We start from the raw sequence: 72,089 nt of genomic DNA, 5'->3' as shown, positions 1-72,089 counted from the left end.
CAACAGGACCTGAGCATGTGACCCTTGACCTCCGATAGGAGGTCGTTCTGTGGGCATGCTCAGTGTGGGAAAAGCAGGACTTAGTCCCTGAAACACCTGCTCGCTGCTGAACAGTGCTGGCTACAAAGGAAGAGCCTGGAAAGGCAGCAGTATCCAAGTGCACAGTATCACCTTAAGCCAGATGCTGGGATTGACGTCTCTGCTGAGTAGGTTCCACTGCTGCTGGAGGAGAATGGGAGACCGCAGTAGACATGGTTTGAGATTCTCCCTGTGCAACGGCGGGAACTCGACACCTAACACAAAGATATACTCACCTAATTCCACTGAATTACTTGTCTTTTGTAATAAAACTAAAATAAAAAAAAAACATATCCCTCACCTCTTAGTCTTTCTGTCCGACGCCGTAATCCATATCTGGGGATTAATAGTTTTCAATCTGGATGGTGCTAAGATGTGAACATCCAAGCTGAGAACCACTGGTTAATGTGCTGCTGTGAGTGCATCATCAGTGACTAGCAGTGGCATGATTGAGGTTACCTCCGGTCACTTAGGCTGCGTTCCCAGCAGGGTTGAACCGTTTTTAGTGGCCGCAGGTGTCGGCTGATGGGAGCTGTAGTCCAATCAGCTGACTCTAGTGACCGGAGGTGAACTTTATACCTCCGATCACAGTTGCAGGTTCACGCTCTCGTTTGGGAGCCGCGGCTCTCTGACCGGCAGTGATGATTTCATTGCCGATCAGAAGTGGTGTTTGCTGCGATGTCATGCACGTGACAGCATGACAAACACCCAGTGTTCAGGCAGCCAATCACAGTAATGTCACACCAAAGATCGTGCCGGCATTACTGTGATTGGCAAGCAAGCCCAGCATGTCGATTGGCTGCAAATAATGAGTCAAACATGCTGAGCATGTCACTCGAATATACTGAAGTGAATAGCAAATTACTCGCTGAGTAACGGATAGACTGAATACAGTACTATTTGTGCGAATAACGAATAGTTCCGAATATATTCGCTCATCACTAACCATAGTATCTAGGATTTACTTCTTATTTTTCTGATATCCATAAGCATAACTACATGGTGACCACTTAATCAGCCATTTTGGAGATATCTCTTTATACTAAGTATACAGTATACTCTTTTGTTTAATCTGACATCAAAAACTCTCAGGGTTCCCACAATCCAAATGGGTTTCTCGCCCCCGGGCTGTCTTTTTTGTGTGTTTGTAATTCTTGGAATTTTTTTATATGTTTTTATATTTATATCTAATAAAAAATAATACCTCTCAATCATTTCATAAACTATTGTTCTGGCATAATTTTTCTGTTTTGGTTTTTCTATGGTTGCTAGTGCCTTGTGAGACACATTACCTCTGCCTCCACTTACAAATCTTTGAGGTTTAAATACTTTAAAAAGTTTAAAAAAATGTGCCAAGATAAAAATCTGCAGTGAGATGAGATAAAAAAAATGCGACATTTGGTAAAAGTTGTATTTTGTGAATCTGCTTAAAACATCTGTTTAAGCAAAGTTGCTGAGGAAAAAAATGTAAAAAACGTATAAAGTGACACAAAGGTATAAATAATGAGACGCACTTTCTAAAACCACTAAAAAGGATCAAATTACTCTAGAAAATTGGAGAAACAACAGTGGTGAATTGGGGCCTTCATTTTTTTGTCTTTTATGAACTGAAATTGCTAGAGAACAATATGATGCTTGCCATTTATAGATAATTGATTTAACACATATTTTACTGTTTTAATAATACTATTATGTTTATTGTAATTGTGATCACATCCTCTTCAGCAATACATTGCTTTTAATATAAATATTCGGGCAACTTCCCTTTACTCAAGGATCCCTCTTGGCAAAACAACATTGTTAAACAGGTTGATGTAACAAATTGGAAGTCCTTTGTGGTTAACATGTTGTAACCAGAAGAATAATTCTGTTTTCCAGGTAGAACCTGTTTAGAAAGGATATATAAATAGCAGATTACACTTTGACAATGATGCAATGCTCTCCACCATGTAGTCCTAATTTCAATCATTGGACAGTCAATTAAAACAATCAAAACAGAGAAAAGAGAACAGAAACGCTCTTTACATAGACTGATCTAAGCTTTCGTGATTCCACTTATTGCTAACAAAATCAATAACAGATACAAAGCACAGAGAAATGCCCTTGAAATTACAATTTGGCAAGAGCAGATGTGCAGCTAATAAGAAGCATAGGACATACAATGAGACAGAGAGACTTTTCGACATAGGAATGACCTACAAATTCCAGTTTCTTCCGTCTCGACACTTTAGTGCAACAGGAGAGCAATAAAAAGCTAGGATGCTATACATTTACTGAATTTGTTATGCTCACTGTAGTGATCTATTTGTATCATACCAATCATGTACAGTCAAGTATGATTCATATGGTGTTTCTTTAGCAAAATTAAAATGTTCCTTCAGAATTTGGCTGATGTTTGGCCTCTGATTTGGACAAAACAGACCATCATGTAGCTTGGGTTTTATGTGTGACTTTGCTGTTTTACCAGAAAATAAATCTTCACCAAGCCACAGTTCTCATCCTGGATTTCACTCTATTTACATACAGTAATTTATTTTAACTTTTACTTTTACAAGCCTGCAAGGACCTGCTGCATAGAAGAATCCACACTTTATACTGCCAGAACTGCAATGTACACATTTTATAGTTGGGAGAGTATCTTTGTGGTGAAATACAGTGACAATTGGATTTTGTGTCATAGTATGGCATGGACAACACCCATCCAAAAAAAAAAAAAAAAAATAGAAAAAATAAAAAATAGGGCCATCACACCTTTAGTATTGAATTAATGTATAGGTGCACATATATCTATCTGGCCAATAAACAAGAATATACACACACGCTGTGTCAGCATTAGAGATAGGCAAACCCGAACAGTAAAGTTCTGTGTTCGTACTGAACACCTACTGTTCAGGCATGGACCCCGAACCTGGACTTCACCAGAAAGTCCATTTTACTGTTTAGGTGTTTCTCACATTGTCACGTACATAACAGTGGCAAACATTGCCTCTGGTCAGCAGGAAAAATTATTACTGCCTGTCATACAGCTGCGGTTCCCACTCTGTCAAATAACAGCATGATACCGCAGCTGTGATCGACTGTAAAAAGTTTACCTCCAGTCACTGGCATCTGCTGATAGGACTACCACTCACATCAGCCTAAGCCTGCTGCCGCTAATGACAACAAGACAAGGTGGCAGCTGATGGGAGTATTCATCAGCCAGCGTAGGTTTCCATCTGGCGGTGACAAGTGGAGTTCATATTTGTTGGGTTGATGTCACCTTTGAATTGTCTGGTGACTTCAAGCCCACGGCTTAGTAATGGAGAAGCACTTATCCACTACTAATCCGATTTATTGTAAATAAACACACAGCCAGCATAAAATCTTTTATGTGAAATTAAAACAGCACACTTTTCCTATTTTTTATTTAAAATTTAGTATAATGCACTCAATATAATGCAGCCCCATACTAGCATAATACACCCCCATAGTGGTATAAAGTACCATCATAGGGGTATAATGTATCCCCATAGGGGTATAATGCACCCCATAGTGCGGCTTTACAAAAAAGTAAAAAAGTTTCTCCTTACCTGGCCGAGATCCAGCGATGATATATCTGAGGCACGGACCTTCGTTCTGGCATATGACAGCAATGTCATAGTCTGGCGACATGCTCACTGATGTCAGTTGCTGGCATATGATTGTCTGGCAGCTGTTAACTATTGCTGTGTGGGAAAAATCTTCCTCACGGCAACAAATTTGAACTGCCCATGCATCTAAGCGTGCACGAGCAGCTACTGAGCTGGCAGAATTCTGCTGCAGGGGCCTGCTGAGCAGAGAAGATGGGGCCCACTGCGGGCTCCCTCTGCTCATCGGGCCCCATATGCCAGTAAGGGCAGTAGTGCCCTCATGGCGGCCCTGTCTGCACATGCCCTTAATGTTTTACACTCAATTTCTGGCATCAAAAATTTCAATTTTTTTTTGTCCAACCCTTGATTGCAATAAAAGGTGCAACTCATCTAACTTTTTTTGCTGGATCTTCAAATTTTGCAGAATGTTTGGCATTGAGTTAGGATTGACGGGGAAAGTGGCAGTCCGACAGATGTGCTAGAGTTTACTTCAGAAAGTGATGTAAATTATAGCAGAAATCTACACCAGTCCATAATAATAATCTTTATTTTTTATATAGCGCTAACATATTCCGCAGCACTTTACAGTTTGCACACATTATCGCTGTCCCCGATGGGGCGCACAATCTAAATTCCCTATCAGTATGTCTTTGGAATGTGGGAGGAAACCGGATTAGCCAGAGGAAACCCACACAAACATGGGGAGAACATACAAACTCCTTGCAGATGTTCTCCTTGGTGGGATTTGAACCCAGGACTCCAGCACTGCAATGCTAACCACTGAGTCACCATGCTGCCCCATAGCTTAGATTTCATATTCTAGGGCACTCATCAAGAAATTTTACCAAGCTACTCACTACAAAATAGTTAGAAATTCTTTTCAGTGGTCTATGAGATGCAATGATGGTATATGGCTTTTTTGTAGCAGAAATCTATGCTAAATGCAAGATGAATTAAAACACATGTACAACAGGGCACCTTTTAAATTAAAAAAAGAACTATTCTAAATTTGTGTGTCAGCATTTTCTTGTATAACGTGGTATGATATATAAGTTCAGTATGAGATGTCTGACATATCCTTTTTTAAGACCTTTCACTATCGTCTTTATTAATGGAGCGCTCGATTCTGTTTCATGTTCGCTTGTCAGAAGAAGTAATCCTTCTTTTAGCTGTTCATAAAAAACATTTCATCTTGTGGCAATACATATAAGACATTATATAATTCTTGATGTTGTTTTAGCAAATTGTCACTGATACCACGGAGAGTTTAATAGCACCGTGCAGGCATATGGATGGGATTAGTTTAAGCTTTAGACTATCCATTCCATGTAATGAAACTATATTTTGATAATATAAAAAGGATGGCAACTAAACCTAGCAAGAACCCAGCCAAATGGATAAAAGGGATTTAAAAACAAGTGAAAACATAATGTGAGTCCTTTTGACATCCACCAGCCCTGGCTGTTATAAGCACTTTATTAGAATAACTGGGTTTGATTACAGGGAAAAAAAAAACTTAAATGCAAAAATATGCTTTAGAAAAATCTGCCTCAAACCACTTGAGAGTGCATAATAGTCATACAATGGAAATTTACTCTATTGCATAAAAGCAACAAATGTTTCTTTCAGAAGGACCTGGAAATTGCCATACTTTGTATGTTATATCATCCATCGTGGACAAATGACGCACTTACCGTAAGTAATGAATTCTTTTATTCCTTTCAAGAAAATATGTTTATTACTTTTTTACTAAAATTACAATAATTAAATGAGCTCTTAAATGTATAAAAGTCCCCAGTATATTCTACTCCATGGGCTATTTTTGTCTGTTATAAATCCTATTCAGTCATTTCTTGGTTAAATATTTTACTCTGATACAAAAATGACAGCTAGTTTGTTTGTTATAACGGAACCCAAAAGGTCTTTAACTTTCTGAGCCCTGAACGGCAAATATACCATATGAAGCTCACAATACCAGTAGAGGTGCTACCCATGGTTTTGAAAGACTTGACGGGAAGAAAAGTTCAGCCGACGGGAACAAAAGTTCAGCCAATGGAAAAAATTACAGAGCCTTGATGGACCTTTAACACCATTGGGATCTCTCGTCCAATGGATCCCCCACACTATTGTGGCTTCCATTATGAACTTTGAATCGCATAGGTGAAAACAAAAGTGAACTCCTAAAAGGATAGCAAAATTGAAATACCCCTTGACCCTTGCGCCATTTGCTGCAAATTTATGGTGCTGATACTGGGTAGTTAATGGCACACATGATAAATGCACAGCAGGCTCAAGAGCTTAGCTTGTGCCATTTATAGTGATTGCAAGCTGTGTATTAAAATTGACGCTGCTGCATTGGTTGATATCAGGGAGAATTTGGATCTTGGCTGTTTAACCTCTCAAATGCCACACTTAACAAGATCGTAGAGTACTGATGAGTTCTTAAGTAAGCAAGAAGTCTATTAAAAACCTTCATTTTCCTCATCTTTGTAGTTTTATTAGACCTCTGTGAGACCTAAAAAATTGTAAAAAGTAGAGTAAAATATTGACAAATTAAAAAAATGAATAAAAAAAAAATCACAATATTTATCTATTTTGTGATTAAGAGAACAAGGATTAATAATTAGATTACATTCATATATTCATGTTAGCTCATGTTCGCACATTCAGTATGCAGTAGTGAACATGACTTTTGTATTACGTCCCAAGAGAAATGTAATGATTTTTTCTCAGATTGCATCCAAGTTGCATCCTAATTTTTTCCATTTTTTTTCTCATACTTAATTTTTCACTGAAGCAGGTAGACTTTATTAACCTTTCTTATCCATTGGCTCTTAACAATACAGATCTGGCAAAAATTAAGAGACCACCACATCAAAACCCTGTCATGGGCAGCCCAATCTCCAGACCTTAACCCCATTGAAAACCTCTGGAATGTAATCAAGAGGATGATGGCTAGTCACAAGCCAACAAACAATGAAGAACTGCTTACGTTTTTGCACCAGGAGCAGTGTGAAAGACTGGTGGAAAGCATGCCAAGATGCATTAAAGCTATGATTAAAAATCATGGTTATTCCACAAAATATTGATTTCTGAACTTTTCCTGAGTTAAAACATTAGTATTGTTGTTTCTAAATGATTATGAACTTGTTTACTTTGCATTATTTGAGGTCTGAAAGCACTTTAAAAAAAAAAAAAATTGACCATTTCTCCTTTTCAGAAAAAAAATACAAAATTTATTGCTTGGAAATTTGGAGACATCTTGTCAGAAGTTTATAGAATAAATGAACAATTTACATTTTACTCAAAAATATACCTATAAAGAGAAAAATCAGACAAGCTGAACATTTTGCAGTGGTCTCTTAATTTTTGCCAGAGCCGTATATCAGTTATGCATCAGTCTAACAATTTTCATTCAGAAACTCATACAATTTTAATCTGTATTGTCATACATGTATCATCTCTGTGTCCATATTTCATATCAGTGTGACATCAATGTGCCATCCATATTTATACTTCTATATTCTAAGATGTGCATTATCAGAGTAATTAATTTAGGACCCTTCATTAACATATTTCAACAAAACAGCAAATAGCCGACAGCACAACAGACAGGTAGATGAAAGTCCTAATTCCACTGGACCCCCATGGAGAATGTACCGTATATACTCGAGTATAAGCCGAGATTTTCAGCCCAAATTTTTGGGCTGAAAGTGCCCCCTCGGCTTATACTCGAGTCATGGTCGGCGGGTGAGGGGGAGAGGGCGCTGAGGCATACTTACCTGCTTCCGGGGCTCCTGGCGCTCCCCCTGCCCATCCCACGGTCTCCGGGTGCCGCAGCTCTTCCCCTGTTCAGCGGTCACATGGGACCGCTCATTAGAGAAATGAATAGGCTGCTCCACCTCCCATAGGGGCGGAGCCGCATAATTCATTTCTCTAATCAGCGGTGCCGGTGACCGCTGACAGAGGAAGAGGCTGCGGCACCAAAGACCAGCTGTCCGGGGGAAGGAGCGGGACGCCGGGAGCAGGTAAGTATTACATATTTACCTTCCCTCGTTCCACCCGCCGGGTGCCGCTCAGTCTTCGCGTCCTCTTGCTCTGACTGTTCAGGTCAGAGGGCGCGATGACGCATATAGTGTGCACGCCGCCCTCTGCCTGATCAGTCAGTGCGGAGAGACGCCGGGATGGGACGCTGAGGAGCTGCAAGCAAGAGAGGTGAGTATGTGTTTTTGTTTTTTTTATTGCAGCAGCAGCAATGGCACAGATTTATGTGGAGCATCTATGGGGCAACGGTGCAGAGCACTATATATAAGGCACAGCTTTATGTGGAGCATCTATGGGGCCATAATCAAAGGTCAAAGGTGCAGAGCATTATATATGGCACAGCTATCTATGGGGCCATAATCAAAGGTGCAGGGCATTATATATGGCACAGCTATCTATGGGGCCATAATCAAAGGTGCAGAGCATTGTATATGGCACAGCTTTCTATGGAGCATTTATGGGGCCATAATGAACGGTGCAGAGCATTATATATGGCTCAGCTTTATGTGGAGCATCTATGGGGCCATAATGAACGGTGCAGAGCATTATATGTGGCACAGCTTTATGTGGAGTATCTATGGGGCCATAATGAACGGTGCAGAGCATTATATATGGCACAGCTTTATGTGGAGCATCTATGGGACCATTATGAACGGTGCAGAGCATTGTATATGGCACAGCTTTCTATGGAGCATCTATGGGGCCATAATGAACTGTGCAGAGCATTATATATGGCACAGCTTTATGTGGAGCGTCTATGGGGCTATACTGAACGGTGCAGAGCATTATATATGGCACAGCTTTATGTGGAGCATCTATGGGGCCATAATGAACGGTATGGAGCATCTATTTTTAATTTTGAAATTCACCGGTAGCTGCTGCATTTTCCACCCTAGGCTTATACTCGAGTCAATAAGTTTTCCCAGTTTTTTGTGGCAAAATTAGGGGGGTCGGCTTATACTCGGGTCGGCTTATACTTGAGTATATACGGTATATACCGAAAAAGCAATGAAGGACAGCATCCAATCCAGGTGAAATGTTAAAAAAAAAGGATTTCTTTATTTGCCAAAATGCAACGTTTCAACCACAAGGGTCTTTTTCAAGCATTGCTTGAAAAAGACCCTTGTGGTTGAAACGTTGCATTTTGGCAAATAAAGAAATCCTTTTTTTTGAACATTTCACCTGGATTGGATGCTGTCCTTCATTGCTTTTTCGGTATCTTCATTAACATATATCCCAACAAAAAATAAGTAAAGTGTGCTAGACACTTCAATTTCATAAATTTACCAAATTAATAGCAGATAAATACTGACAACAAAAGAAGAGATTCTAGCAAATATGAAAATGCCAAATATTTTTATTAACAAAAATATATAAAATCAATACATTCATTTAAGAGACAGAGTGGGGAACACCTCCATTAGAGAAGCATTGCTTCAAAGGTGCATTTACTATTTAGCATTTGCTCTGTTCTAGTTTTTTATACTGCTTGTGATTAGTGATGAGCGAGCATGCTCACCACTACTTGGTACTCGCCCGAGCATCTCACTGCTCTAAATGCTCGGAGCTCGCTGAGTATTTCCAGGGCTGCTCGGCGGGAGCTCAGGTTCCCTCCCTGCATGTTTAGCGATCTTTAGAGAGCCAATGATCATGCAGGGATTGTCTGCCACGCACTGTAATGCTGCAGCCATGTTGGTTGTGGCATACAGTGATAGGCTGTCCACACAGCATCATCAGGTCTATATCAGACCTGGCACCACATGCTCATCACACTGTAACTGTACTCCGGAATCAGGCAGTGTAGGGAGAGGTGCTGCTGACCTAGGGAGATATTTGCTTGTTTCTTAGTTAGTGTAGTTATACCACAATATATTATACACATATCCATCTCAACTAACAGTCCTTCTGAGGACTAATCCAGCTGCAGAGATATCAGTGCTAGGCAGGCAAGCAATGTATGTGGCGGACTGCAGTGCATATAGCAAGAGGGTCCATTCCAGTTCTGTCTGCTGCTGCGGCTTTTACAGATATTTCTAGACATAGCCTCAGGTATCAGTGGCCAGGAATATTTTTTGGCATCTTAATCCTGATTATTTGCTTAGAAAGCAATCCACAGAACACCATTTTTCTGCTCCATTCTGATCCATCTATTTAAAACTGTGGTTTGTCCGTCACACGGATCACATATAAGTGCAATCAAAATTCTGCCATTTCTGGCCTCCATTTAAATTGTGTTGCAGTGTGTTAGCGAAGTCATTGACACCAGTTTGCTGTTAAAAATAGTTACCTACAAGCCAGCTATTTAAAACTGTGGCTTGTCTGTCACACGGATCACATATAAGTGCGCTCAAAATTCTGACATTTCTGGCCTCCATTTAAATTTTGTTGCTAATTAAAACTGTCATTCCATTCAGATCACATAAAGTTCACTCCAAATTTAGCCATTTGTATTGAACATGGAAAATATTGTCCTCCATTTAAAATGGGCCATCCATGTAGCAAGGGATAGAGAAGTGGGCGTGATGGTGCATGCAGAGGCTGAGGCCGTGGGCAAGCTGAAATTGTGCCACAACAACTCCCAAATCTTCGTGCCCGACCTCCCTGTCTCAATTAGTAGGGTACCGCAGCACACCACTATTGAACCCAGAGCAGTGTCAAAAGGTTGTTGGTTGGATACTGGATAATGCTTTCAGTCACTTTTCTTCCACCACCTCCACCCTGTCTTCCCTGTTAAGTCTTAGTAGCCGTCAGTCTGCACCACATATTCCTCACCCTGATCCTCCTTCCTACCACCATGCCGAGGGCCCGGAGACAACTGATTCCACAATTGGACACTTCGAAGAGCTGTTTACTTTTCCATTTATAGATTCAAGCCTCTCCCCCAGTCCACTTGAAGCGGGGCAAGAGGAGATCACATGTAGCGATGCCCAAATATTTGAGCATCCACGGTCACATGAAGGCGACGGTACGAAAGTGTCACAAGAGGTGGACGATGATGAGACACAACTGCGAGAAAGTCAGGAGGTGGACTGTGGTGTGGAAGTGGAAGATGAGGTGGTGGATGATATAGTAATTGACCCAACCTGGCAGGAGGACATGCAGAGCGAGAACAGCAGCACACGGGGAGGGAGGCATAGCACCCTATCAGGCAGGAAGAAGCAGTGTGGTTGCCACAGACAGAAGGCAGGCAACCATTCCCCATAACACTAACAAGATGGAAGTTGCCAGTCCAACTGTTCGGTCTTTCTGAGTCTCCTTGTTTTTTAAAGACTCTGCCGATAACCCCAAAAAGGCTATTTGCACCACCTGCCAGGCTAGCATCAGCAGGGGTAGCAAAACTAGCAGCCTGACCACCACCAGCATTATCAGTCACATGGCAGCAAAGCACCGACTTGGAGGGCCGAACCCAAGGGTCCAGGAAGAGTGTCTGCAGGTGACACCACTGCTTCTCTTGCTGTTGTGCATGCAAGCCAATCCCCTGTTCATGGTGCATGCAATGATACCTCCTGCCATACACCTGTCATTGCACACACTCAAAAAGCACCATCATGAAGCACATCCATGTCTTTGTTCCAGCGCAGCATTCAATTGTCCATACCCCTGTTATTGGAACGCAAGCTGTTGTGAATTCCGTTCTCGAACTCCCTCCTGTGGTCATGAATGGTACTTCGGTGAGTTCTGTCCGTGGACTCCCTCTGGTGGCTGTGAGTTGAGCTGCTGGTTCTAAGATTCCTTCTCCAGCTGCCCTCGTTTGGGGCTAGGCTGATTCTCTATTTAACTCCACTCAGATCGTTACTCCATGCCAGCTGTCAATGTTCTAGTACTGGTTCAGATCTCTCCTGGATCTTTCTGAGGACCTGTCTACTCCAGCACAAGCTAAGTTCCTGCTTGTTCATTTGTTACATATGGTTTTTCTTGCTAAGTTCTAGTCCAGCTTGCTATCATGAAACTACCTGGCTAGCTGGAAGCTCTGGGGGTGCAGAGTGGCACCACCGCATCGTGAGTCGGTGCGGGGGTATTTTTTGCACACTCTGCGTGGTTTTTGTAGCTTTTTGTGTTGACCCCAAATATCCCTTTTCTATCCTCAATCTGTTTAGTTAGACTGGCCTCTCTTTGCTAAAACCTATTTCATCCTGTGTTTGTGATTTCCTCTTATCTCACAGTCAATACTTGTGGGGGGGCTGCTTTTACCTTTGGGGAAATTTCTCTGAGGCAAGTAAGGCTTTGTTTCCTTTCTTTAGGGGTAGTTAGCTCTTAGGCTGTGAAGAGGCGTCTAGGCAGTGTCAGGCACGCTCCACGGCTGTTTCTAGTTGTGTTGATAGGAGTAGGGTTTGCGGTCAGCAGAGTTCCCATTTCCCCAGAGCTCGTCCTGATTCCGTGTTTAACTATCAGGTCATTCCTGGTGCACCTAACCACCAGGTCCATAACAGTACAGCTGGCCCACAAAGTGTTAATGCATCTCAATAGAGGGAAAAGAGAAGTTCTGAGACCATTTTTTTTTCTCTGCAGTGTGTTTTGCCTTTCTTTTCCCCTTAAACTCTGGGTGGTTCAGAACTTAGGTGTGGATATGGACATTCAAGGTTTGTCCTCTAGTGTAGATCAACTCGCTGCAAGGGTACAAAACATTCAAGATTATGTAGTTCAGAATCCTATGTTGGAGCCTAGAATTCCAATTCCTGATTTGTTTTCTGGGGATAGATCTAAATTTCAGAATTTCAAAAACAATTGTAAACTGTTTCTTGCTCTGAAACCCCGCTCTTCTGGTGACCCTATTCAGAAAGTAAGAATCATTATTTCTTTGTTGCGTGGCGACCCTCAAGACTGGGCATTCGCCCTGGCGCCAGGAGATCCTGCATTGCGTAATGTAGATGCATTTTTTCTGGCGCTGGGTTTGCTTTATGATTAACTGAATTCTGTGGATTAGGCAGAGAAAATTTTGCTGGCTTTGTGTCAGGGTCAGGATGAAGCGGAGGTATATTGCCAGAAGTTCAGAAAGTGGTCTGTGCTTACTCAGTGGAATGAGTGTGCCCTGGCAGCAATTTTCAGAAAGGGTCTTTCTGAAGCCCTTAAGGATGTTATGGTGGGGTTCCCCACGCCTGCTGGTCTGAATGAATCAATGTCCTTGGCCATACAGATCGATCGGCGCTTACGTGAGCGCAAAACTGTGCACCATTTGGCGGTATCCTCTGAGCAGAGGCCTGAGCGTATGCAATGTGATAGGACTTTGACCAGAGCTGAACGGCAAGAACATAGACGTCAGAAGGGGCTGTGTTTTTACTGTGGTGACTCCACTCATGCTATCTCTGATTGTCCTAAGCGCACTAAGCGGTTCGCTAGGTCCGTCACCATTGGTACTGTACAGCCTAAATTTCTTCTGTCCGTTACTCTGATTTGCTCTTTGTCATCCTATTCTGATATGGTATTTGTGGATTCAGGCGCTGCCCTGAATTTGATGGACTTGGAGTTTGCCAGGCGCTGTGGTTTTTTCTTGGAGCCCTTGCAGCATCCCATTCCTTTGAGGGGAATTGATGCTACGCCTTTGGCCAAGAATAAGCCTCAGTACTGGACCCAGTTGACTATGTGCATGGCTCCTGCGCATCAGGAGGATATTCGCTTTTTGGTGTTGCATAATCTACATGATGTGATCGTGTTGGGTTTGCCATGGCTGCAGGTCCATAATCCAGTATTGGATTGGAAATCAATGTCGGTGTCCAGTTGGGGGTGTCAAGGGGTGCATGGGGATGTTTCATTATTGTCAATTTCTTCCTCCACTCCTTCTGAAGTCCCTGAGTTTTTGTCGGATTGCCGGGATGTATTTAATGAGCCCAAGTCTAGTACCCTACCTCCTCATAGAGATTGTGATTGTGCTATTAATTTGATTCCTGGTAGCAAGTTCTATAAGGGACGACTTTTCAATTTGTCTGTGCCAGAACACGCCGCTATGCGGAGTTATATACAGGAGTCCTTGGAGAAAGGGCATATTCGCCCGTCGTCATCACCATTGGGAGCAGGGTTCTTTTTTGTGGCCAAGAAGGATGGTTCTCTGAGACCTTGTATAGATTACCGCCTTCTTAATAAAATCACGGTCAAATTTCAGTACCCATTGCCTCTACTGTCTGATTTATTTGCTCGGATTAAGGGGGCTAGTTGGTTCACCAAGATAGACCTTCGAGGGGCGTATAATCTCGTGCGTATTAAACAGGGCGATGAATGGAAAACAGCATTTAATACGCCCGAGGGCCATTTTGAGTACCTGGTGATGCCATTCGGCCTTTCTAATGCTCCCTCTGTGTTTCAGTCCTTTATGCATGACATCTTCCGAAAGTATCTGGATAGATTCATGATCGTATATTTGGATGATATTTTGGTCTTTTCGGATGATTGGGAGTCCCATGTGAAGCAGGTCAGAATGGTGTTCCAGGTCCTTCGTGCTAATTCCTTGTTTGTAAAGGGATCTAAGTGTCTCTTTGGAGTTCAGAAGGTTTCCTTTTTGGGCTTCAATTTTTTCCCTTCTTCTATCGAGATGAATCCTGTTAAAGTCCAAGCTATTTTTGATTGGACTCGGCCTACATCTGTGAAGAGCCTTCAGAAATTTCTGGGCTTTGCCAATTTTTACCGTCGCTTCATCGCTAATTTTTCTAGTGTTGTTAAACCATTGACTGAGTTGACCAAGAAGGATGCTGATGTGGTGAATTGGTCCTCTGCGGCCGTTGAGGCTTTTCAGGAGTTGAAACGTTGTTTCTCTTCGGCTCCTGTGTTGTGTCAGCCAGATGTTTCGCTCCCTTTTCAGGTCGAGGTTGATGCTTCTGAAATTGGAGCAGGGGCTGTTTTGTCTCAGAGAAGTTCTGATTGCTCTGTAATGAAGCCATGCGCTTTCTTTTCGAGAAAGTTTTCGCCTGCTGAGCGTAATTATGATGTTGGCAATCGGGAGTTGTTTGCTATGAAGTGGGCATTCGAGGAGTGGCGACATTGGCTTGAAGGAGCCAAGCATCGCGTGGTGGTCTTGACAGATCACAAGAATCTGACTTATCTCGAGTCTGCCAAGCGGTTGAATCCTAGACAGGCTCGTTGGTCGCTGTTTTTCTCCCGTTTCAATTTTGTGGTTTCGTACCTTCAGGGTTCTAAGAATGTGAAGGCTGATGCCCTTTCAAGGAGTTTTGTGCCTGATTCTCCTGGGGTTCCTGAGCCGGCTGGTATTCTCAGAGAGGGGGTAGTTCTGTCTGCCATCTCCCCTGATTTGCGGCGGGTGCTGCAGGAGTTCCAGGCTGATAGACCTGACCGTTGTCCAGCGGAGAAACTGTTTGTGGAACCAAAAACACATGGGCCACTTGCACATTAAACAAGTCTGTAGGAACCTGTTCACACCACCAGAATACTTGAAGACACAAAAGAGCACAGTGAGGTCAAAAATACTCTGTTGTAAAAAAATCACAGTAATCAGCAAGTGCTAGTCAAAAGATGTAAAGAAAACAGGGTATTTAGTTGATACGTTTTTTTGCAAAAAAATGTATACTAAGCTGCTCCACCAAATCGTCAAGGTATACCCTTATAGAGCAGTCCTAACTAATGTAAAGAATCCCTATCTGATGTATTTAAAACCTGATCATCTGTATAATACCTGTATAAGCAGGGTTCAGAGAAGGACTATCCATGTGGACATGCAGGATGGAGCAGTTAAATGCAAATGACCCACAGAGGAGTGGTGGACTCCCCAGTCTTGTAGAAACAAGAGAACAATTATAGAACCAGAAACACATGGGCCACTTGCACATTGAACAAGTCTGTAGGAACCTGTTCACACCACCAGAATACTTGAAGACACAAAAGAGCACAGTGAGGTCAAAAATACTCTGTTGTAAAAAAATCACAGTAATCAGCAAGTGCTAGTCAAAAGATGTAAAGAAAACAGGGTATTTAGTTGATACGTTTTTTTGCAAAAAAATGTATACTAAGCTGCTCCACCAAATCGTCAAGGTATACCCTTATAGAGCAGTCCTAAATAATGTATAGAATCCCTATCTGATGTATTTAAAACCTGATCATCTGTATAATACCTGTATAAGCAGGGTTCAGAGAAGGACTATAACTGCTCCATCCTGCATGTCCACATGGATAGTCCTTCTCTGAACCCTGCTTATACAGGTATTATACAGATGATCAGGTTTTAAATACATCAGATAGGGATTCTATACATTAGTTAGGACTGCTCTATAAGGGTATACCTTGATGATTTGGTGGAGCAGCTTAGTATACATTTTTTTGCAAAAAAACGTATCAACTAAATACCCTGTTTTCTTTACATCTTTTGACTAGCACTTGCTGATTACTGTGATTTTTTTACAACAGAGTATTTTTGACCTCACTGTGCTCTTTTGTGTCTTCGGAGAAACTGTTTGTCCCTGATAGATGGACTAATAGAGTTATCTCTGAGGTTCATTGTTCGGTGTTGGCTGGTCATCCTGGGATTTTTGGTACCAGAGATTTGGTGGCTAGGTCCTTTTGGTGGCCTTCCTTGTCGCGGGATGTGCGTTCTTTTGTGCAGTCTTGTGGGACTTGTGCTCGGGCTAAGCCCTGCTGTTCTCGTGCCAGTGGGTTACTTTTGCCCTTGCCGGTCCCGAAAAGGCCTTGGACGCATGTTTCCATGGATTTTATTTCAGATCTTCCTGTTTCTCAAAGGATGTCGGTCATCTGGGTGGTTTGCGATCGCTTCTCTAAAATGGTCCATTTGGTACCCTTGCCTAAATTGCCTTCTTCCTCTGATTTGGTTCCATTATTTTTCCAACATGTGGTTCGTTTGCATGGCATTCCGGAGAACATCGTGTCTGACAGAGGTTCCCAGTTTGTTTCAAGGTTTTGGCGGTCCTTTTGTGCTAAGATGGGCATTGATTTGTCTTTTTCTTTGGCTTTCCATCCTCAGACAAATGGCCAAACCGAACGAACCAATCAGACTTTGGAAACTTATCTGAGATGCTTTGTTTCTGCGGATAAGGATGATTGGGTGACCTTCCTGCCATTAGCTGAGTTCGCCCTTAATAATCGGGCCAGTTCGGCTACTTTGGTTTCGCCTTTTTTTTGTAATTTTGGTTTTCATCCTCGTTTTTCTTCAGGGCAGGTTGAGCCTTCGGACTGTCCTGGTGTGGATTCTGTGGTGGACAGGTTGCAACAAATTTGGACTCATGTGGTGGACAATTTGACCTTGTCCCAAGAGAAAGCTCAACGTTTCGCTAACCGCCGTCGCCGTGTTGGTCCCCGACTTCGTGTTGGGGATTTGGTTTGGTTATCATCTCGTTATGTTCCTATGAAGGTTTCTTCTCCTAAGTTTAAGCCTCGTTTCATTGGTCCTTATAAGATTTCTGAAATTCTTAATCCTGTATCATTTCGTTTGGCCCTTCCTGCTTCTTTTGCCATCCATAATGTGTTCCATAGGTCGTTGCTGCAGAGATATGTGGCGCCTATGGTTCCCTCTGTTGATCCTCCTGCTCCGGTGTTGGTCGAGGGGGAGTTGGAGTATGTGGTGGAGAAGATTTTGGATTCTCGTATTTCGAGACGAAAACTTCAGTACTTGGTCAAATGGAAGGGCTATGGTCAGGAGGATAAGTCCTGGGTTGTTGCCTCTGATGTCCATGCTGCCGATTTAGTTCGTGCCTTTCATTTGGCTCGTCCTGATCGGCCTGGGGGCTCTGGTGAGGGTTTGGTGACCCCTCCTCAAGGGGGGGGGGTACTGTTGTGAATTCCGTTCTCGAACTCCCTCCTGTGGTCATGAATGGTACTTCGGTGAGTTCTGTCCGTGGACTCCCTCTGGTGGCTGTGAGTGGAGCTGCTGGTTCTGAGATTCCTTCTCCAGCTGCCCTCGTTTGGGGCTAGGCTGATTCTCTATTTAACTCCACTCAGATCATTACTCCATGCCAGCTGTTAATGTTCTAGTACTGGTTCAGATCTCTCCTGGATCTTTCTGAGGACCTGTCTACTCCAGCACAAGCTAAGTTCCTGCTTGTTCATTTGTTACATATGGTTTTTCTTGCTAAGTTCTAGTCCAGCTTGCTATCATGAAACTACCTGGCTAGCTGGAAGCTCTGGGGGTGCAGAGTGGCACCACCGCATCGTGAGTCGGTGCGGGGGTATTTTTTGCACACTCTGCGTGGTTTTTGTAGCTTTTTGTGTTGACCGCAAAGATCCCTTTTCTATCCTCAATCTGTTTAGTTAGACTGGCCTCTCTTTGCTAAAACCTATTTCATCCTGTGTTTGTGATTTCCTCTTATCTCACAGTCAATACTTGTGGGGGGGCTGCTTTTACCTTTGGGGAAATTTCTCTGAGGCAAGTAAGGCTTTGTTTCCTTTCTTTAGGGGTAGTTAGCTCTTAGGCTGTGAAGAGGCGTCTAGGCAGTGTCAGGCACGCTCCACGGCTGTTTCTAGTTGTGTTGATAGGAGTAGGGTTTGCGGTCAGCAGAGTTCCCATTTCCCCAGAGCTCGTCCTGATTCCGTGTTTAACTATCAGGACATTCCTGGTGCACCTAACCACCAGGTCCATAACAGCAAGCGCAAATACATAGCCAAAGCCCCACAGGCCACACTACTAAATTCCCACATTTCGCTACTGCTTGCACTCGAAATGTTGCCTTTTAGGATCATGAAGACGGAAGCTTTCTACAACCTGATGGCGGCGGCAGTCTCTTGGTACTCAGTCCCCAGCCACCACTATTTTTCCCGTGTGCCGTCCCCGTATTACACAAGCAGGTGACCCACAACATTAGCCATGCCCTCAACAATGCAGTTACTGGGAAAGTCCACCTAAGCACGGACACAAGGACAAGTGCTTGTGGGCAGGGATGGTACATCTTGCTGACGGCACACTGGGTAAACATAGTGGAAGCCTGGACCCAGTTGGACCTTGGGATGGAACATGTCCTCCCGATGTCAAGGATGGCGGGCCATAGGTCAATCAGGGTTTCCCCCACAGTCTACAGCTCCTGCACCTCCTCCTCTTGAGCCTCCATCTCTGAAATGACCACATCAGTCACAAGCTGGAATCACTGAAGCACTGCCTTAGCCAAGCGGCAACAGGCTGTGCTGAAGCTAATATGCTCAGGTGACAAACCACACAATGATGAAGCATTGTGGACAGCTCTTAAAGAGCAGGCAGATCTGTGGCTAACATCGCTGAACCTACAGCCAGGCATGGTCGTGTGTGACAAAGGCCAAAACCTGGTGGAGACTCTGAGTCAAGACAAGCTCACGCACATATCATGCCTGGCCCATGTTTCTCAAAACCTACCTGTGCTGCAGGATCTGCTTGTCAAAGTACGCCACCTGAGTGCCCATTTTAGAAAGTCAGCTACAGCTTCCGCCGCCCTTGCCGTGCTTCAGCAGCATTTGTAGCTTCTGGCTCACCAACTGGTGTGTGATGTCCCCATGCATTGGAACTCTAAATTGCAGATGTTGGAAAGGATTTGTGAGCAGAAGAGGGCAGTTGTTGACTACCAGAATCAACAAAGCCATCGGTATTCAGATCAGACTCCACACATAAGACCAATCTAGTGGACATGGATATCAGACATATGTACCATCCTCCAAAACTTTGAGGACTCCACTAAGATGATGAGCGACAATGACGCCATAATTAGCATCACCATACTGCTTCTCTGTGTTCTGAAATGCTCTCTGCTCACAATTAAAGAGGATGCATTGCAGGGGGAGCTCGATGAGATGGAGCTAGAAACCATACAGGATGATTATACACAGCCCAGCCTCATCTCATCCCAACGTGGATTGGGTGACAATGAGGAAGAAGAGGAGGGGGAGGAAGAACAGGAGCTAGTTTCATGCGCTATAGATGGCACTACCTGCACAACTGTCATACCGTCTGTTCAACATGGATGGCCTGAGGACAGGGAGGAGGAGGAGAGCATAGTCAGTCGTTCTCTTGGTGAGGACACAGAAGCCTTGCCTGTTAGCAGTCTGGAGCGCATGGCTGAGTTTATGTTACACTGCCTTTCCTGTGAACCTCGCATTCTCAAAATTTTGGGTGACAGTCATTACTGGTTGGTGACACTTCTAGACCCATGCTACAAGGAGAACTTTCTATCTCTTATTCCTGAGGTGGACATGTCAACTAAAATGGGGCAGTACCAGAAGGCCTTTTTTGCGGAATTATTAAAAAAATTTGCATCTGAAAATGCTGGCGGCAGAGGTTACAGTTTGTTGGACAATCAAGGAATACAGGTGAGAGAGACAAAACTCTTATCCAGCAGAGGCAGGGGAACACTGTCAAAGTTCAGGGAGAGTTTTCTCAGACCCTCCCATCGCACAGGCCCTGAGGCGCGGGGTACTCTCACAAGGAGTGCAATGTTTGGGAAGATGCTGAGGGGCTGACCGTACCAACGTCCTCTATGATTCCTCTGTGCCTTATAATTATTGGGTATCCAAGCTGGACATGTGGCATGAACTGGCTCTCTACCCTTTGGAGGTCCTGGCCTGCGCTGCAGCTAGCGTTTTGTCAGAGCGGGTTTTTAGTGCCGCTGGTGGAATTATAACTGATGAGCGCATCCATCTGTCAACTGAAAATGCTGACAGGCAGACTCTTAGAAAAATGAACAAGGGGCATTGGAGTGCCTCCCAATTCTCAGCAGCCCTTGCATTCACTGCATAGGCAAACCATATGGGAGACCCATTTCCTAATAATGAGAACATTGTTTTCTGGAGGCCCTCCTGTACGTCTCTTCAAAGGGGTATTGGGTTGCATCCAAATGTTTTCAGCCCTGCCACTGACTGCATACGCAATAACTGTATAGGAGACCCACTGTTTAATAATGGGAACAACAAAGCATAGCTGGCTGATGGCTCTCTAAGAATAGTGAGGGCCGACTGCTGGCCCTTTAAGAATAGTAAAGGCTGCCTGATGACCCTATAAAAATAAGCTTTGTGACTTTCAGAGTCCCTCCTTCATAAATGAAACAGGATGTGTCTGATGATGTGTCACACACCACATGGCCAGATAAGGTTGTAAAATGCTAAAATGACATTTCCTAGTGAATGTATTTGTCTTGGTTGAAAGCAATGCTAAAGTTCAAAAACGCATCAAAAACGCTACATAGCCCAAGGTCTGGATGAGCACGTCTATTTTTGATTATTTATTTTGCCTTATTTACAAGTCATTACCCTGGAAAGGATGTTTCTTAACATACAGTATTTCCCAGGAAAATCAATTTTGGTTTCGTTTTTGTATGTTTTATTGTGAGTCTGTAAAACTGGCCTAAGATTCTGACAACATTGTTCACAGTAGTGACCTTGGAGTCAGAAATGCTTCCAGGGGTCTTTCAATGCTGCTTCCATGTCATTTGAGCACTGTTCCCATCGATTTCCACAATTTCAAGCCCCTCTGCAGACCTCCGTGGGGGGGCTGGAAAAATGCTTGAGTTTCCCATAGACTTACATTGGGCTCGTTGCTCGGGCATTCCAATTTGCTCACCCATCACTACTTGTGATTTACTGCTTTATCATGCCAAGGCTTCATATGCTGTCCTGCAGACATTCTTCTTGTCAGGTACCATGAGAATGTTATTTACCACAGCACTTAGCAATTTATATTGGGGCTACTGGAAATTTTTGTGAGTTCATAAATTATAAAATTGTGAACACTTCCTGTGGCGCATACAAATTTGATTCCCTTTATCAGTTATGGAGTAGATACATAGAGCTTTTTTGCACTTCCCCAAGGAGGTTTTTCCCCACCCTGTCTATTAAATGTACTGTATGTATTGATGTTAATAAAATAATTTAGCATTTTCATATTTGCTGGAATCTCTTCTTTTGCTAGCAGTATTTACAATTTATCTGCTATTAATTTGGTAAATTAATTAATTTAGGAGAAGACTGAAATCTTCTGGCTTGTGATTCACTCAGGTTTCCAATAGATAAAACATGTATCCATAACAATCAGATGCAATACGGATGTTCCATATGGGATACAAGTTTTTTTGTGCACCTATAGACTTTAACGAGCGAGTCCCACTCGATATATGGAAGACAGTAGTGAATGCTGTAATTTTTTTCACACAGACACTCAGTCAATGCAGTGCATTAACTTGGAAAACTAGGATGTCACGAAGGAATTCCAACAGGGCTACATTCAACTCCCATTATCGTTCAAACCCGTCCTTGCATTTGGTCTACTGACCCAAATATAGCGGGTGGTGGTTGGGGGGAATTTCTTGCCAGTCATCCCCACAGTCATATATTGGAGCAGTGATTGTGGAGGAAGATAATGCCAGAATGGGGTAAAATAGGTATGTTACATTTAGGCTATGTTAACACCTGTGTTGTAGGCTTCTCAGTCTTCTGCCATGCGAGATTCTGCCAAAAATGGCAGACAGAACAGAATGCTGTGTTGTTTAGGCCAGTAAAATTATGTTCACAATAGCTCTTTATTTTTTCATTTTCTTTTTCTTTTTTTTTATTTTTATATTACAAACGAGTATACTCGTTGCTCGAGTTTTCCTGAGCACGCTCGGGTGGTCTCCGAGTATTTGTTAGTGTTCGGAGATTTAGTTTTCATCGCGGCAGCTGCATGATTTACAGCTACTACCCAGCCTGAGTACATGTGGGGGTTGCCTGGTTGCTAGGGAATCCCCACATGTGTTCAAGCTGTCTAGTAGCCGCAAATCATGCTGCTGAGGTGATGAAAACTTAATCTCCGAGCAGTTACAAATACTCGGAGACCACCCGAGCATGCTCAGGAAAACCCGAGCAACGAGTACACTCGCTCATCACTAGCTAGGACCTCTCCTAATTTTGTTTGAGCATTGTACCGGATGTTGGACTAAAGAGAAATTCTGCACTGTGTTGCAGTGACAAAATTCAAAAGATTTTAGATTGTTGAGACACTGATAGGTGAGGGGAAAATTTTTGCAATAAACCAGACCAATGTTTATGTATTAACTCATTAAATTCCATCAGGGCTCTTATTACCACATAACTATAGCCACAGTATTCCTGTATAAAGGGTGTGTTCCAGTCATCAAAAAAAAAAAGAAAAAGCAACAATTGGGCCCTCTTTGTAATGAGTCTCCAACACACCCACCACCAAGTCAACTTACGTGTCTATCAGTCTCCTCCATTTGACATACAGTTTTCCAATGAGTAATGTTTTTCATTTGGAATAAAAACTGATGGACAGGTCTGTGAACATGCTCCTCCATCAACTTTCATCCCATCTAGAGAGCCTGAGACCAATGGAGACTATGAAGATGAATGCACTAACAATCGGTTGAAGTTTCATAAAGGAGGACAACCGGTTATACTTAGATATTTGTAAGTGTAACAAAACCAACTCATTTGATAAAATAAAAAGGCAAACCCCTTTAAGTATTGTGTGAACACTGTCCATACTAGAGCTGTACCTTGCAGAATTAACATAATGAAAGCAACTTATTGAATGGTTGCAGTCATGAAAAATGAGCATTGACCTATATACATCTATGGCCACAGCTCCAGGGAAATGTAAATTTTGTTTTCTACATCTGTTTGAAAAAAGTGACCCAGAATAGTCAAATAAAGTGAATGATTACTAATTCAATAGCAGCAATAGCTAAAATATATATACGAGCAGGAGCATAATTCTGTGTGATATATGCTACATAACTCTGAGAAATAGGTCACTAGAAAACATGTGAGCCAGATTATAAGGTATTAATCATTCAGACATTTCCATAATATGTGTCGTATTTCATCATTTAAATATATTTTGCATACATAGCACACATTTAGCAAACTATTAATAGCTATTTTTGACATAAAATGTAAAAAAGTCACATTATAACAGGGTCTAAATTTGTACAACAAATTGTGATTTTATTTTGTCATTCTTTGAAAAGTGACAAGATAAGTGTGGGTTGCCTTCAAGGGCACTTTTATTAGGTAAACTCAGTGGAAATAGAGCCCATTGCTTGTGCAAATCCTAGCCTCCCTGTAGGCATAGATTTTCATTTTTGCCGTCAAACTGAACCAAATTGTTTTAAGATGTACCTGTCCTTTCACGTAAAACCTGAAGAAACGCATAGACTTAAAAGTTCTTTTAATGCACATGCCAGTCTAAAATGACCAGGAGCATTCTCAATTATAAAGCTCTGTAATTTATTATATATTCATCTTCATCAGCATTCTACAGCACAATGAGCACTGAAACTTCCTTTCTGCCACTTTCCAGCATGAAATTCCTTTGCCATCTGGGTTGCCAATCATCAATAAATTTCTGGACAGTCTGTAAAAACAGGACATATTGTTCCCAATTAGAGATAAGCAAACCCATGGATGTTCAGGTTCACAGGATTCGACGAACATACAATTAAAAGTTCGGTTCAGGCCGAACTTGACTTTGAACTTGATCACGGACCCGAACGCAATGGTCAACAGGTACTCTAACTTTGGTGCTTTAAAATGGCTGTAAAATGGTCATAGTCATTGCAGTGGTCTGAAAACGGAAGCAAAATGGGGGCAAGTGCAAGACAATTGCCCAGCAAACAAATGTGGATCGGGAAATGTTTTAAGATAAGACAAAATAAAAAACTGAAAAAATAATAACTTTAACCAGGAGGCGGAGGTCCAAGTGGAGAAGGTTGATGTGGCAGTATAGGTGGAAGAAGCAGGGGAGGAGGTATCCAGCACTGTTTTAGTGTTTTTTTTGTTTTAGTTACGGAACAGAATTCAAAGAACATAGAATAAAAAAGTGGAGGAGGAAGTTGAGGTTGTAGGTGGATGTGGCTTAGGAGGAGAAGGTAGCCAACATTGGTTTTGCTTTTTATTTTTCTGGGAGGGGGTACTCTGAAAATAGGCAGTGTAATAATCTGCTGGCCACTGTCTGTGTATAAACAGGTCATGTAATACTCGTCACTTTTTTGGGTTGAAAACAATGAGGTGAGCATCAAATAGGTGACATGGCTGCATTGTTGCTGCTGATGGTGGTGTAGCTGCTGCAGGGAGAGATGGTAGATCTGTGCCTGTTACCAGGGCTGTGGAGTCCAACTCCTAAGTATCTAATAAATTAGGTACAGTAGTTCAATGCAGTTTGTGCTGTAAAAATTTTTTATAAGAATTTTGGAAAGTTATGAAATGTCCTAGAAATGTCTGTTCTATTTCTGATGTAAGGATGTAGGCTTTTACTTGAGATTAATCTGTGCTGCACTTTATGTAAATGCTCAGTAGTGAGGCAGTGCTGAGGGGTCAGAGTTGGGAGTCAGAGAATTTGAAGAATCGGAGGTTTAGCTTACCGGCTTATCTGACCTGCCTGCTATGTGCCCAAATGAAACCCCATCCTCTGGCACATGCAAGTGACAGGACGTTCTGCGTAATTCCGTGGGCATGAGTACTGCTTGATGAAAAGTGAGGCCAGAACAGAGTAGAGGTGGTTTTAGATTGGTTGGCTGAAAGTGCCTTCAATTCCTTTGTTTGGTCTTCCAGCCAGACAGCAGACCACTGCAGCACATCTCTGATGATGATGATACACAGGTGCCAACTGCTGCAGCTTTCTACTGTTTGTAGTCTGGCAAGGAGGGCAGGGGTGAGGACTGAATGGAGCATCATGCGGAGGATTATTATTAGTAGAAAAATTTTTTACAGCACCATTGGTTCCTTGGTATTGTATATGAGGAGAGGTTACATACAAAACACAAATAGAAATTACAATGAACAAACTAATAGTGACAAACAGGTACAGAGTGGAGAGAACCCTACCTTATTGATCTTACATTCTACAGAATAATGGGGAAGGGGACAGTAGGTTTGGGGGATATAGCAGCTGTGATGTTGGAGAGGTGGCAGCAGGGTCATTGCTGGCAGACTGAAGACGTGTTTTCAAGATTCGCTTGAAATTTCAGAATGTAGGGGATAATCGGATGTGTTGGATCATAGAATTCTCCAGGATGGGGGATACGCAGAGGAAGTCTTAAGAGCAATTTGATGAGGAACGTATGATTGTGGAGGAAAGAAGGAGTTCTTGGCAAGACTAGATATTACGTGGTGGGAGATATCATGAGAGTGGTTCAGACATATATAGGGGAGACAGATTATGGACGGCTTTGTAGGTCAGTGTTAGTAGGTTGAAGTGGATACTTTGTGGATCTGGGAGACAATGAAGGGATTAGTAGATGGGAGAAGTTGAGGAGTAGCGAAGACAGAAGTGAATTAGTATGGAGGCAGAGTTGAGGACAAATTGTAGAGGCATGATGATGCGATGAGGGATGATAAGGTCCTAGAGGTTCTAGGTGATGTGGGCAGTTCGGAGTAAGAGCTGGTGGTCATGCTGCCCCAGCTGCACAGCAAAAGAGGGATCAGGGTGCAAAAGCGCTGAGACCAGCCCCTAGCCATTAAGTTGGTTGCTACTAGGCACCGCTGCTGGCCCCTAGCTATTACAGCAGCTGCTACAAAGTGCTGAGGCCGGCACCAAGCCATTAAGTTGGCTGCTACTGCGCACCATAGCCGGCCCCTAGCCATTAAGTCAGCAGCTGTACCATAAAGAGCTCACTTGAAAAGCTCCTTTTTGTGTTGCCTGGTTGCTCACATTGGACACAATACATTTCATATAAATTTGATAAAGCAATGCTGTTAGTTTGACTCAGTAGTTCATTACAAATATTTCTTTGTCCACTATGTTAGTTTCTTTCCTTGAGAGCTATAACTTTGGTTGCATCAAATGGTAAGAGTTCAATACAAAAAAGTGATGGCAGAATGCTTGTAGATGCAGAGGACTTAATCAATTTTGGCTGAGATAACTTGTATGAGGGAGACTGCATGTTCCTTCTTTCTTTCTTGGATAATAAACAGGAATAATAATAAATGCTCTTTTTATCTGTAAAGTAATTATTTAAAAGGATGTCAGATCATCTATTGTGTCTCCAATATTTACTACACAGCCAAACGGAACAGTTCTGGAAAATTGAGCTTGGTCACAGTCCGTTTTTAGAACATCTTCACATTCTTGCAGTTCTCACTTTTATTTCCAGAATACATAGTAGCAGCTTAGTTTAACATTACATACCTATAGATACTGTTCAAGAAGATTGTCATGATTATCCAGAGTACTCAATGGGTTAAGCTTTAGTTTTTCTAGAAAGACTGAATATAGATATGATTGCTATTAATAGTGTAGTGTGAATATACATATGGCAATTTGGAATCCAGATTGAAATATACCGAATGCATTCAGAAAATTACATAGCTGCATTTCTTGTAAAACATTTACAGATGTGACAGACAATGCTCATAGTGACACAATCTTGAGAAATGTTTGTTTATTCACTTCACAAACAGTTCTAAGCTTCTATGTGTCTGTTGTTTGGCATTGTAAAACATTAAGGTTTACTGAACCTCTGCCTGTGGTGGTTTTATCTTAATCCTTGAGGCTTTTATATTCTAAGGGTTTATGGCCCCTCGTCTGATGACTCCATGATATCTCAGTTTCATCTTGAAAGCTGGCCACTTGAAGGACTGGGTGAAACTAGAGTTACTACACAGTGTAAATCACTATATAAGACCAGAGAAACATGACTAAGACAGATGCCACCACTGGGGTACCTGTACATGTACAGGGTGCTCATACCTGCATAATTGGAGATGCCCATGCAGTGTAGGTAATCTCCCTGGGGGTTCTCTGTCTAGGTGTTGCTTCTCTGATATTATAGACAGATGATGTTTAAACGCTTCTTGGTGATGATGTAAGTTTACTGTAAGTAGTTAATCTTTAGATATACTTAATATTTATGTTTATTTAATCTAAATATGTACTTAACCTTTGTATGTTAACATATACAAAAGTGTACACGCTCATACTATTCAGTCATACTATTCCTTGAATTTTGTACTTTGAAATAAAATTGCTTTGTATTGCAAGTATTAGCCTTCTTTAATGCCATATCTGAACCTTAGTGTTAAAAAATTGGCAGATAAAATTGCCAAGTTCTCCTGTTAATCATTCTGCAAAGAGTGAATCTGATGTTAATCTTCCTTCAATGTAGTGCATCCTGCTCTCAATATATTCAGTTCAATGAATGCTTTTCTTTTCCATCAGAAAACAAATTCAGGGAAGCAAGATTATTTTCTTTATCTGATACAATAACAGTCAAAAAAAAATCATGGCCTTCAAGTGTTTCTGTGGAGAAAACACACACGTGTTTCATGGAGGTGTAATTAATTTTTTTGGCATGGAAATGTAATTTACTTTTATATGTTGGAAATCTTGCACTGAAGCCCCATTAATAATCACTTGGGTAGATTAAGTTAGACATTTTATGTCTATTATTGGCGACTTATGGATGTACAAAATGCATATTGTGAAGTGGATTTTCATGGGCCCATCCAGTATGTGGGTTCCAAGGCGTTATGGGGTGCATATGACTATGCAGCAGGGCTGGCCTTGCTGCTATTGTGTAAAACAAAGGCATACTGAGCACAAAATGCATATTGTAGAGTGGATTTTCCTGGGCCCATCCAGTTTGTGGGTTCAATGGCTTATTGGCAGGGGCGCATTCGTGCACTATTATTCGTGTACATTTATTCAAAGTACTTTTTCTAAGTACTAGCAGTTATAACATGGATGAATACAACAAGCATCTCTTATCTCTTCATACAGGTAAACTTATCATTCATTCTCTGAACTGAAATACCCTGCATGTCTATTGCTCCAGTCCCTGACAGCAAGCAGCCCGAATGGTATCTGAGTTATTCTATCTTCGGCATTGAATTCTGCATGTTTCTAGATTTGTTAGCCATCTTGGTAAGCAATTGTTTTTGTTTATAGATATTTAACTCACTTCTGCTTGTCCTCATGCAGCGAAATCACATAACTGTTTCAAAGCGGTTTATGATCCATGTAGACCTGGACATTTGTTTATCTGTTCACTACATTTATTGTGTCCTGCTGTCTCAACTGAGTTAGATTGATTGCTAACGAGAGGGGAAAAAAAGTGAGATCTAAGAGCTAGCCTTCTATAAATGTATACATACTTTGGGGATGCATTCGTGCAGGGGTGCATTTGTGCACTCTTATTCGTGTACATTTATTCAAAGTACTTTTTCTAAGTACTAGCAGTTATAACATGGCAGTTAGACAGGACAGGAGAAAGGTAAGACAATCTAATTCTATTGCCTATTCATTTGGAACAGAACAAATACTCACATATGTATTTGTATAATCTACATCCTGGCTGCTGCATTCACTCACATTCACCGCCCTTGCATAAACTCTTTACACTCCATCGATATCGGTCCCTCTGTCCTTGCCTCTCCTATGTATAGCACACATGCTCTGTTCACACTGCTTAACAGCGCAGATCCATTCAGTCCCACCATCCAACACAAGAGACGCTCTCACAAATCACTTAACCATCTGCTCACTCTTTCTATCCTCCTTCTCCTAGTCGCTGGAGACATCTCTCCCAACCCCGGCCCTCCATGTTATAGCCAGTCAAACCTCCCAACTGCTACACTCAGAAATCCCTCTAACCTTATTAATATTCCCTGCATGCCTTCTGTCTCTTTCAATTGTGTCCTTTGGAATTCTCACTCTGTGTGTAAAAAACTCTCCTTCATTCATGACTTCTTCCCTTCTAACTCTCTTTATCTCCTGGCTCTTACTGAAACCTGGATCCAGCTGTCAGACACCACCGCTGCTGCTGCTCTTTCATATGGTGGACTACACTTTTCCCATACCCCAAGATCGGACAACAGAGCAGGTGGAGGCGTTGGTCTGCTCCTTTCACCCAAATGTACCTTCCAAGTAATCCCCCCAAGTACCCTCACTTGTATTCCCTTCCTTTGAGGTCCATGCTGTCAGACTCTACATCCCCTTCTCCATGCGAGTGGCGGTGGTGTATCATCCTCCCGGCCCCTCTCATCAGTTCCTGGATCACTTTGCCACCTGGCTTCCACACTTTCTCTCCTGTGACACCCCCACCCTCATCATGGGTGATTTCAACACCATTGCTTCTCCACTCTCCCCATCTGCTTCTCACCTTTTATCTCTAACCACCTCTTTCGGCCTCTCGCAGCATACTAACTCTCCAACGCATGAAGATGGAAACTCCCTTGATTTGGTCTTCTCCCAGCTTTGCTCAGTGGATGATTGCACAAACTCCCCTCTCCCGCTCTCTGACCACAATCTTCTTTCATTCTCTATCAAGAACTGCCATCCCGCTCAGGTCACCCCCACTTTCCACACTTATAGAAACATACAGGTCATTAACACCCAGAAACTTATGAAGAACTTGCAGTCCTCATTGGCCCCAATCTCCTCCATCTCATGTCCTGATTCTGCTCTGAAGCATTACAATGAAACCCTGCAAAGTGGCCTGGATGAAGCTGCACCTCCTATACATAGAACAACTCGGCACAGATGGCGACAACCGTGGCACACGCTGCAAACACGTTTCCTGCAGCAGTGCTCCAGGTGCGCTGAACGTCTGTGGATAAAATCTAATCTACCCGAAGATTTAATTCATTATAAGTTCATGCTAAAAACATACAACTCTGCCCTTCACCTCTCCAAACAAACCTATTCCACACCCTCATCACCTCGCTGTCCAATAACCCTAAACGTCTCTTTGACACTTTCCAGTCCCTACTCATCCCAAGAGTGCAGGTCCAAACCACAGATCTCCACGCTGACGATCTGGCCAATTACTTCAAAGAAAAAATTGACCACATTTGACAGGAAATTATCTCCCAATCCCTTCATATCATGCACTGTCCTCCCTCTCCCACTGCATCTAGTTCACTCTATAACTTTGAACCAGTTACAGAAGAAGAAGTAATCAGGCTCCTTGCTCCTCGTCACCTCTCACCTAACAAAAATATTCAACCTTTCTCTCACGTCTGGTAATTTTCCCTCCTCATTTAAGCATGCCATCATACACCGATTACTTAAAAAACCATCCCTTGATCAAAACTGTGCCGCTAATTATAGACTTGTCTCTAATCTTCCCTCCATCTCTAAACTCCTCGAACGCCTGGTCCACTCCCGTCTTACCCGCTATCTCTCAGATAACTCTCTTCTCGACCCTCTTCAATCTGGTTTCCGCTCTTTACACTCTACTAAAACTGCCCTCACCAAAGTCTCTAATGATCTAATAACAGCTAACTCTAATGGTCACTACTCCATGCTAATTCTCTTGGATCTCTCCGCAGCATTCGACACTGTGGATCATCAGCTCCCCCTCACTATGCTCCGCTCCATCGGCCTCAAGGACACCGTTCTCTCCTGGTTCTCCTTCTATCTCTCTGACCAATCCTTCACTGTATCTTTTGCTGGTTCTCTCCTCTCACCTTCCCCATACTGTAGGGGTTCCTCAAGGATCAGTCCTAGGCCCCCTCCTCTTCTCTTTGTATACCGCCCCTATTGGACAAACAATCATTAGATTTGGTTTCCAGTACCATCTCTATGCTGACGACACCCAATTATACACTTCTTCTCCTGATATCATGCCGACCTTTTTAGAATACACCAGTGATTGTCTTACTGCTGTCTCTACCATCATGTCCTCCCTCTATCTGCAACTGAACCTGTCAAAAACTGAACTCCTCGTGTTTTCTCCCTCTACTAACCTACCTTTGCCTGACTTTGCCATCTCCGTGTGCGGTTCCTCCATTACTCCAAAGCAACATGCCCGCTGCCGTGGGGACATACTTGATTCCGAGCTTTCATTCACCCCCCACATCTGATCACTGGCTCGCTCTTCTTATCTGCATCTCAAAAACATTTCTAGAATTCGCCCTTTTCTTACTTTTGACTCTGCAAAAACTCTTACTGTTTCACTTATTCATTCTCGTCTGGACTATTGTAACTCTCTACTAATCGGCCTCCCTCTTACCAAACTCTCCCCACGCCAAACTGTACTGAATGCTGCTGCCAGGATCATATTCCTCACCAAACATTACACCGATGCCTCTACCTTGTGCCAGTCATTACACTGGCTACTCATCCACTCCAGAATCCAGTACAAAACTACTACCCTCATCCACAAAGCTGTCCATGGCTCAGCACCACCCTACATCTCCTCTCTGGTCTCAGTCTACCACCCTACCCATGCCATCCGCTCCGCTAATGACCTCAAGTTAGCATCCTCATTAATCAGAATCTCCCACTCCCGTCTCCAAGACTTTACAAGTGCTGCACCGATTCTTTGGAATGCACTACCCAGCTTAATATGATTAATCCCCAATCCCCAAGGTTTTAAGCTTGCCCTAAAAACTCATTTGTTCAGATTGGCCTACCACCTCAATGCATTAACCTAACTATCCCTGTGTGGCCCATTAAAAAAAAATAAAAAAAACTTAAACCATAATCAGGTTCCTCGCATCATGTTCTCATACACTTTATACAGTTAATAGCCTCTGTGTCTGTACTGCAACATACTTAGGCAGTGAACAGTGAACACCCGAGCCTTACACTATGGCTGGTCCGAATAACTAAAGCGATTGTTACCATCCACCTCTCGTGTTTCCCCTTTGCCTCATAGTTTGTAAGCTTGTGAGCAGGGCCCTCATTCCTCTTGGTATCTATTTTGAACTGTGATTTCTGTTATGCTGTAATGTCTATTGTCTGTACAAGTCCCCTCTATGATTTGTAAAGCGCTATGGAATATGTAGGCGCTATATAAATAAAATTATTCTTATTATTATTATTATTGGTGTGCATATGAATTGGTAGCAGGGCAGGCCTTGAATTCAATACAACACTTTTTCAGGAGTTCCCCCTGGACATCTTATGAAAGGGGTATTGTGATGTGTTGTAATTCCAGCATAGGCTACAACAGTTTAGGAGAACCACTGTTTAATAATTGCCCTTTAAGAAGAATAATGCCGCCTGATGCACCAGTAAAAATAGGCTCTGTGACTTTAAGAGTCTCTCCTTCATAAATGAAACAAGATGGGTCTGCTTATGTGTCACACACCACATGGCCAGCTAGAGTTGTTAAATGTTACAATGACATTTCACAGTGAATGCATTTGTAGTGGTTGAAAGCAATGCTAAAGTTGAAAATTGCTTCAAAAACGCTGTGTCTGAACTAAGCCCACGTGGGGGAGGAACATTTCGGTCAGGGGTTAAAAATTTGGCCCTACAGGCAAGTCATTAACCTGCAAAGGATGTACCTTAACATATTTCCCAGCAAAATCCGTTTTGGTTTCGTTTGAGTGTGTTTTTTGTTGCACCGAGAAAAATTGCATGAATCTCGGAAAAAAATGTTTACAGCTGTGAACTAGGAGTCAGGAATGCTTCCCGGGGCGATCCCCATGATGTTCCTGTGTCATTTGAGCAGTGTTTCCATCATTTTCAGATGTTTTTAGACCTTAAAAGGACCCCCGGGGGGGATCACGGTAAAAATACTTGTGTCTCCCATAGACTTACATTGGGCTCGGCGCTCAGATCAAGTACCTGAGTATTCCAATCTGCTCAACCCAAGCAACGAGCACCCGAGCATTTTAGTTCTTGCTCAACACTAGTGTTCTCCAAAAAAGCGGCAGAGACTCTTCCGCCGCATCACCAATATGACTGTCCTATTGACCTCTTTCCCGGTTCTGATCATCAATGGGGGCGTGTTTACCTGCTATTTCTCCTGTATACTGAGGATATGTCCCAATACATCAAGGAGAAATTGGATAGAGGGTTTATTAGGAAGTCAGGGTCTCCTGCAGGGGCTGGCTTCTTCTTTGTTCAGAAGAAGAACGGACAATGTCTGGAAGAAAGAAGGTTTAAGCATAATAACAGGCGCGGGTTCTTTACTGTAAGAGCAGTGAGACTATGTAACTCTCTGCCGTATGATGTTGTAATGAGTGATTCATTACTTAAATTTAAGAGGGGACTGGATACCTTTCTGGAAAAGTATAATGTTACAGGGTACATACTGTATACTAGATTCCTTGATAGGGCGTTGATCCAGGGAACTAGTCTGATTGCCGTATGTGGAGTCGGGAAGGAATTTTTTCCCCAAAGTGGAGCTTACTATTTGCCACATGGGGTTTTTGTTGCCTTCCTCTGGATCAACATGTTAGGGCATGTTAGGTTAGGCTATGGGTTGAACTAGATGGACTTAAAGTCTTCCTTCAACCTTATTAACTATGTTACTATGTTACTATGTTACTATGTAACTTCATCCATGCATTGACTATAGGGGGTTAATTGCTATTACCATAAAAAATAAATACCCTTTGCCACTCTTCTCGGAGCTCTCTGACAGCCTGCGAGGGGCTAGGGTATTTTCCAAGTTAGATCTACGTGGTGCATACAACTTAATATGTATTCGAGAAGGGATTGAATGGAAGACCATGTTTAATACTCTGGACGGTCATTACTGTATGAGTATCTGGTAATGCCACTCGGTCTCTGTAACGCTCCTGCCATCTTCCAAGACTTTGTCAATGACATCTTTCGGGAGTTGTTATCTACCTCGGTAGTAGTATATCTGAATGATATACTTATTTACTCTTCAGATATTGATACTCACTGTAGAGATGTCTGTAAAGTCTTCGAATTTTTATGTGCTAATTCCCTTTTCGCTAAGTTAAAGAAGTGTGTGTTTGAGCAGGAACCTTTGCCTTTCCTGGGGTATATTATCTCAGCCAAAGGGTTGGCTATGGATCCTGCCAAACTGGACTTTGTGATGAACTGGCAAGTGCTCCATTCCCTTAAAGCGGTGCAGCACTTTATGGGGTTTATCAACTATTATCGCCAGTTTATCCCACACTTATCTACCCTAGTTGCTCCTCTGGTAGCCCTCACCAACAATGGAGCTTACCCCAAGCAGTGGTCTGAGGAGGTCTACAAGGCATTTACTTCAGTGAAGTTCTACTTCGCTAGGGCTCCTGTGCTACATCAGCCCGACGTGGATAAGCCCTTCATATTGGAGTTGGATACCCCTTCCGTCGGTGCGGGAGCAGTCCTATATCAGAGGGATGCTCAAGGTCACAAACACCCATGTTTCTTCTCCTCTAAGACCTTCACACTGGCAGGGAGAAACTATTGCATTGGGGACAGGGAGTTACTGGCCATGAAGTTAGCCTTCTCTGAGTGGAGACATCTCCTAGAGGGAGCACGGTACCCCTTTCAGGTGTTTAATGACCACAAGAATTTGCTTTATTTGCAGACGGCCCAGCGGCTGAATTCTCACCAGGCCAGATGGTCCTTATTCTTCTCCCGCTTTAACTTCACCCTTCACTTTCTCTCCGGGTAGAATAATTTACGTGCTGATGACCTATGCCATTCCGTTGTCTCTTCCGAGGAAGGGAATAAGCCACGGCTTAATGTCCCATTGGAGAGTCTTTGAATAGTTGCTCCGGTGTCTCTGGAGCAGGTGCCCCCTGGCAAATCCTATGTACCACCTAACCTACATCCGGAGGTCCTATCTTGGGCTCACTCCTCCCAGGTAGAAGGGCATTTTGGCATCAAGAGGACCACTGAGCTGTTGGCGAGAACTTATTGGTGGCCTCAGATGGTGCGGGACATAAAGGATTACATTCAGGCTTGCATTTCATGTGCCAAGAATCAGTCTTCCAGGCAGAAACCCATGGGCTTGTTACATCCTTTGCTGGTGGCAGATAGGCCTTGGGAGATGATCAGGATGGATTTTATTGTAAATTTTCCTAAATCTCGTAATAGCAGAGTTATTTAGGTGGTCACCAACCATTTCTCAAAAATGGTACATTTGGTCCCTCTTTCACGCGTGCCATCAGCACAAGCCTTAGCGGTATTATTCATAAAACACATTTTCCACCTTCATGGGATGCCTGACAAGATTGTCAGTGATCGGGGCCCTCAATTTGCATCTCGGTTCAGGAGGGAGCCTTGTCGGCTGCTTAGTATAGAGCTCAGTCTCTCTTTGGCATACCAGCACTAGACGAATGGCCTGGAGGAGAGGGCCAACCAGACTCTCATCACGTGCCTACAGCATTTTGTTTCTGCCAGGCATGATGACTGGGCATCTTTGCTGCCCTGGGTTGAGTTTGCATTAAATAACTCCATCTCTGACTCCACTGGGCAGATGCCATTCCTCCTTAATTACAGTCAGCGTCCGCATGTACCTGTGCCCATGCCCGTCTCGTCCTCCGATTCTAGGGTGGTGGATTGGGCAGTGGAGGCGCGTGTCTTCTGGTTTCGCATGCAGGATGCCATTAAGGCTTCTAAGGAGAGGATGTAGGTCTCTTCCACCATGCATCACTGTCCCGCTCTGGTTTTTACCCCTGGTGACTTAGTGTGGCTCTCTACTCGTAACATTAGGCTACGTGTAGAGTCCACTAAATGTGCTCCCTGCTACCTAGGTCCTTTCAAGGTCCTGGAACAGGTGAATCCTGTGGTATATCATCTCAGCCTTCCTCCACATCTGAACATCACCTTACATGTTTCTCTATTGAAACCCGTATACATGACCTAATCATCCAGGACTAGTGTTGAGCGATACCGTCCGATGCTTGAAAGTATCGGTATCGGATAGTATCGGCCGATACCCGAAAAGTATCAGATATCGCCGATACCGATACCCGATACCAATACAAGTCAATGGGACACCAAGTATCGGAAGGTATCCTGATGGTTCCCATGGTCTGAAGGAGAGGAAACTCTCCTTCAGGCCCTGGGATCCATATTAATGTGTAAAATAAAGAATTAAAATAAAAAATATTGATATACTCACCTCTCCGGAGGCCCCTGGACATCACCGCTGGTAACCGGCAGCCTTCTTTGCTTAAAATGAGCGCGTTTAGGGCCTTCCATGACGTCACGGCTTCTGATTGGTCGCGTGCCGCTCATGTGACCACCACACGACCAATTACAAGCCGCGACATCATTCTCAGGTCCTAAATTCCTAGAATGAGGAGTTTAGGGCCTGAGAATGACGTCACGGCTTGTGATTGGTCGTGTGGCGGTCACATGAGTGGCACGCGACCAATCAGAAGCCGTGACATCATGGAAGGCCCTAAACGCGCTCATTTTAAGCAAAGAAGGCTGCCGGTTACCAGCGGTGATGTCCAGGGGCCTCCGGAGAGGTGAGTATATCAATATTTTTTATTTTAATTCTTTATTTTACACAGTAATATGGATCTGATACCGATTCCCGATACCACAAAAGTATCGGATCTCGGTATCGGAATTCCGATACCGCAAGTATCGGCCGATAGCCGATACTTGCGGTATCGGAATGCTCAACACTATCCAGGACTCCTGCCAGGAGCTCGGATATGTCCTCGGATGATTTTGAGGTCAATGACATTGTCGGGATCAAAGTGGTGTGTGGCAAAAAATTATTTTGGTGGATTGGAAGGGCCATGGGCCAGAGGATAGGACCTGGGAGCCGATTGAGCACATTCATGCCCCTCAGCTCATTGCAGCTTTCGAGTATGATGAATGTCTCTGGGAGGGGGGCCTAGTGGTGGGCAATGTTAGGCGATGGAATTCTTCAACTGCATGGGGTAGATCCCAAGCCATGTCTGCCTCTGCGGTCTCCCATTCTGCTTCAGCCACAGTGGGAGTTGCTCAGTTCCAGATTGGAACTCGAGCAAGGTCCTGTATGACTGGATTTAAGCGGAACATATAAAAGGTCCTCTGGAGCGCACACGGCACGCTAAGATCATTTATATCATATGTGTGTGGTAAATAATGGTAATGTGGACTTGTCTGTGTGTGCTCAGGGCAGGCATATAGACTTTAGAATTCTGGCACTTCTAGAGAGGAATTTGAGTGAATTCAGGGCAGGCATATAGCCTTTAGAGGAGTTTGTGTGCATGCGCATGCTGTGATTGCGTCCCTTACCTGTTTCCTTGCCCCTGTGAGGATTGTGTTCTCCTGTGAGGTTAACAGGGATCGTGTGTGTGAGTGACACAGCCTTGTGTGCAGTACGCTGATTGACATGTAACTCAGTGCGTGATAGCTTTCGCTCGCTGTGTGCTCCGCCATTGTTCACTAGCTGCGGTTTTCCATCACTGCAGGGTGGAACCCGGGTTGCGATCACACTTTATCATAATTTATATTTAGTGAGATCCGCAAACCATAACACACCCTTTGTGTGTGGGAGCCCTAGGCATTTTCCTAGTTTGCCTGCCCCTAATGCCGGCCCTGATCCCTCCTCTACCTATAAGTCCACAAATACACCCAATATAAGCTGTTATAAATATATAAGTATCCAAATAACCTTACACATTTAACACGTAATCTATTTGGATCCCAAAATTCTTACTAAAGTTATATGTGTATAAGCTGAGAAAAAATGAATGTAATTCATTCATGCATCAGAGTTGTTTATGTTTTAACTGTAAAGTTTTAGATAACCATGCTTAACTTATGAAAAACATTCATTGTTTTTTACATTATTTGGCACAGGAGTTGAAATTCTGGAACCATGTATGTACCAGAAACTTATCTGAGTGGTAAAGTTAGGTTTGGGTACTGCACCATTCGTGTTGAGGTATCAGCACAAGTACACTATTTATTATCATTGAAATTGCAACACCAAGAAAGAAAAGTCATGAAATTATGGAAATCGCAGGATCAATAGACATAGTAATAATTTTGGCTTGAATGGATTTTATTCGGCATTGATTCCCACTTTTGTCTTGGATGTAATAATAGGCAGAGATTGGTCTAAAGATCACGTAGATAACACCATGAAAAGGTTTCTATGAGTGAACATCACATCACAAGGTTCTACTCCAGGATTATGGAGTGGGGAAGCAGAAAATAGCCAGACTCTTCTAGTCTTCATTCCAGATATTCTAACAGCTCAGCATTACATTGATTTGGTTCTGAAAACAGTAGTGGGGCCATTCCTCCAAAGTGCCCCAGGAGCCATTTTTCAACAAGACAACACCAGAAAACTTATTGCTCATGCTACTGTGAGCAGCCTGCTTGTCCTAACACCTAAATGCTATTATCATGGACTGCTTACTCGTCTACTATTGAGAACATCTGTGACGTCATTGATCAGCAAATGCAAAGGGAGCTGCCAACAATGGTTCTTGATGATTTGCTTGCCCAAGTGCATTCAACATGGCAACAATTTTGCCATGCAACAATCCTACTCATTACAGAATAAAATGAGATGTTTTGAAAATGTTGTTTCCATTTTTTCATTATTTGAATATCACTAACATGTCTAGTGATCCTGTGATTTCCACAATTTCAGGGCTTTTCCTTCTTGGTTTTGCAATTTCAATGCTGAGGAGTGTATAATCAGGCAACAGCTTACCATTCCCTTTAGATATATACAGATAGAAACACTAGGTTTTCCTCTTAATTGTATTTAAGCACTTCTTTATTGAGTAAGTGTGAATGAGACTACACAATCACCATTCATCTTCATCCAATGTACCTGCTCATAAGACCTGCACATATTGTTAGGCTTTGCTTTGATCAAAAAGTAATTCAAAATAAATACTTTTTTCCTGCACATGAGACTTTCTCTTCAACAAAGTCCAGATGGCTCAATGCACTATGAAATGAAAACCATATGAATCAATTTTTCTAGCTTGAGTGTAAAAAGTATACCTTTCATCGTGTACTCTACATGATGTGGTGAATGAATGGAAGTCTGGCCTGTTTGATGTGGGCTTTCCTGTGAGATCAACAGTGGAAATCAAAATTTAAAAAATAGGGGCTACTAGTAAAAAATGTGCTTGAACGTCATGCCTATATGTTTTCCTAATTTGATCTAGTGCGTTGTGTGATACAGGCTAGTCCTTGTAACTTTTTTGCAGCAAAGAACAGGAGGATAAAATATTATTCCCAAAAATGTAAGAATTAGATCTCATTCTTAAGTAGCCAATTTTTGTTTTCACATTTGCATTTTCCCCTCCCCTTTTTTCAGGAGCCATCATTTTTTACATTTTTCTGTTGGCATACCGGTATAAGGGTTTGTTTTGATGGGATAAACAGTACTTTTGAATGACACTATCAATTTCACTATACAATCTGCTGAAAAACGATAACATGCTTGGATGCTCGTTACTCAAACCGAGCAATTCCTAATGCTTGAATGCTCATTTCAAGTAATGAGTATCATGGGAGTCAATGTGAATTCTGAGCATTTTTTCCTGCAGACCCTACAAAAAGGTCTGGGGGCAGTGAAAATGTTGAAATGGATGGAAAAAGTGAAGAATTGAATGAAAACAGGATGGGAAGACCCCTGGAAGAATCTCTAACTTCCAGATCACTGCTGAGAACAATAGTGTTACACTTTTACTCCACTTTAAGGACTGACAATAAAACATTCAAAATTTTCAAGAAATTGGAGTCTACATTAAAAAAAAGTTAAGAAACATTATTTCCTGTATAATTACTTTTATATAAGGCAAAATTTAAAAATATAATAATAATTGAAGTAAACCAAAATTGAAATTTTTAAGAAAAATTGGAAATTTCAGTGAAATTTTTGAAGGAAGCAAAAACTTCCAAAAATATTATGAAAAATTGAGGAAAAGGAAACTGGGAAAGACAAGAGCACAATAGGGTCTTATCTGATGACAATGAGTGTCGAGAAAGGGGGAGATACAATCACCTTGTTAGGTTGCTGACTGGCAACACATACCAGGTATATAAAACAGCTGCTGCACAGATACCGGTCAGGAGTAAGACCAAAGATACAGAGAGCAAAGCTGGAGGTATCACTCGTGCGCTGCTGATAACAGAATATCGGTAACTAATGGTATTCTTCTTACCACACATACACTTGGTTTCTGTATTCAACACGCAGATTGCTGCTTGCTTTGTGAATTAGCCCACCACAGTTTTTACTTCACTCACACAGCTCTTCACAGCCCACAAATCTTCAGAAGTTCTATTTCAATATCTCTCGGTAACATCCCGTATCTTTAGTACCCGCCATTGCAGGTCTTGTAGTAGTTTGAATTTTATTCATTTATTGACTCATTTATTCTTACTATTAATCTTAGAATATTACATTAATATTTCCAGCTCACTAGTTTTTATATCTATACTATGAAACTTTATAAGGGAACCTGCTTTTATTGTTTAAAATGGGTAAACTGGATCCACAATCATTTTATTCACTCACTGTCTCCGGATATGCTGCAGTGGCACACATCATTATCCTTTATGGATCACAGCCTGCAAACACTGATTGTTTACCAGTTCGAATCTTATATATATTTTTGGATTGGTGAATTCTTTTCAACTCTTTTATACTTCATCTTTTTTTTTTCTTTTTTTCATCATGGTTCTGTGGATTCTGCAATTATAATGTAAATGTATATGGGAATGTGGTTTTAATTTATTTTTACAATTGAAATGTGCAAAGTGTACTAGTAGCCACGCTCATCCTCGTGCCATGTTTTAACTTTGACATGTCATGTGCACGGTTTGGCTTTTTTTTTCAAGAGACACAACATAAAAGACAGCTATACTGTGCAGTCTCGCTAGTTTTGGTCCTGATGAAGAAATGCATTGACTTTTAAAACCTGTTTAAATAAATGTGTTTTACCGATATTCCGCTATGAGCAGTGCATGAGTGATGCCTCAAGCTTTGCTCTCCAAAAATATTATGTAAGAGGGACTCAGATACACCCTGTTTTAGACATAAAGAAGGACCTCATACACATTCTGTTCAAATTGTCATGTAGTGATATTCCTAGACTCATAAAGGCTATTCAATGTCCAAAGTCTGCCAAAAATTACAAGCAGGGTTATACATACACCCTTGAAGGTACCAACTGTAGTGTGTCATTCAAATATTGTTAGCAAAGCATAGTAGTGGTACTCATACACTCATAAAAGTTCTGCACAATGCAAAGCCTGCCAAAATTTATCAGGCGGGTCATCCATACAATTTTGAAGGCACCAACTGTAGTTCCTCATTCAATTATTGTGAGCAAAGTATGGTTGTGGTACTCCTCCACTTAAAATTTCTGCACAGTGCAAAGCCTACCAAAAATTATAAGCAGGGTCATCCATACAACCTTGAAAGCACCAAAGGTAGTACCTCATTTAACCATTGTGAGCAAAGTATAGTTGTGTGTCATGAATCCCCAATGGCTAGGGATAGCACAGGATGAGCAAAGTATAATCAATATCGGATGAGCTCTAGGGTGATGGAACCTGGGCTGACCGCTGCCCTACGCCTGACAAACGCAACTAGAGATAGCCAGGGAGCGTGCCTACGTTGGTTCTAGACGCCACGCACCAGCCTAAGAGCTAACTAGTACTGCAGAGAAAACAAAGACCTCACTTGCCTCCAGAGGAATTAACCCCAAAGATATAGTTGCCCCCTCACATGTATTGACGGTGAAATGAGAGGAAGTCACACACATAGAGATGATGTATATAGCTTTAGCAAATAGAGGCCCGCTGAAAACTAGAAAGCAGAATGACACAAAAGGGGACTGAGCGGTCAGCAAAAAACCCTAATCAAAAAAAAACCATCCTGAGATTACAAGAACCCATGTGCCAACTCATGGCACATGGGGAGAACCTCAGTCCACTAGAGCAACCAGCTAACAAAGAGACATTCTAAGCAAGCTGGACAAAAAACCAAACAACTGAAAATCAGCACTTAGCTTATCCTGAAAGATCTGGGAGCAGGTAGGCAGGAACCAAACAGAGCACATCTGAACACATTGATAGCCGGCAAGGGAAATGACAGAGAGGCCAGGTAAAATAGGAAACACCCAGCCTCTGATGGACAGATGGAAACCAAAGGCCGCAACCCACCAAAGTCACCCAGTACCAGCAGTAACCACCAGAGGGAGCCCGCAAACAGAATCCACAACAGTTGTGGTATAGTTTTAGGAGTGTAGGAACTCCTAAAAGTTATGCAGAGTGCAAAGCCTTCCAAAAATTACAAGCATGCTTATCTATACACCCTTGAAGGCAACAAGTGGACAGCCTCAGTAAAATATTATAAAAGTATACACCTATAGCAGGCCAGTTTTTGTTTTTATTTGAAACCAACAACATGTCACTCAAAGCAGGTTCTATAGTATATATGACAATAGTCAATTTTTTTACCAAAATTATTTTGTGAACTGTACTAGGCCAAGCATTTTTTTTTTAATTTTAACCTACCATAGTTTTACAGTTTTACACAAAACAAGTTAAACTGTATGCATGAATCATTGAATTCATACAAATTTTTAGAAAGTTTTTTCAGAGTTTAATGTACCAATGGAATGTAACAAGAATCGTATTACAGTGTATGGATGAATCATTGAATCCAAAAAATGTTTTGTACATTTTTTTGGGTTTAATATACCAGCAAAATATAAAGAGAACAGCGTTACAGTGTATGGATGAATCCTTGAATCCATTAAAAGTTTTGGAAGGTTTTTTAGAGTTTAATATATCATCGAAATGTAACAAGAACTGTATTACAGTGTATGGATGAATCACTCAATCCATAAACATTTTCCAAGGTTTTTTAAATTTTTGTATAACACCAAAATGTAACAGAAAACACGTAAGACTGTATGGATCAGTAATTGAATCAATAAAAATGTTTTCAATGCTTTTTTTTAGTTGTATATAACACTGAAATGTAACGGAAAGTACAAAAAACTATATGGATGAGTAATTGAATACAGACAAAAAGGAACATGTAATATTCTATGGATGGGCAATATACTAGGGAAAACATTTTGAACCATTTTTTGGAGGGTTAGATACCATAGAAATCTACCCAATAAAATGTAAAACTTTAAGGATGAGAAATAGAATACCAATACATATTTTATCAATTATTTGGAGGGTTACATAGCGTCAAAATGTACTCAAGAATATGTAAAACTCTATGGATGAGCAATATAATACCAACACATTTTTGAACAATTTTTGGAGGGTTAAGTACCACAGAAATGCACCCAAAAAGACATGATACTCTGTGGATGAGTAATATAACACTAATATATTGTCTAACTTTTTTTAAGGCTATGTACCACTGAAATCAACCCAAGAAGGTGCAATACTCTATGGATGAGCAATATAATACAGAAAAAAATATGAATAATTCTTTGGGGGTTAGATACAACCAAAATGCACCCACGAACAGGTAACACTGTACGGAGGAGCAATACAGTACCTACAATTTTTTTAACAATCTTTGGGAGGATTAGATACCACTGAAATCTACCCAAAAAGACATAATACTCTATGGATGAACAATTTACTACCAATAAATTTAAAAAATTTTTTTTTGAAAGATAGATATCACTGAAATGTACCCAAGAATATGCAATACTCTATGGATAAGCAATATAATACTGAAAAGAAATTAACCATTCTTTTGGAAGATTAGTTACCACAGAAATCTACCTAAGAAGACATAATACTCTACCAATGAGCAATATAATATTGATACATTTTTTAGCAATTTTTGGGAGGATTACATACCACCGAAATGTACCCAACAAGATGTGATACTCTATGGATGAGCAATATAATACCAATATATTTTTGAACATTTTTTTTGAAGGTTATATGTTACCAAAATGTACCCAAGAACATGCAATACTCTATGGATAAGCACTATAATACTGAAACAATCTGGAACAATTCTTTGGAACGTTAGTTACTACCAAAATGTACCCAAGAACATGTAATACTGTATGGAAGAGCAATATAGTACGTTTTTGAGCAATATAAAACTGAAAAAAAATTTGAACAATTTTTTGGAGGGTTAGATACCACAAAAATATACCACAGGCCATGGAATACTCCATAGATGAGTAATTTAATCTAGAAAAAATGTCAACACTTTTTTGAAGTGTTATATAACACAAAAATGTACCCCAAAGTACTTAGAACTCAATGGATCACACATTATATAAACATTTTTCACACAAAAAAGCAACAGCTATATATATTTCAAGGGACTGAACAGGCCCTAATCCCTGTCCACATACTGTATTCTACCACTGTCCCTGCTCCTGAAACTTTCTCTCCCTCCCTAGTCTAAATGCAGAATGTATGTGATACAAACCGCAAAGCAAACAATTAGTTCTTTGGAGGGCTGTTAATATGATGGTTCAGCTTCAGCACCTTTATCAACAATACAAGACCCTGATTCGTTATAATGTGCACACACAGGACAAGGCAAGCACTCTCTATCTCCAGTATGAAGTGTCACAGAGCTGTGAATGGCGTCAGTGTGCCCAGCTGGGTGACGCCTGTTCTTTTATAACCCCTTATGATGTCACAGCCAGCCAATCACAGTAATGCCACAACCAAGAGGGCTACAGCATTACAATGACGTGCAGCCAATCTCCGCATGTTTATTGGCTTTGTAACAAGTGCCAAACATGTGGGGCGGCGGTGAGAGTTTTACAACAAGCACCGCCCAATGCTTGCTGATTAGCAAGTACAATCTAGCACCCAGATACACAAGTGATATCTGAGTATCACCATGCATGTAGAAAAGCTGTGGAGACACCGTCACGTGTTTCTCAACGCAAGCAATGAATAGCCAGGTCTTTCACCGGGAAGGAACAACCACGGGAAGGGCAGCATCCAATAAAGGAAAACTACCTATGCCAAAACATGGTATCCATCCACAGACAGCTGTTTTGGGGTATTTGCCCCTCATCAGTGTGGAGTAGGAAACTGGCTATTAGGAGCAGTGCCTAGTGAAAAGGCTACAAACATAAGGATGAATGACCTCGGGGAGATCAAAACATCCAACACTGCGGAGACACCATCATGTGTTTCTCAACGCAGTGATCCAGAACACTGCCCCCATCCCTAAAGGGAAATATGCAAATGCATTTAGAAAAGCCACGGAGAAACCATCACGTGTTTCTCAACGCAAGCAATGAATAGCCAGGTCTTTCACCAGGAAGGAACAACCACGGGAAGGGCAGCATCCAATAAAGAAAAATCACCTGTGCCAAAACATGGTATCCATCCACAGACAGCTGTTTCGGGGTACTTGCCCCTCATCAGTGTGGAGTAGGAAACTGGCTATTAGGAGAAGTGCCCAGTGAAAAGACTATAAACATAAGGATGAATGACCTCGGGGAGATCAAAACATCCAACACCGCAGAGACACCATCACGTGTTTCTCAACGCAGTGATCCAGTTCTGAATCACTGCATTGAGAAACACGTGATGGTGTCTCCGCGGTGTTGGATGTTTTGATCTCCCCGAGGTCATTCATCCTTATGTTTATAATCTGAGTATCACCAAGCATGTTCGCTCATCCCTAATAACACACTTACATAGATTTTTTTAATTTAGGTAATGAAAGAAAATTCAGAAATTTGTTAAAAGCATGGTCATATACACACGAAACATGCATTGGGGAATTATCACCTGGCCTGGGTCTCTACTCATCTTGTCTGGGTAAGAACCTGCCCAATTTGGGCTTTTCATTTACCTTTCCACTGGAGAATATTACTAGGTGGTTCTTTACCTTGGCTTATCTACAAGCACACTTGCACTTTCTTTTAGCATCACAGGATGCATGGGATTTGTGCAATATTGATGTATTTATAAGTAGTTTCTCCATAGGTCTTGTTGTTTCCTGAAAGGTGTCATGTTATATTTTAATTGTTATGAATTACTTTAATAAATATTAAAAATGTTTTCTATTTCATTCACCGGTGTACTCCTTATTCTCCTATGTTCCTCCACTTCCTTGGAGTTGGTTTATATCTTTATTGCGGGTAGACCAACATTGTGTGGCATTACCCAGCAAATAGCATGCAACTGAGGTTTTTGTTTGCAATGAATTTGTACTGTGGAGATTGAAAAATCTGACCTGCACGAGAATCTGCCTCCAGAGCTTTTATTTAAATGAAAAGGGGACTTTACCGATGTGAGAAATACAACTAATACAGAACAATAGAACTGAATTTTGCTTAAAATCACATTTGCTGCAGCTCTCACAGCTCTGCAGTATTTCAACATTGACTGACTGTGAGATGGAAGCTGAAGGACTAAGAGTAACCTGCAGATGTTTAAGATATATTGCAGTGAGATCAGGAGAGCAGAGAGCAGCCATTACATATCACACTGGTAACTTACTTCTTGTTGCAACCCTGTCTGCCTGTGAAATATAAGCTGAAGCTGAGAGGAACCTGCAGATGTGACAGTCACACACAGCTCTGCAGGGAGATCAGGAGAGCAGAGCGTGGCCATCAGACTGTAAATGCTGCCTTTTATATAAAATTTTTTCTGGAGACAGATTCTCATGCACATCGGGGCCCATAGTCCTGAACAGCTCATTTACATTTAAGGAAAATGATAATTTTTCTGGAATAAGACATCGGATTGCAAATATCAAGCTACATTTTATTCTGCTTCCTTTTACCTGCGTACCCTTATAGATGGCTTAGGAGGGGTGATCCTACTGACAGAATCCCTTTAAGAAGTATGTCCCAATTATTTTGTTTATGCATTGTATCTAAATTAAATTATGAATTTTAAATGTAATGTTAACATAAGTTCATAGATTGTATTTTCATGGCCACGCAGCTCCGTGCAATTCTGAAATCACTCATGACTAATGCGAACCATTAACTGGTGTGGCAGAAAGTGGTGGCTTGACAAACGGTATGTGATGAAAGATAGTAGTATACTTCCAGTCATAATGTATGGTAAAATGAATAATAGTGAATTACTTCTATATATATATATGGCTTTGGAATAAGTTGTAAGGGACATATAGTGTATGCAAGAAACTTTAATATTATATTTCTCTTAAGAACGCGTTTTACCTACATTGTAGGAACAGTGTATTTGTTTATTAATCTACTTTGTAAAGGAAAATTCCAATGTGGTAATTTCCTCTAAAGTGAAATGTACTCCTAGATTGTGACTATTGTTTATAATCCACTGGTATCAATATTAATAAGAAGATTCCATTGATGTCATTATGGATATAACATTTCATTGGCATATGAGAGATATGAATAATTATGTTGCTATTCTAAGCCAAATATCTGCACATTTTTCCATAATATGTTTTAGATCAGATCTTTATTTAGTAGACTGTCTATTGTTCAGAAATGTTTGAAGAAGATCAAACAGTCCCTATCGTATCACTGTCCAAACTTAATTTCACATTGGATGGCATCCCTTATATCAATAGCATTTATTATGGAATTTATTAAAAAGAAGATTGGTTTGAAGATATTGAATTTAAAATTACATTTAACGATATTCGCATAATGCAATTAACCAGAGTGCATGTTAAAAAAATGGAGTTAGCCCTTATATATAGAGTTTGAAAAATAACATGGTTTTTGGCATTACAAAAAATATTAAAATAAAAACTGTCTTTCATGACTTTGCATCAAATTTACTTTTTACAACTTGTTTAACTAGGAGTAAACTTTTTTAATGTAACTTTGGAAATGTATTTTTCGTTCTACATTTAGACTTCTAAATAAGGAAAGAAATCAATCCGTGAATAATGAGGTAGGGGCTTACTGTTGTTTGATGTGACTAGAAGTGTACGAAAATATTCCTTAGAATTTTTGGGTATTGAAGGAATCAAATAATGTAAGTAACTGTATCTCAGCCATGCTGCCATAAGACGGTTGTAAGGTGGATGCTGGACACATAGTTGATGGTGGTTGGCTTTGTGATGTACACCTGGATTAATGCTGTATTGCACAAAGTACTAAGAGGCTGGTTAAGTGCATCTGGGCCATGTTTTACGGGCAGCCTGAGAGATGGATGGGTCTGGCTGCCCACTTACACACCCTTGGGTGTGGTTCACAAGGTAAAATGGAGTCTGTTTGTTTTATACATGGCCTGAAACTGGAGGTGATAATACCTACTGTGCAATGTTGCCTAACCACCCACCAAGTGAATAGAATTCCCACAATTAGTTTTAGGAATGCGGGCAGCCTTCTCAGGGAACATGTGTGACTGCTACACAGGTGCTGCATTTTCTGGATGAAGGCAGCCATTAACCAGCAAGCAACGTCAGTCAGCACGAAGGACCTGATTAAACACCTGGTGCATGCCTAGGACCAGCAACAGCTTGCACAACAGGACACAGATCCAGCAGAAGCTTCTGTAACAATGGATGCAGCAACAAGTTGAGCATGAACAAAAGCAGCAGATGGAGGTTGTTCATGGCACGACAGCAGCTACGACTCCAAGGTCAACTGATGATTTTTCCATCTGGAAGGTGGTAAGGAGAGACCTCCAGAAAATGACCCCATGTGATGACATGCAGACCTTTTTGACCATTTTTGAAAGGGTGGCTGAAAGGGAGAAACTCCCACCAGAGTAGGGGGTCGAAGTGCTGGCACCATACTTAATGATGGAGCCCCAGAAATCTTACTATGATAAGACGCCAAAGAATATTTGAAACTGAAAATTGAAATTTTGGTATGCTTGCTGGTGACAATGACTTTCAGGGTACAATGGTTCGAGTGTGTGGTGATGTGGTCCATGCACTCCCTTCCGAGATCAGTGCAGACTTTGGTTGCCCAGGGTGATTTCCAGAATGCTGATGATCTGGTTGGACTGCTCAAAAGGTATTAGGGGGTTGAGGCTTCTTTTGCTAGGCATCTAACTCCATATTGGGGGTCCCAACAGGGGACGAAGGCCCAAAAGGGATGAGGCCTCCAAAGTCCAAAGTGGTGGAAGAGATAATGCCCAAGGTCCTTGCTGGTGATATTATATGCTGGAAATGTCACAGCCCAGGTCATATAGTCACCCGTTGTCCCCTAACCTCCGAGAAGATGAACTGGGACATTGCTGTTCATGCTATGCATTTCTGGCCTACAGTATGATCAGCTCACCCAGGGAGGGGTCACAATCTTGTTCCGTAAAGGTGAATGGTCTAAAAGTGACTGGTCTGCTAGACTCACGCTTGTGAGTGCCACACTTCCTCTCCAGCTAATCCCAAGTAAGAAGGTTGGTATCTGCTGCATACACAGGGGTGCTAAAGACTATAAAGCTATAAAGACTATACAGTGGCCAATGTGGACATTTAAACAGACCAAAGTACTGAGTCCCAAGAGGTTGGATTGGTCAAGGACTTATTATACTTCATTATCGTAAGCCGGGCCTTTTTTTGTTTTGGGACTTGTGGGAGAAGGAGATAGAGCTCAGATAGGAGTTGGGTTGCCTCTATAGTTGTGTCACCACACCCAAAGTCTGTTTCCCTTCTGAGTCCTGGTGGGGGATGAGGAGATAGTGTCCCATCACAAAATATTTATTTAGTGATAGAATACATATTGATTTTTTATAATTATTATTTTTTTTATATATATATTTTCATAATGATTTAAAAAACATTTTTTTACTTTTTTCTAAAAAAGTTTCCTTTGTCCCACTATGGGACAATCATTTTTTGCTGGCTGATCGCTTCTATAGCATGCAGATGAAGCAGCATCTGCATCCGATTGAAACTGCAAGGGATGCACTGACAAGGAGACTTGCTGATCATGCACTGCGCATGACCAACAAGTTTCCTTGCTCTGGTGACATGGATGTCCTCATGTCGACATGTTCACCATGGCAATGGTCAAGACCCTGCGTTACGCTGCGAGGTCTCCAATCCAAAGGCAGAGGGGCTGTCAGCCCTGCGCCTGCTTCCAGAATGCTGCAATCATGTACAATCACAGTATTTCAGGGGATAAAGTGCCGGGAGCGGTCTGTAACCATTCCTGGCACCTAGTGCTGGGTGTCAACTGTCAGAATCAGCTGACACCCGGCGGCGATCTCCCACGTACCCAAACGTGAGTGCGGCCGATCGCTCAGATGCAATATTTCATCCATGGTCAAATAGGCCTAGGTCACATGGACGGAATATTACATCTGATGTCAGAAAGGGGTTAAAATGTTAAAATGACATTTCCCAGTGAATGCATTTGTATTGGTTGGAAGCAATGCTAAAGTTCAAAAATGCATAAAAAATGCTACGTGTGAACATAGCCCAAGGTGTGGAGGAGCATTTTTGGGGGGGTTATTTATTTTGCCTTATATACAAGTCATTACCCTGGAAAGGATGTTCTTTAACTTATTTCCCAGGTAAATCAATTTTGTTTTTGTATGTTTTATTGTGTCTGCAAAATTAGTGAAAGACTATGACAACATTGTTCACAGAAGTGACCTGGGAGTCAGAAATGCTTCCAGGGGTCTTCCTCATGCTGTTCCTATGTCATTTGACCACTGTTCTCATTGATTTCCGCAATTTCTAGTCCCTCTGCAGACTGCTGGGGGGTGTGCCGGAAAAAATGCTTGAGTTTCGCATAGAATTACATTGGGCTTGTTCCTGGGGTCAAGCACGCAAGCATTCCAATTTGCTCGACCCGAGCAATGAGCACTCAAGCATTTTAGTGCTCGCCCAACACTAGTAGAAACCAGTCCTGCAGAACATACAAGTGATTACCATACAGTTATACATACTGATGACGTTCTTTTTCATAGAGTCATTCATTTTTCACATCTTGTCCATTTGGCCCAGATAGACATGACAACTTCTTCCAGCCATGACTCATTTGCACAGATTACAACAAAGGCACATTTTATGTTATGATCAGGTCTGAATTGGAGGTTTTAAGATTGCAACCAGTAGTGGAAGCAGAGGCTGGTAGCATAGTCAAAGGAAGCCAGAGGTCTGTAGACAGGAAATAGCAGTATGGTATGAAGCAGCAGCAGATGAGAGAGCTAGACTAAAGGCTGGAAGCTCAATAATCTTGTAAGGAAGTAAGTGCCAGGCCAAGCGCTTGAAAGACCTTAGGTGACGTCACTGCTTTGTGATTGGTCGCGTAGCGGTCACGCGACCGCTACGGACCAATCAGAGCACCGTGACATCATCTAAGGCCCTTCAAGCGCGCATTTTTAGGTACAACGGCTCCCGGTTACGGCGGTAAAGTCCAGGCTGCGTCGGAGAGGTGAGTATATCCCTATTTTTTATTTTAATTCTTTCTTTTACACATTGATATTAATCCCGATACCGATTCCCGATACCACAAAAGTATCGGATCTCGGTATCGGAATTCCGATACCCGCAAGTATCGGCCGATACCCGATACTTGCGGTATCGGAATGCTCAACACTATTTATTAGCCATACACTATTCTGTAGGATGGCGTACAGTTTGGTGATCTCTAAAACTGGGAACAAAGCTTTTTAAAATGTATGCTTCCATTTCTCAGACATATAGTGTTACGTGGTGTTAGGGTTGGCGGATTGCACTAAATAAATTATAAATTAAAGTGCAATCACAACCTGGGGTCTACCGTGCAGAGATGTATAACTGCTGCTAGTGTGAACAATGATGGAACAAAACAGCAAGCATTACCTTAAACACACTGTGTTAACTCCACACAGTATGAACAGGATGCCGAATACCTAGCTCTGTTAACTCCTCAGAGAGGTAAAGCTCCAAGTTGCAAAGTATTGTGCCCTGTTAAACGTCACAGGGATGATAGCACGTGAAGAGAGCTTGCTCTGCAACTAAATTGTGCTAACCCCACACATGAATGAAGGAGTTGCTAAGCCAAGAGAAAGAACTAACATGACGCTAGGTACAATACCCTGTTGACTTCACAGAGAAGTATAGCGTAAGGGTTGAGCTTGCTCTGTAACTGAACTGTTCTAATTGCACTTTTGAACGAAATAGATGCGAAGCCAAGTGGCTAGATACCCCAGTCCTGAGCGCTACTGAACCTGTAACTGCACGGCTCCCAAAGCATGCAGCAGACTAAAGACTCAGGCGTTGAGCCAAAGGAATAAAACCGCATAAGTGTGCAACCTGCCTGCCAACATGTACAGACTCTGCATAGACAGACACACACAAACGTGCAGACAGAGTGGTAGAGCATCCAAGCGCGCGCACGCCAAGCATAAATTATACCAGCGCACCCACGTGTGCCGTTGAGAGCCCTTTAAACCCTAGACTCCACCCCAAACACTCACGCCCAGCCGGCCGTGACATCGCCCGTGGGCCAATCCAGAGCTGCCACATCACCAAAGCAGATAACGTCTGACCACCAATGAGAAGATGCCACATCTCGGACATGCTCAGTAAGGTGAACTCTGGACTTAGACTCCATAGTGCAAGGTTGCACCTGCATATCACTGGTTACCATAGACTTGACTGGAGAGCCAGCAGTAACTACACGTATACCACTAGCCTGAGCAAGATGCTGGTACTGACGTCTGTGTTGTGCAGCAATCACAGCGGCTGGACCAGAATGGGAGACCACAACACCAGATGATGCTTGGGATCTATCCCACGCAACGGGAGAATCCCGATGCCTAACACATTGTCTCTGAACATTTCTGTGATATCTAAAACTGCTATAAAGCTTTTAAAAAATTTTAGACTTCCATTTCTCAGCCTTACAATGGTATGTAGTCTGTGAACAATTCTGTGATCTCAAAAACTGCTAAAAAGCTTTTAAAAAAAGTTTAAGCTTCCATTTCCATATGGTGTTATGTCATCTGTCATCATTTCTTTTGTCTGTAAAACTAAGAAAAAGTATTGAAATATTTTTCTGGATTGAATTTGATTGCCATCCATACACTTTTACGTTCTTTCTATTATATTGCAGTGGAGTAAACTCACAAAAGCCGCTTTGATAGCTGCAGGTGACCAATTTTCTTCTTTTATTAAGCAAAAACTTGATTTCAAGACACCTAGTAATTACAAAAGTTGTAAGGTGTGCGTTAAGGGATAGGGATGGAGATGGGGACGTGGAAGTGCTGATGATGATGGTACATGCAGATGCTGAGGATATGGGGCAGGTGTGACTACGCCTATTGCTGAAGCGCAAGACACATGCCCATCCATGACACAGGCTCCACCACACTGTTCTATCTCACCAGCCTAAAGTCGGAATCACTTAATCCTCACCCTGATCCTCCTTCGTGCCATCATGTTGAGTTACAGGAGACTAGTGATCCCACACTAGAACACTCCAAGGAGCTCCAAGAACACTAGGACATGCTATTCAGTGATGCACAAACCTTACAGCATCCATGGTCACAAAAACATGATGGTGGGGAACAGGAATGGCAAGTTTGGGATAAGTAGCAAGATGATGATAAGTCTTGTTGTTGTTAAGTTAGAAAGCCAGGAGGACCAGGGTACGGTGGTGGAAGATGAGGTGGTGGATGACAGAGTCACCAACCCAACCTGGGAAGCTGGTATGCAGAGTGAGGCCAGAAGAACTGAGGTGTAGAGATTGGCAGCACTGAAACAGACAGGAAGAGGCAGTGGGTGAGCAGAGGTAGAAGGCAGACAACTGTTCTGCAGAGCACTGACACTCCAGAATTTCTCCACCAAAGAGATAGGTATTAATTTTTTAAAGAGAGTTCTGAGACAAACAAAATGGCCATTTGCAACCTATGCCATGCATCGATCAGCAGGTGCCTGACTACCAAGAATCAAACCACCACTAGTATGATGAGGCACATGTCATATAAGCACCTGACTCAGTGGGACGAACGCCTGGGTCCATGATTGGTAACATCAGGTAATACCACTGCCTCTTCCCCTGTGCTAGGTGCTTCTGAAGCCCCTGTCCAAATCACTGGCACAAGATGCCTCACTCTATGCACCTATCCTTCCACATACTGACTTACCATCATCAGGCACTTCCAATTCCTTGTCCCAGTACAGCTTTCAGCTGTACCTACCCCAGGCTTTGGGACAAAAAAGAAAGTTCCCAGCCAATAGGCCCAAATACTAAATGGGCACATTTCCAGGTTGTTTGCCATAGAAATGTTGACATATAGACTGGCAGACATGGAGGATTTCAGCTGACTCATGGTGGCAGCCGTACATTGGTACTTGGACCCCAGCCACCATTTTTTCTCCCGATATGGCTGCCCCACCTTGAACCAGAACGTATCCAGAAGCATCATCTGTGCCCTTACCAACACACTTACTGCCATTGTCCACTTAATGCCTGACACGTAGAAAAGTGCTTATGGTCAGGGACACTACATTTCCATTATGGCACACTGGGTGAACATTGTGGAGGTTGGGGTCGAGTCATACCCTTGCAAGGCACATGTGCTTCCGACACTTAAGTTTGCTGGTCCTATTTATATCACGGTGTCCTCTGCCTCCTACAGCAGTTCCTGCACCCCCCTGCTCCTCATTATCCTCCATCTCCGATGTGGTTATCAGCCAGAAGCTGTAAGCTCTGCAACACTGCTTCAGTGAAGCGGCAATGGGTTCTGTTGAAGCAAATTTGTCTAGAAGTCAAACCGTACACCACAGCAGAGTTACTGAAAGGAATAGCAAACCAGACAGATCTGTGGTTTTTGTTGCTTAACCTCCAACCAGGCATGGTCGTGTGTATTAATGGTCATAACCTGGTGGTGGCTGTGAAGCTTAGCAAGCTTACATAGGTACCGTGCTTGGCACATGTGCTCCACTTGGTAGATCAGCGGTTTCTGAAAACATACCCAGATTTGCCAGAGCTTCCCGTCAAGCTACACCGTATCAGCGCACAGTTCCACAAGTCGGCTACAGCTGCCACCGCTTCGGCAGTGCTGCAGCAGCACATGTGAATGCCAGCAAACTGACTGGTGTTCAACATCATCATACGCTGGAACTCCACACTGCATATGCTGGCAAGGCTTTGTGAGCAGAAGAGGCCAGTGGTTGAGTACAAGCTTCAACACGCCCATTAGTATTCTGGTGAGCCTCCACACTTAACAACTGAAGTGTGGGCATTAATGTCTGACATTTGTTTGCTTCTCCAACACTGTGAGGACCCCACAGACATAGCAAATGGTGATGATGCCATAGTCAGCACAAATATCCCACTTCTGTGCCTACTTGAACCATCGCCGATCACAATTTAACATGAAGCTTTGCATACGGACCAGGTAGGGATGGAGAAAGACATAACCCAGAGAGTGTAGCCAGCACAGCCTCATTTCACCTGCTCAGCGTGGATTGGCTAACAATGAGGTGTACACTGAGGAGGAAGAGGAGAAAGAGGAGCTTGTGGCTGGCGCAACAGATGCTAGTATACATGCAACCTTCATCCAATCTTGATAAGCTGAGGATGGGAATGTGGAGGAAGAGAGGGAAGAAGAGCAAGAGGAGAAGAAGAGTCATCATCATTGTTGAGACAAAGAAGTGTTGGCTGTACGGAGCTTGGCACATATAGCTGACTTTATATAACGCTGCCTTTCCTGTGGCCCTTTGGTTACATTAATTTTGATCAAAAAAGAGTACTGGTTGTTCACCCTGCTAGAACTATGCTACAAGGAGAACTTGGCATCTGTTTTTCCTGTGGTGGAGAGATCATCTAAAATGGTGCTATACAAGAAGGCCAATTGTGGAAAATATGTTTAAAAAATTCCCAACCAGACAGCAATAGTGGCAGTGGGCAAGCTTCCTTGCTCAACCAAGGAGGATAGGCCATAGAGACACACAGCAGAGGCTGGAGTACACTGTCAAAGGTGTTGGACAATTTCATGACACCAGTCCAGTGCCCAGCACCTAAAGACTAGGTATTTTTGGCAAGGAGGGAAAGGTTTTTAAAGATGGTCAAGTAATACCTGGCTGACCAAACCAGCATCCTCCCTAATTCTTCTGCAACTTTCAACTATTGGATCTCAAAGCTAGACACCTGGCATTAGCTGTCCCTCTATTCTTTGGAGATGTTGTGCTGCCCTGCCACTCACGACTTGTCTGAGTGGCTTTTTAGTGCCTCCAGACACCTGCTTTTGCCTGTCAACAGAGAATGCAGACAGGCTCACTCTCATAAAAATGAACAAAGCCTGGATTATTCCACACTTTTCTACACCACCAGATGACAGCAGCACATAAAGTCTTCGTAATATTCAATATTTCAATGAGGCCTGCCAGTTGTTGCCTTTCAGGGTTCTATGGATGACCCTCTCCATAATTTCTTTCTGGCTTGTCACTTTCTGTAAAACTTTGAGAACTGTACTAGCACATCAACCACACTTTCAAAATATTTAGGGTTCAAAATATTTTTAAGGATTCAGTGACACATCCATACAGTTTAACACGGTTATTATTGCATTGCAGTGGCATGTAAAACTTACAAAAAGTGTAGAAAAATATTTCAGTTTTAGATTACTCATCCATACAGTATTACATGCTTTCTGTCACATTTTCGTGGTATATAAAAATAGGAAAAAACGTTTGAAAATTTTGTTTGTTTCTTCACATTTCTTTCCCATACACTATTCCGCATTCTGTGGTACACTTTTGTGATATATACTGAGGCACAAAAAAAAGTTTAAAAATTTTGCTGGATCACATTTCACAGCAATAGATTAATACGTGTTCTTGGGTACATTTAGTTGGTATAACCCTCAAAACTTGTTCAAAATATCATTGTTATTATATTACATTCATAGGGTAATAAATCTTTTTTTGTATATTGTATATGGAGGTGGATGTTCCTAGTTTGCACCTATTCACATTAGCCTGGTAGTGCCAGTCAGTCTTTTGTTATTTGTATGTTAGCTCTCTGACCGAGCACTCCGCCCTTCAACAAGTGGTGGTTTTAATTACAGTAGGATCCTACCTACCTATAAATACAGGGTTCTGAGAGAGGTATCCACATTTACCCAGGAATTCAGACTTCAGCCTTAGGGTTCATACTCATTTGTGAGAAAAAAAACGGTCCGATTTCCGGACAGAAAAAACGGACGAGTGCTTTGTGAGTGTCATGCAAGTGTGACGTGATTTCCATGCGATTTTTCCTCGGATCATTCAGATGACATACGTATGCAATGCGATTTCAACACAAGGATTTACGCACAGCACTTCTGTGTATGTAAAAGCTCATGTTAAAATCGCATTGTAAATTGCAATTGAGCCGATTGTTTTAAAACCAAATAATCTTCAAAACATATATATATGTATATATATATATATATATATATATATATATACACTGCTCAAAAAAATAAATGAACACTTAAACAACAGAATGTATCTCCAAGTAAATCAATCTTCTGTGAAATCAAACTGTCCACTTAGGAAGCAACATTGTTTGTCAATCAATTTCACATGCTGTTGTGCAAATGGAATAGACAACAGAAAGAAATTATTGGCAATTATCAAGACACACTCAATAAAGGACTGGCTCTGCAGGTGGAGACCACAGACCACATCTCAGTACCAATGCTTTCTGGCTGATGTTTTGGTCACTTTTGAATGTTGGTTGTGCTTTCACACTCGTGGTAGAATAAGATGGACTCTACAACCCACACAAGTGGCTCAGATAGTGCAGCTCATCCAGGATGGCACATCAATGTGAGCTGTGGCAAGAAGGTTTGCTGTGTCTGTCGACGTAGTGTCCAGAGGCTGTCTCAGCCTTTGTGCAAGGAGGAACAGGAGGAGCACTGCCAGAGCCCTGCAAAATGACCTCCAGCAGGAAACCGACTCCATGAGGATGGTCTGAGCGCCCAACATCCACAGATGGTGGTTGTGCTCACAGCCCAACACCATGCAGGACACTTGGCATTTGCCACAGAACACCAGGATTGGCAAATTCACCACTGGCACCCTGTGCTCTTCACAGATGAAAGCAGGTTAACACTGAGCACATGTGACAGACGTGACAGTCTGGAGACGCCATGGAGAGTGATCTTCTGCCTGCAACATCCTTCGGCATGACCGGTTTGGCAGTGGGTCAGTAATGGTGTAGGGTTGCATTTCTTTGGAGGACCGCACAGCCCTCCATGTGCTCACCAAAGGTAGCCTGACTGCCATTAGGCACCGAGATGAGATCCTCAGACCCCTTGAGAGACTATATGCTGGTGCGATTGGACCTCATGTGGCTGGAGTGTGTCAGCAGTTCCTACATGATGAAGGCATTGAAGCTATGGACTGGCCTGCCCGTTCCAGGAGTTGGCAGATGGTTTAGTCCAGGTCTGGGAGGAGATCCCTCAGGAGACCATCTGCCGCCTCATCATGAGCATGTCCTGGCATTGTAGGGAGATCAAGCAGGCATGTGGAGGCCACAGACTACTGAGCATCATTTCGTTGTCTTGAGACATTTCCACTGAATTTGGATCAGCCATAATCTTCATTTTCCACTTTGATTTTGAGTATCATTCCATCTCCAGACCTCCATGGGATATTAGTTGTGATTTATGTAGATAATTTTTAGGTTTTATTGTTCTCAACACATTCCACTCTGTAATGAATAAAGATTTACAACTGGAATATTTCATTCAGTGATATCTAGGATGTGGGATTTTTGTGTTCCCTTTATTTTTTCAGCAGTGTATATGTCAGTGAGACACATATATATATATATATATATATATATATATATATATATATATATGTGTGTGTGTGTCTCTGCCGAAACCGGAGGTGCCGGTATTCTAGGGGCTTATTTCAGCCAAGGCCTTGAATCCAAACATACAAACTCCTCGCCGGAAGTGCAGGTATTCTAGGGGCTTATTTCAGCCAAACCCTGACCACATACAAGGATGACCACACTGGCGCTGAGCTCTTTAACCCCTTCCCGACCTGTGACGCCACGTAGGCATCATGAAAGTCGGTGCCAATCCGACCTGTGACGCCTATGTGGCGTCATGGAGGGATCGCGTCCCTGCAGATCGGGTGAAAGGGTTAACTTCAATTTCTCCCGATCTGCAGGGACAGGGGGAGTGGTACTTCAGCCCAGGGGGGGGTGGCTTCACCCCCTCGTGGCTACGATCGCTCTGATTGGCTGTTGAAAGTGAAACAGCCAATCAGAGCGATTGGTAATATTTCACCTATGAAAATGGTGAAATATTACAATCCAGCCATGGCCGATGCTGCAATATCATCGACCATGGCTGGAAACCCTGATCTGTCCCCACCACCGCCACCTATCTCCTCCCTAGTCCTCCGTCCTGTGCTCTGCTCCACTCCGTCCGCCTGTCCGCTCCCCCGTCCTCCTATCTGCTCCCCCGTGCTCCGATCCCACCCCCGTGCTCCGATCCCCCCGTGCTCCGATCCCCCCTCATACTTACTGAGCCTCCCGGTGTCCGTCCGTCTGCTCCTTGGGCGCCGGCATCTTCCAAAATGGCGGGTGCGCTGCGCAGTGCGCCCCCCGAATCTGCCGGCCGGCATATTCGTTCTAGGTACATTTTGATGACTGTGATAAAACCTATCACAGTGATCAAAATAAAAAAATAGTAAATGAACCCCCCCCTTTATCACCCCCATATGTAGGGACAATAACAAAAATAAAGAACATATATTTACTTTTATTTTTACACTAGGGTTAGGGTTAGAACTAATGTTAGGGTTAGAGTTAGGGTTAGGGCTAGGGTTAGGGCTAGGGCTAGGGTTAGGGTTAGGGCTAGGGTTAGGGTTAGAATTAGGGTTAGAATTAGGGTAAGGGTTAGAATTAGGGTATGTGCACACGCTGCAGATTTCGCTGTGGAACCGCAGCGTTTCCGCAGCTGCAGGTCCGCAGCGGTTTCCCATAAGTTTACAGTACAATATAAACCTATGGGAAACGAAATCCGCAGTGCACATGCTGCAGAAAGAACCATGTGGAAACGCAGCTGTTTAAATTCCGCAGCATGTCAATTCTTTGTGTGTATTCCACTGCGGGTTTACATCTGCTCCAATAGAAAACTGCAGGTTTAAACCCGCAGCGGAAACCGCACTAGAAACCGCGATAAATCCGCAGCAAAAACCGCAGCAGTTTTGCACTGTGGATTTATCAATTCCGCTGCGGAAAATTCCGCAATGGAATCCGCAGCGGGGGCACATACCCTAAGGCTATGTGCACACAGTGCGGATTTGGCTGCGGATCCGCGGTGGATTGGCCGCTGCGGATTCGTAGCAGGTTTCCATCAGGTTTACAGTACGATGTAAACCTATGGAAAACCAAATCCGCTGTGCCATGGTGCGGAAAATACCGCGCGGAAACGCTGCATTGTATTTTCCACAGCATGTCAATTCTTTGTGGGGATTTCGCAGCGTTTTACACCTGTTCCTCAACAGGAATCCGCAGGTGAAATCCGCACAAAAAAAAATGCTGGAAATCCTCGTTAAATCCGCAGGTAAAACGCAGTGCATTTTACCTGCAGATTTTTCAAAAATGGTGCTGAAAAATCTCACACGAATCCGCAACGTGGGCACATAGCCTTAGGGTTAGGGTTTGAATTAGTTAGGGTTGGAATTAGGGATAGGGTTGGAAATAGGGGTAAGATTAGGCTTGTGGTTAGGGTTATGGTTAGGGTTAGGGGTGTGTTGGGGTTAGGGTTGTGATTAGGGTTGGGATTAGGGTTAGGATTAGTGTTGGGATTAGGGTTAGGGGTGTGTCGGGGTTAGGGTTGTGGTTAGGGGTGTGTTGGGGTTAGGGTTGTGATTAGGGTTATGGTTAGAGTTTGGATTAGGGTTAGGGGTGTGTTCGGGTTAGTGTTGGAGTTAGGGGTTTCCACTGTTTAGGCTCATCAGGGGTCTCCAAACGCAGCATGGCGCCACCACTGATTCCAGCCAATCTTGTGTTCAAAAAGTCAAATGGTGCTCCCTCCCTTCCGAGCCATGACGTGCGCCCAAACAGTGGTTTACCCCCACATATGGGGTACCAGCATACTCAGGACAAACTGTGCAACAACTATTGGGGTCCAATTTCTCCTGTTACCCTTGTGAAAATAAAAAATTGCTTGCTAAAACATAATTTTTGAGGAAAGAAAAATGATTTTTTATTTTCATGGCTCTGCGTTATAAACTTCTGTGAAGCACTTGGGGGTTCAAAGTGCTCACCACACATCTGGATAAGTTCCTTGGGGGGTCTAGTTTCCAAAATGGGGTCACATGTGGGGGAGCTCCAATGTTTAGGCACACAGGGGCTCTCCAAACACGACATGGTGTCCGCTAACGATTGGAGCTAATTTTTCATTCAAAAAGTCAAATGGCACTCCTTCCCTTCCAAGCCCTGCCATGTGCCCAAACAGTGGTTTACCCCCACATGTGAGGTATCAGTGTACTCAGGAGAAATTGCCCAACACATTTTAGGATCCATTTTATCCTGTTGCCCATGTGAAAATGAAAAAATTGAGGCTAAAAAAAATTTTTGTGAAAAAAAAAGTACTTTTTCATTTTTACAGATCAATTTGTGAATCACCTGCGGGTTAAAAGTGCTCACTATGCATCTAGATAAGCTCCTTGAGGGGTCTAGTTTCCAAAATGGGGTCACTTGTGGGGGAGCTCCAATGTTTTAGCACACAGGGGCTCTCCAAACGCGACATGGTGTCCGCTAAAGATTGGAGCCAATTTTTCATTGAAAAAGTCAAATGGCGCTCCTTCCGAGCCCTGTTGTGCACCCAAACAGTGGTTGCCTCCCATATGGGGTATCGGCATACTCAGGACATATTGTACAATAACTTTTGGTTTCCAGTTTCTCTTTTTACCCTTGGGAAAATAAAAAAATTGTTGCTAAAATATCATTTTTGTGACTAAAAAGTTAAATGTTCATTTTTTCCTTCCATGTTGCTTCTGATGCTGTGAAGCACCTGAAGGGTTAATATACTGTTTGAATGTGGTTTTGAGCACCTTGAGGGGTGCAGTTTTTAGAATGGTGTCACTTTTGGGTATTTTCAGCCATATAGACCCTTCAAACTGACTTCAAATGTGAGGTGGTCCCTAAAAAAAATGGTTTTGTAAATTTCGTTGTAAAAATGAGAAATCGCTGGTCAAATTTTAACCCTTATAACTTCCTAACAAAAAAAATTTTGTTTCCAAAATTGTGCTGATGTAAAGTAGAGATGTGGATAATGTTATTTATTAACTATTTTGTGTCAAATAACTCTCTCGTTTAACAGAATAAAAATTCAAAATTTTAAAGTTGTGAAATTTTAACATTTTTTTGCTAAATTTCCATTTTTTTCACAAATAAATGCAAAAATTATCGACCTAAATTTAACACTAACATGAAGCCCAATATGTCACGAAAAAACAGTCTCAGAACCGCTAGGATCCGTTGAAGTGTTCCTGAGTTATTACCTCATAAATTGACACTGGTCAGAATTGCAAAAAACGGCCAGGTCATTAAGGTCAAAATAGGCTGGGTCATGAAGGGGTTAACATTGGTTTGATACTAGCGCATGGCCGTGCGGCCATGCGAACCTTTTATAGTTTTAACACTCAAGGACCTTCCTAGTGGTCCAACAGGAACCGCTTCAGGACCTGCGCATGTGACCCCCGACCTCCAATGGGAGATCATCCCATGGGCATGCTTACTATGGGAAAAGCGGGACTTAGTCCCAGAAAGACCTGCTCACTGCTGAACATTGCTGGCTACAATGACAGAGCCAGGAAAGGCAGTAGTAACAAGTAGTCGTCCAGTATCAGCCTGAGACAGATGCTTGGACCGACATCCTTGCTGAGCAGGCACAACTGCAGCTGGAGGAGTATGGGAGACTGCAGCAGACATGGTTTGAGATTCCCCCTGTGCAGCGGCGGAAACTCGACACCTAAGGCTGCTGTCACACTAGCAGTATTTAGTCAGTATTTTACTTCAGTATTTGTAAGCCAAAACCAGGAGTGGGTGATAAATGCAGAAGTGATGCATATGTTTCTATTATACTTTTCCTCTATTTGTTCCACTCCTGGTTTTGGCTTACAAATACTGGTGTAAAATACTGACCACATACTGCTAGTGTGACGGCATCCTAACAATGGGTACTTTCATGTATCCTGAGGGCCCCTTGGTACCTATTACTGACAATCCTGGTTTCCCAGGGAGCGCATTCCTTTCTCAGGAGCTCTATACTGCCACTTCATAAGTTTGAATATGTTCATCTTAAACACTTTCACACCTCCTTGGTGCTGGGATCTGGTTGCTCCTGCCCCTTGTCTGTCTTAAAAAGATTGCGCATGTCTCCCTCTTTCACCCCGCATGCCATTGCATTCATCTATAAATTATTATCGGAACCAGATACAGTTCAACTTCTCTCATTCTGTAGGGTTTGGGAAAGAGAATTACTCAAATCTTTTACAGGTGATATGTAGACTAATTGTTTCTACTTGTCACACAAATCAGTAATTGCATCCAAATCGCAAGAAACTAGCTTTATATTAAGATAGTTTACAAATGGTAGCGTGTCCCATTTGCTTTACACAGATGGTACCCAAACGTATCTAACATATGCTGGAGATGCGGTGTGGAGGAGGGAACTATGACTCACATTTGGTCCTGTCCAGTTCTGAAACTTTTGGGAGGGAGTTATTAATATCATTAAAGAAAATACTGGAGTACTGTTGCCCCCTACTCATGAAGCAAAACTCCTGTATATGTTCCCCATGTCCAAATCCTCTGAAGAAAAATATTTATTACATCAGCTCTTGTAAGCTGCTAAAAACAGTTATTCCACGCCATTGGGAATCAACCATCCCCTTCCTTGGAGGCAGGGCTGGTTTTAGACAATTTGGGGCCCTAAGCAAAATTCGAAGTGTGGCCCCCAATCCTGAAATATTCCACTAATAATACACACACACCACAGATATATACACACAGAAACATTCAGTTTATATATAGTATATATAGTATGCTCACATACATATACATTGTGAAAATATGGAAAGCTAGCACTCAATCAATGTAGTTCACGGTGCCAGTGAACGGGATACTGGATCCCACAAACTGTAGAGTTTAAGTAATCACTGCACTCGTATAGTTCAAAGTTGCATACATCAAAGTTTTATTCGACTTGAATCAGTAGAAAAATGCTTGGCGAAAATTCGCCAAGCATTTTTCTACTGATTCAAGTCGAATAAAACTTTGATGTATGCAACTTTGAACTATAAAAGTGCAGTGATTACTTTAACTCCACATACATATACAGTTTACACATATATTAACACAACAAACTGCACACATGCAGCATACATATATAATAAATATACACAGACACACACATACTATATACTGAATGTACATGTATATATATATATACAGTATATATATATATATATATACAGTATATATATATATATATATATATATATATATATATACATATACATATATATATATATATATATATATATATATATATATATGTATATACACAACCACCGCATTTATACACAATCATACTATATACTGTATACAGTGCCTTGCAAAAGTATTCGCCCCCCTGGAACTTTTCAACCTTTTCCCACATATCATGCTTCAAACATAAAGATACCAAATGTAAATTTTTGGTGAAGAATCAACAACAAGTGGAAAACAATTGTGAAGTTGAACAAAATTTATTGCTTATTTTACATTTTTGTGGTGTTAAAAAAATGAAAAGTGGGGCGTGCAATATTATTCGGCCCCTTTACTTTCAGTGCAGCAAACTCCCTGCAGAAGTTCATTGTGGATCTCTGAATGATCCAATGTTGTCCTAAATGCCTAATGATGATAAATATAATCCATCTGTGTGTAATCAAGTCTCCGTATGAATGCACCTGCTCTGTGATAGTCTCAGGGTTCTGTTTGAAGCACAGAGAGCGTCATGAAGACCAAGAAACACAACAGGCAGGTCCGTAATACTGTTGTGGAGAAGTTTAAAGCCAGATTAGATACGAAATTATTTCCAAAACTTTAAACATCCCAAGGAGAACTGTGCAAGCGATCATATTGAAATGGAAGGAGTATCATACCACTGCAAATCTACCAAGATTTCATCTCAAACAAGGAGAAGACTGATCAGAAATGCAGCCAAGGGGCCCATGATCACTCTGGATGAACTGCAGAGATCTACAGCTGAGGTGGGACAGTCTGTCCATAGGACAACAATCAGTTGTACACTGCATAAAATCTGGCCTTTATGGAAGAGTGGCAAGAAGAAAGCCATTTCTCAAAGATATCCATAAAAAGTGTTGTTTAGAGTTTGCAACAAGCCACCTGGGAGACACACCAAACATGTGGAAGAAGGTGGTCTGGTCAGATGAAACAAAAATCAAAATTTTGGCAATAATGCCAAATGATATGTTTGGCGTAAAGGCAACACAGCTCATCAACCTGAACACACCATCCCCACTGTCAAACATGGTGGTGGCAGCATCATGGTTTAGGCCTGCTTTTCTTCAGCAGGGACAGGGAAGATGGTTAAAATTGATGGGAAGATGGATGGAGCCAAATACAGGACCATTCTTGAAGAAAACCTGTTGGAGTCTGCAAAAGACCTGAGACTGGGCCAGAGATTTGTCTTCCAACAAGACAATGCTCCCAAACATAAAGCAAAATCTACAATGGAATGGTTCACAAATACACATATCCAGGTGTTAGAATGGCCAAGTCAAAGTCCGGACCTCAATCCAATTGAGAATCTGTGGAAAGAGCTGAAAACTGCTGTTTATAAACGATCTCCATCAAACCTCACTGAGCTTGAGCTGTTTGCCAAGGAAGAATGGGCAAGAATTTCAGTCTCTCGATGTACAAAACTGATAGAGACATACCCCAAGAGACTTGCAGCTCTAATGACAGCAAAATGTGGCACAACAAAGTATTATATTAAAGAGGCCGAATAATATTGCACGCCCCACATCTTAATTTTTGAATTTCCACAAAAATGAAAAATAACCAATAAATTTCGTTCAGCTTCACAATTGTGTTCCACTTGTTGTTGATTCTTCACCAAAAATGTACATTTGGTATCTTTATGTTTGAAGCATGATATGTGGGAAAAGGTTGAAAAGTTCCAGGCGGCCGAATACTTTTGCAAGGCACTGTATATGTACATGCATATACAGGTCCTTCTCAAAAAATTAGCATATAGTGTTAAATTTCATTATTTACCATAATGTAATGATTACAATTAAACTTTCATATATTATAGATTCATTATCCACCAACTGAAATTTGTCAGGTTTTTTATTGTTTTAATACTGATGATTTTGGCCTACAACTCCTGATAACCCAAAAAACCTGTCTCAATAAATTAGCATATCAAGAAAAGGTTCTCTAAAGACCTATTACCCTAATCTTCTGAATCAACTAATTAACTCTAAACACATGCAAAAGATACCTGAGGCTTTTAAAAACTCCCTGCCTGGTTCATTACTCAAAACCCCCATCATGGGTAAGACTAGCGACCTGACAGATGTCAAGAAGGCCATCATTGACACCCTCAAGCAAGAGGGTAAGACCCAGAAAGAAATTTCTCAACAAATAGGCTGTTCCCAGAGTGCTGTATCAAGGCACCTCAATGGTAAGTCTGTTGGAAGGAAACAATGTGGCAGAAAACGCTGTACAACGAGAAGAGGTGACCGGACCCTGAGGAAGATTGTGGAGAAGGACCGATTCCAGACCTTGGGGAACCTGAGGAAGCAGTGGACTGAGTCTGGTGTGGAAACATCCAGAGCCACCGTGCACAGGCGTGTGCAGGAAATGGGCTACAGGTGCCGCATTCCCCAGGTAAAGCCACTTTTGAACCAGAAACAGCGGCAGAAGCGCCTGACCTGGGCTACAGAGAAGCAGCACTGGACTGTTGCTAAGTGGTCCCAAGTACTTTTTTCTGATGAAAGCAAATTTTGCATGTCATTCGGAAATCAAGGTGCCAGAGTCTGGAGGAAGACTGGGGAGAAGGAAATGCCAAAATGCCTGAAGTCCAGTGTCAAGTACCCACAGTCAGTGATGGTGTGGGGTGCCATGTCAGCTGCTGGTGTTGGTCCACTGTGTTTCATCAAGGGCAGGGTCAATGCAGCTAGCTATCAGGAGATTTTGGAGCACTTCATGCTTCCATCGGCTGAAATGCTTTATGGAGATGAAGATTTCATTTTTCAGCACGACCTGGCACCTGCTCACAGTGCCAAAACCACTGGTAAATGGTTTACTGACCATGGTATTACTGTGCTCAATTGGCCTGCCAACTCTCCTGACCTGAACCCCATAGAGAATCTGTGGGATATTGTGAAGAGAAAGTTGAGAGACGCAAGACCCAACACTCTGGATGAGCTTAAGGCCGCTATTGAAGCATCCTGGGCCTCCATAACATCTCAGCAGTGTCACAGGCTGATTGCCTCCATGCCACGCCGCATTGAAGCAGTCATTTCTGCCAAAGGATTCCCGACCAAGTATTGAGTGCATAACTGAACATTATTATTTGATGGTTTTTGTGTTTGTTATTAAAAAATACTTTTATTTGATTGGACGGGTGAAATATGCTAATTTATTGAGACAGGTTTTTTGGGTTATCAGGAGTTGTAGGCCAAAATCATCAGTATTAAAACAATAAAAGACCTGACAAATTTCAGTTGGTGGATAATGAATCTATAATATATGAAAGTTTAATTGTAATCATTACATTATGGTAAATAATGAAATTTAACACTATATGCTAATTTTTTGAGAAGGACCTGTACAGACACACGCTGTATACAGCATATGTAAAACACAGATACACATATATATGTATATCTACCAGGTCCTGCTGATTCACTTGTGCAGATCCCAGGATAGTGGTTTAGGAGCAGTCATGATAAGGAGGAGGGGACACAGAGACAGGGCTGCAGGCTTCTTCCTGCTGGTGTCTGACCTCTGCTGTACTGTGAGAAAGCCTATCCCCTTCAGTCTCAACTTGTAACCAAACAATGCCGGGAAGAGGGAGAGAGAATACAGAGGATGCACAGCATTATTTACTGTAAGTAATGTTGTACACCCTCTGTGCACTTCATAAAGGGGCTGCAGATGCAGGGGGTCCCCTTAGTGGATGGGAGCCCTAGGCATCTGCCTTGTTTGCTTGCCCCAAGCACCAGCCCTGCTTGGATGAATGGTTTGCTAAAATAGCCTTGACCCACCGAATAGAATCCTTTATCGCCCCAATCTCAATCCGAAAAGCATAATACAGCTACTAAATGGCTTCATTGGGAGGCGTTTCTTTCTTCTCCTCTATATAGAAATATTCTGAAATAGTCCATTTTATTTTTAAGCATACCCTTTCGTTACTTTCTCATTCAGTTAATTGTTGGCACTGCATCTTCCTTTATTTTCCTATGTCATTGCTTATTTCCCTTATTCCTTCAAGTTATTGGTATGTTGCTATTTTGCCTGGATACATACTAGATTCTTTTTGTATACTTTTTGTTGTATCTTATTGTAATTTTGATGTAATCTGCTTACTCTTTTTGTTTTCATTGCTTGTTCATGAACATTTTTCAATAAAACTTTAATAGGAAAAAAAGCCTAAAAAAACTTGCTCGAAATTTATTGGTGTTATATTGCATGCCCATAGGGTATTACATCTTCTTTGGTACATTTTGTTGGTTTAAAAGCCTCAAAAAACTTGCTCAAAAATGTATCTATATAATGCTCACCTATAGACTATTCCATGGTCTGGAGTGCATTTTGATGGTATATAAGCCTCAAAAAACGTAAAATTTATCGGTATCATATTGCTCACCCAGAGGGTATTACATACGATTACGATATTATTTTGCTCACTCTTGGGTACATTTAGTTGCTATATAATCCTCCCAAAACTTGTTCCAAATTTATCAGTATTATATTGCTCATCCATATGGTATTATATATTCTTGGGTACATTTTGTTGGTATATAGCCTTCAAAAAACTTGTGTTTTTTTCTGCGAGGATTTGTGACAGAACCTGATGCCAGCAAAGTGAATGAGAAACCTGAAGTGTCATGTACACATTGAATATTTTTGAATTGCAGATTTGGTGCAGAAAATAGTCTACAGTATGTCAATTCTCTGTGTGTTTTAGCCCTGCATCTTTCAACTTTCACTTCACTCAAATCAATAAAAAATGCAGGCAAAAATGCATGTTTTTGCAGCTGCATTTTTTCCTGCCAAGAGATGCATAAATGGTGCAGAAATTTTACTCAATGTGTGCACATACCCTTGTTATTATATTGCTCACGCATAGACTATTCTGTTATCTAGATACATTTCCTTGGTATATAATCCTCAGAAGTGCTTTTCCATTATTAGTCTAGGAGTACCAATACATGACAAATTGAGCAGAATATATATGAGGCCCTTCTTGATGTCTAATACAGGGTGTATCTGAGTCCCTAATTTTTGGCAGTTCTTGATTCTTTCATAAATTACACTGAAATCTCCTATTTTTTAATAAAAAAAACAATTTTGATTTACTTAAATTATATATTTTTAAAATCCTTTCTAAATGTTGTCTTTTATACAAGTCATTATACAGGACAAAATATTTCTTTTCATTTTTTTCCCTGTAATATGTGATTTCTCATTGGTTTGCAATGTTTTATTGTCATTCCTTAAAGTGTAGTAAAAGAGTGACACAGTTGTTCCCAGCAATGATCTGGGAGTCAGAGATCTTCAAGGTTTCTTCCCCATGCTGTTCTCCTTCCATTCAGCACTTTCCCCATCCATTGGAACATCTTTGTAGGGTCTGCCAGAGAAAAGCTCAGCTTTCCCATTGACTCCGATTATATTTGTTACTCGAAGTAAGTATTAGAAATTGCTTGGTATGAGCAACAAGCACCCGAGCATTTTAGTGGTCGCTCATCCCTAGTAACAATGTTGTAAACTTTTGATATTCAGGCTCCACATCTCACAGTCCACTACTGCTTTGAACTTGAGACTACCATCGTTTTAAAGACAATCATCTTGGCTATCTCTTACATAGATTTGTCTTGCAAATATTTTGTTAATATTTTGCTCCTAGTGGTGGAAAAATCTTTTTCTTCCTGTTTACTACAAATTACAACCTGCTCCCACATTCTCTAATAGCTCTGTGTTTTCTTAGGTTGATTCCCAAGCGAAAGGTCACTTGTTTGTATCAATGAGCAGCCAAGAAGAAGAAGAAGATTTCCCAAGAAAAGAGAAACCATATCATCCAGCTCATCGATAATCATCTCTCAGCCAAGAAAATTGCCAAACTGCATCAAGTGAGTGCCATGACAATTGGTAGCATATAAAATGAAGTCTATCCATCCATTCAAAACCCAAAATGTGGACTTCCAGGCAAAATTTTGAAGTCAAGAAGTCAGCTCATCATAAGGTCTATTAGTTCTGGTGCAACAAACACGGCAGTGGAGGTGGCTCATATGCTTTGTAATAGTGAGATCGCAGGTGTCCATGCAAGCACCATGTGACGCACGTTACATAACTCTGGAATGGTGTCCCGAAAAAAAATGAAAAAGCCTCAACTTCAGTATTGTTATAAATATGAGTATATATTTTATATAAAGATGTAGATCATATGCATAAATAAGCACCAGCAAAAAATTTGAAGAACAAAAAATGTAAATAAAGAGCAAGAATATATGAAAATTTAAGATGCAATAATAAGAACTGGCGCAGTGCAAGGCAATATAATATGAATACAAACTGACAAAATACAGTAAATGCATTAAAAAGAGCAAATGAAGTACAAGGCAATAAATGTACAAAAGCACTGATGTAGATACAGTTCAAAGAGTAATAAAGAACCCGGTTAGTAGTCAATAATATACTAACATAATGCTATCTACTCTGGTGGGATCAGTATAAAGGAATGCCAGTGATGATTCCCTATGCGTATCCCCGGTTTAAACCCTCAAACTTGAAAGTCACCAGTGACAGTCTGCAAAAGATTGGATTCAACATTATTGACCTGTTGCAATGAAATACTCTGTACATCCACAAGACAATCTGATGGTTCAGATTTGGCTTGTTCTTTTACTGTTGATGACAAACTTGGAGAACAACCTTATTAAGTTATGGTAATTTTAGGACAGACTAAGATTTCTTTGACATATTTTTTTTCTCATTCTATGAATTCATCTACATGTTGCTCCAGGAGACTGCAATGGGCTTGCTTGTATGCCTGCTATGTAAATCTTTCCCTTGTGAATTCCATGCCAATGAATGAAAAGTTATAGCAGGGTTCTTTCGGTAATTTGACAACATTGATAAGCTTGGTGAACAACCTAAAGTCTAAAGATCAAACTCAAATTCAAAAGAGGTCACTTTAATATGAATTTAGGTGACATCCAGTTAAAGGTTGATGAAGATAGACACATCTATATTAGGAAATAGACATTAGTAAGTTTTTCATTACAAATCAGTTCCTCTCACCTATAAAATTGATATGCTGATGCCAGTAGGAGTGACGCATTTCTGGCAAGAGTAGCGCCTTTAGGCCGGAGACACACTGGTGCGAGATATGGCCGAGTCTCGCTGGTTATAAGCAAGCTGTGGCACCTGCACTCCGGAGCGGAGCGTGCAGCTCCATGTATTGCTATGCAGCTGCACGCTCCGCTCCGGAGTGCAGGTGCCACAGCTTGCTTTTAACCAGCGAGACTCGGCCGTATCTCGCACCAGTGTGTCTCCGGCCTTAGTCATAGTCTGATTCATGGCATTATGGGAAGACATTTAAAAACAATAGGACTAATCACATTTTTTAACCCATTCACGCCATGGACATTTTCTGTTTTTTTTTTTTCTTTTCCATTTTTTCCTACCCTTCTAAAAACCATAACTATTTTATTT

This window comes from Ranitomeya variabilis, chromosome 3 (assembly GCF_051348905.1).
Source record: "Ranitomeya variabilis isolate aRanVar5 chromosome 3, aRanVar5.hap1, whole genome shotgun sequence".
Taxonomy (NCBI): Eukaryota; Metazoa; Chordata; class Amphibia; order Anura; family Dendrobatidae; genus Ranitomeya; species Ranitomeya variabilis.
Note: the sequence above shows the minus strand (reverse complement) of the source record.